The 72,089-nt window shown below is 38.6% G+C and overlaps 1 protein-coding gene across 1 annotated transcript; it reads left to right on the forward strand.

Moving 5' to 3' along the window:
- Positions 1-16,781: 16,781 nt before the first annotated feature.
- LOC126412438 (asparagine--tRNA ligase, cytoplasmic) lies at positions 16,782-55,313 on the forward strand. The gene is made up of 11 exons (XM_050082036.1): positions 16,782-16,947; positions 17,069-17,166; positions 17,252-17,400; positions 19,461-19,722; positions 23,532-23,689; positions 35,127-35,419; positions 37,431-37,559; positions 37,710-37,845; positions 40,988-41,101; positions 41,610-41,782; positions 54,081-55,313. The coding sequence occupies exons 2-11, from the start codon at positions 17,127-17,129 to the stop codon at positions 54,301-54,303; spliced, it is 1,677 nt and encodes a 558-aa protein (XP_049937993.1). The 5' UTR covers positions 16,782-16,947; positions 17,069-17,126; the 3' UTR covers positions 54,304-55,313.
- The last annotated feature ends 16,776 nt before the right edge of the window (positions 55,314-72,089 follow it).

Genomic DNA, 72,089 nt, shown 5'->3' on the forward strand with positions numbered 1-72,089 from the left:
AAGCATACTTGACCTCTTACCAAAAAATAATCCTGGACAAATAGTGAGTATGGTCACGAATACAGGGGTTAGCGACCACAAGGCAGTTGTTGCTAGGCTGAGTAATGTAACACCTACAACCATAAAAAAGAAATGCACAGTATATCTATTTAAAAAAGCTGATAAATATGCTGTTAACACCTTTTGAAGGACGGTCTTCACTCCTTCCGATCTATTTATGTATGTGTAGAAAAATTGTGGAATGCTTTCAAAGAGATAGTATCTATAGCAATTGAGAGATGTATACAACATAAATAAATAAATAAATATACAACATAAATTAATAAGTGATGGTACTGGTCCCTCATGGTACACAAAACGGGTCAGATCGCTGTTGCCAAAGCAGCGAAAAAAGCATGCCAAATTTAAAATAGCGCAAAATCCCCAAGGCTGGCAAAGTTTTGCAGAAGTTCGAAATATAGCGCATACTTCAATTCGAGATGCTTTTAATAATTTCCACAACGAAATTCTGTCTCGAAATCTGGCAGAAAACGCAAACAGATTCTGGTCATACATAAAGCACACCAGTGGCAAGACGCAATCAGTATCTTCAATGAGCGATAACAACGGTGAAGACACTGATGACAGTGTCACTAAAACGAATTATTAAACTCAGTTTTCCGAAACTCCTTCACCAAAGAAGATGACGTAAATATTCCTGAATTCCAATCACAAACAACTGACAATATGAGAAACATAGAAGTAGATATCCTCGGTGTAACAAAGCAGCTTAAATCACTTAATAAAGCCAAGGCTTCCGGTCCAGATTGTATACCAGTCAGGTTCCTCTCAGAGTATGCTGATATAACAGCTCCATATTTAGCAATTATATACAACCATTCGCTCACAGGAAGATCTGTACCTTAAGACTGGAAAATTGCTCGTCACACCAATATCCAAAGAGGGCAGTAGTAGTAATCCGCTGAATTACAGGCCCATATCACTAACGTCGATTTGCAGTAGGGTTTTGGAACATATACTGTATTCGAACATTATGAAGTACCTCGAAGAAAATGATTTATTGACACATAGTCATATCGTTCCTGCAGAACACAACTAGCTCTTTATGCTCATGAAGTAATGAGTGCTATCGACAGGGGATGTCAAATTGATTCCATAATTTTAGAATCCCAGAAGGCTTTCGAAACCGTTTCTCACAAGCGTCTTATAACCAAACGGCGTGCTTAAGGAATATCGTCTCAGTTGTGCGACTAGATTCGCGATTTCCCGTCAGAAAGGTCACAGTTCGTAGTAATAGACGGAAAGTCATCGAGTAAAACAGAAGTAATATCTGGCGTTCCCCAAGGAAGTGTTATAGGCCCTGTATTGCTCCTGATCTATATTAAAGACATAGGAGACAATCTGAGTAGCCATCTTAAATTGTTTGCGGATGATGCTGTCATTTTCTGTCTTTTAAAGTCATCAGATGACCAAAACGAATTTCAAAATGATTTAGATAAGATATCAGTATGGTGTGAAAAGTGGAAATTGACCCTGAATAAAGGAAAGTGTGAAGTTATTCGCATGAGTACTAAAAGAAATCCGCGAAATTTCGATTATGCGATAAGTCACGGAAATCTGAAGGCTGTAATTTCAACTAAATACTTAGGGATTGCAGTTACAAATAACCTAAATTAGAATGATCACGTAGATAATGTTGTGGGTAGAGCAAACCAAAGACTGTGATTCATTGACAGAACACTTAGAAGGTGCAACAGGTGTACTAAAGAGACTGCATACACCATGCTTGTCCACCCTAGTCTTGAGTATTGCTGTGCAGTGTGGGATCTGCATTGGGACTGATGGATGACATCGAAAAAGTACAAAGAAGGGCAGCTCGTTTTGTACTATCGCGAAATAGGGATGATAGTGCAACAGACATGATACGTGAATTGGAGTGGCAATCATTAAAACAAAGGCGTTTTTGGTTGCGATGTAATCTTAACATGAAATTTCAATCACTAGTTTTCTCCTACGATTGCGAAAACATTCTCTTGGCACCCACCTACATAGGGAGAAATGGTCATGACAATAAAATAATAGAAATCAGGGCGCGCACAGAAAAATTTAAGTGCTCGTTTTAGCCCGCGCACTGTTCGAGAGTGGAATGGTAGAGAGACAGCTTGAAGGTGGTTCATTGAACCCTCTGCCAGGCACTTTATTGTGAACACCAGAGTAATCACGTTGATGTAAATGTAGACTTAAGGTGGCAAAATTAGGATGTCCTTATTGATTTATGACCTGGAAGCTTGTAGCTTGGTAAGAGAAGAGGTAAAATGCTCACAAGTTATCTGTGCCTCCAGGGAGGTTAGAACCAGGAGCTAAGGAATCTTTCTTTTCAGAAACCAGATACATTACCTCTTAGCTAGTGAGCTTGTGCTGCCTGCAGTGCACTCTCATTGCTGCAATGTAGATTCTGTGAGGTACAACCTTCCTTGTATCAAATCATAAATTTGATAATTCAGTATTACACCTAAAGTGAGAATCATTCAGGTTATTTATTCTAAATTACAAGAAAATATAGAGTGAATTTAGCTGCATAATTATGACCCACTCCAGGAAATAAATTGATGATCACATATTTGCCAAAGATATTCCACAATGTTGACATTTCTCCATCAGATTAGCAACAGGAAGAACATGTTTGCTCAGCCAGTGTGTTTCTTGAGGTGGCTGGCACTCAGAAAGCCTGCACTTCGAAGACGCAGCAATGGTTGCCACTGCACTTACAGGTAGCCCAAAATAGCTCAAGTATAAGCAAATGAGTTTCATTCGCATTTCTGTAACTTACAGATAATATCTAGATACACTGACAGCAATTTGAATGTAATAAATAAAGGGCAGGGAAAATAACCTGGGCAGTCCTCCTCTTCAGTAGCTGTCATAGACACTTTTCTTTTTTTATCTTAAGTTCACTGCAAACTAAAAATCTCATCACCAGAATCAATTCGCTTTTTAGCATGACCAGACACTATTAAAACTATGAGCAAGTAACATATATTCTAATATTATATACATAAAAATAATTTTACTTAAGAATGCTTTCATTGGCACCATCTCTAACACATAATAACATAAACGAAAAACCAACATAACATTGATTACAAAATGCAAATGTCCACAAAGGAAAAAGCTGTGAGTAACAAGAAACACAAGACACTGACAGTAATGTCTCGATTATGTCATCCTTAAGCAAAACCAGTTGAAGAGAACCAAAGGAACAAAAAGTATCATCTACTCAGAATAACTACAATCTAACGTTTCCTAGTGGAAGTGGTCAGTATGAAGGGATATGACAGGAATAATCATTCACAGCAAAAGCGTCTAGTAAACATGGGCACTAAAATGCTTAGCATAAAAGTTGTGAGCACTTCTTCATCTTTGATACTGTAAAACAAATTCCTTCTACTACAAGGTCTTTGCTTTACGTATTTTGGGGAGTTAGTATGTAGCAAAACAAGAAAAAATTGTCTAGTAAACATGAGTAATTATCCAGTGAGAATTCTAAGTAACCTTCATTCCATTTTCAAGGTTACTGATAACATGTGGTAACTGATAAGGTAAGTAATTCCAGTGTTGAACTACACTCGACGATCAGAGGGGGTATCATATTACATCTGAGACAATTGTGGGAGGTATATTCAAGGTCATCCATTTAACAACCCAATGGTAATTTTATCTCCTCCAAATGGACTCCATTTTGTTGGTCTCACTGTTAATGAATTTCTTGATACCTCTCTTTGTGTATATTTGCATAGTTCTCAGGTATTACTGGGGAGATGGTTTTTATTGTATTTATATTTTATTTGTGTTTATTTGTCCTATTGGGTAGTTACAAAAATATTTGGTGTGCTTTATATACAAACATTTGTGCATTCTAAGAAAACTAGTCATCCAAGTATTTTTATAGTCATCTTAAAGGAAATTGGATAAGATAATTATTACTGTTACTACAACTACTTAGTAACAATGTATGAGGGGTTATTGTAATAACCCAAGGATAATTTTCTCTCTTCCAAATTGACTTTGTAGATTCTGGCGTCACTGTTAATAAATCTCTTGATACCATTTTTTGTCTGAGGTATTAGCAGAAATAGAAATTCAAAGATTTGAATAGACTGAAAACGAGAAGTTAGGAAGGGGGTCAGAAAAGTTATGCTTATGGAAAAGATTATTCTCATCTTCTATACAGTTTTTGCATTTTGCTATGCCATCCATGTCTGAGGTGGGAAAGAATTTTCTATAAGCTTTTTAATACTGTTTCTGAAATTATGTAAGAACCAATGGAATTTTCAGTCCTGATTCTTATTTGTTACCTCTTGAGCGCTTGACATGTCCTAAATTTAGTGAATTGAAACACCACTGTTAGAGCAGGCAAGACGTGTAAGGGTTGATTATGGTAATTGGGATTTATAGTCTTTTTAAATTTCCAAAGAGAGTTTTGGTTTGAAATTGTGCATTGAACATTTGTTGATCACAATTTTCTTAAGTTCCTTGACTGAAATTCTTCGGGAAATTGTACAGAGTGAACCTATTATAACATCTTTTATTTGTCTATGTAGCAGAGTGAAATGCCTCTACTAACCTCTTAATTCTGTTATTATTTCATTACAGTTTAGGATTTACTATTGGACTTTTGTTGCATAGCAGAGTGAGAATCTGAGTATAGGGCCAGCTTGTACTCAATGTATTACTTGAGTTCATAAAAATGTTAATTGTTTGCTTATATATTTAAATATACATTTTATGTAGATTAGTTGTATATGTCATGCTCATATTTCTGACCATAGAAGTTGTTCTTAATTTATTTGTGTGTATGTTTTGTGAATCTGGAACTCAAAGCTGTCCTCCAACTTATATGTAATTATGTAAACCAGTCCTGAAATAGTATTACAGGAATAATAATGCTTCAGTTGAGTGAGTATGTAACTTGGAGAAGAAGACTGTACTGCAATAGAGACTGTGCACAAATGAAAATGAATGTTACATGAAACCAAAAAATGTGACTGGTAAATGGACAAACACTGTGATGAATGAACATCAAGTGGAAACATAAGTTAAAGGACTTACATTGAAAAAGCAGGATTGAACATGTGAACTTCAAACAAAATAATACCACTAAACTTATGGGATCTTACAAGACACTTTGGCATTTTCATTAAAGGTTGTTTTGACAAATATCTTTAAAGTGTACAAACAGACAAATTCTCATATTCGTTACTATTTTCATAAATCTATACATTAATTTAGTTAGCATACAAAACTGTCTACTAAACATTCAACTAAAAGCTGACACTGCACATAAACCCTGCAATTAGTGGCAACAAACAATAATTGCTTCATATTTTCCTCATATTACATATATATTATGATAAACTTACTTACATTTATAGTTTTACTATACATGTGTATCCTAATACAACACAAATTTTTATTAGTAATATAGGATGCGCCTTGTTAAAAATATGCAACTAGTTTTCAAAAACATTTACTTCACTAAAGGAAGCAAATATTGTCAGTTTGTACCTTATGAGTAAATTTTTTTATTACTAATATGTTGGATACCTATTAGAAGGTAATTTCTGGAAAAATTTGACGTATTAAAACTTACTTGTCATTTACCAGACATAGAAAACTTGTGTAGTCTGTCGGTAAACTGAAGAGTGAGCGAGCGAGTCCCCACTCTGCCAACCTGGCTACGTCACAAGGTACTTCTACAGGCTGTTTCACAACATAGTACCGGCTCTGCTGCTGCATGCGCTTCAAATCTGTGGTGGAGCCGTGTACAAATACGTCTTGGCTGCGTTTATTTTTAGACAAATGCATTAAGACCATAAACGATAGCTTCTTCTGGAACACAACATTATAGAGTAAATAATATTAACATAGTAACAGAAGTCAGGATTCTACTATAAACATAGAACCAAATGATTGTTCATGTGAATGTATGTTCCTCTGTTGCTGTTCATAAAACGAATCCCATATAATGCAGTCAGTCTGTAGAATTTAAGACTTGTTCTTATTTTGTGTTTCTACTAAAAGGTAGAAGTTTTCTTTGAAGGACTGCATTGAAACTTAACAATTCTTGGAACACAAAGCGTGTTTAAAAAGTAAGCAGAAATTTATAATTTTGTGTGTTGTATTAGTCCAATTTGCACTACTTTTTTGTCACTGTCTTCGTAAATATGCCTCAAAAATATGTGTTCAGTGTTATGCATATTGAATATTTACTCTGTTGTCAGAAAGGTTACATGTGTTTTGGTAGCATCAACAATTATTTGTTTTGTATAAAAATAAATTAGAGAATCTGTATTACATTTTGTTATAAGAATGGAGTAAAGTGTATGACATTTCTAGAAATTGTAAACATTGCATTTGGTGAGCCTATTATGAGTAAACCAAGGGCAGACAAGTGGTATAAACATTTCAAAGCAGGTCTTAAAGACAGCAGTTTTACAGGCGTGGATGAAATTAAAAATGTGCATTTAAGAAACCTATAAACAACCTCAAAGAAACAGTTCCTAAAAAAAAGCACTGGCGTAAGTCTACAGTATGTAATGGGGAATTTTTTGAAGAAGATAACATTGCTGTAGATTAACAAATAAAGTTCTTACCAGATTATAAAAATTAACATGTGAACGCACCTCGTATGACAAGCTTTTTACTTAGCAGTCCAGAATCGGTGTACATGTTTCGAAGGAAACTTCAGCATTGTTTAGAATAGCTATTGCGCACGTTTTAAGCAATATGTCTTAGAATCAGGTGAATAGTGACCAAGATAGAGATTTAGTGTTCCATAAGCATCAAAGGTTTAACGTAATTTTGAAACTACCTATAACGATGGGTTTCCTCAAAAAATTATTAGTTTTCCTTTATGGCGATTCCAGTAAACCATGCAGCTTATTTTTCCGTTCCTTACTTATGTGTCCTATTAGGTGACGCTGGCGTTTGCATAAATTGCAGCCCTTTGATTTGGACTGGTGATATTAGCCAACAGTTCTTTTTGGGTCGCCTCTTTAATACACGCTGCAATAACATTAGAGACGATCGAACGCTCGTTACTCCCCAAATACCTCCTCTTCTTCGTATTCTGCACATTGTCTTGCAATGCTAGATAATTATCCATCACTTCCAGATATCGAAGTTCATAAGTAAGCATACAAAGTTAACTCACTAACACTGGCAACTAAGATCCCATAACAGAAATGACGTATATCACTGCATGCCGATCTGTACTGCTAGACAGATAATGGGCAACAGATTTTGGGTGCCCCTGTAGGCCGGTGACCACGTTCTACCCGGAAAGGCCACTTCCCCCACCAAAAGCGTTGCTCGCTCTTGAGTTTACAAAAAATGGTTCAAATGGCTCTGAGCACTATGGGACTTAACATCAGTGGTCATCAGTCCCCTAGAACTTAGAACTACTTAAACCTAACTAACCTAAGGAGATCACACACATCCATGCCCGAGGCAGGATTCGAACCTGCGACCGTAGCAGTCGCGCAGCTCTGGACTGAGCGCCTAGAACTGCGAGACCACTACGGCCTACCTTGAGTTTACAGGCAGACTATACATCATGCTGTGAAAAACTCAAGACTCTCGTACATTATGACACAACTAATTAAGCAACAGCTTTACAAAAATTAAGATTTAATTTTGTTATAACACAGTTAATTAATATGAAAAGTTTTATCACATACTCACATTACATTCACAGAAGATTCGAGAATTGCACATACAAAAAAAAGTTTTGTTTTACTATACTGGGTGCCTATATTTTTGGAAGTAGTATGTCCCTTATGGTCACAAAATGCCATACATATGCTACACATTAAATTGTGTGGGGAGAGTAATTGTAACAACCCAAGGGTGATTTTCTCTCTTGCATATTGACTCTATTCCTCCTTGTCTCACTGTTAATAAATCCTCTGATGCCACTTTTTGGCATTATTTGCATAATTCTCAGCTTTTGCTGTGGAGTTGTTTTTTTATTCTATGTATCCATTATTACTATTTCTTTATTGTATTAGATGGTTATGAAAATATTTGGTATGCAGTTTATACTAAAATATGTACATTTAATACAAAGTTGGATAAAATTATTTTTGCAGTAATGCATGAATCTCTATTTTTTAGCCTAGCTCACGCATGTGACTGATGTGATGCCACACTCTATGGATTTCTGTAGTGACATTGTGTGTTGCTGTTCACACAGGATGCACAGCTTTCAGTATGGCATCAATTAAAATCACATGGGTGGGTATGACTGTAACACTTCAGGTTATGGCATTACAGCTGTGACAAGAGTTAAATATGAGGAAGACAAAACCCAGATGCTGGATCTGAAAATATATTTTGCACAGGGATAAACCAGGGGCCATAAACACATTTATAAAGGAAATAACATTTGAAGACGATGTGTAAATATCACCTGCTGGCATGCCACTCTTCCAAGATTTTAGAATCTTATATATTTGTTGATATAGGCATTTTCAATAACTAGTTTTTACCGTTGTTTAACAACTGTCACATCACACTCAGGAGCTATTTTCTGCATATAATCCACAATTTACACAATTTTTGGTCTCACAAATCATAAACATTATATGACTTGCTTTTTTGATTACATGTATTACATTTATTTATTTATCCATCCAAAAACTTTTTAAGACTATGGTATACATAATTGGTTTCCAAATATTAAACATACACACACACACACACACGCAGAGATGGCAGTTCTTGTAGTTTTAGAAGCTGCATAAGTGAACCTGCCAACCAGTTTTCCACTTTTTTAATAATAAAATGAAAACACATAGCAATAGAATGGCATACAGCAGTAATTACTCTGTGGTAACTGTGGCAGAATGCTCGTGTTTCGAAATACTGCCACCAGACAGCAGTGGTTGAAGGAAAGTGTCGCAACAAAGTACAAACAAATGGAACCTATCGAGGCTTGATAAAAGGTTCGTTCTTAAATTGCGGCACTAAAAACTGGGAGTTCAAACCTGCTACAGCATTGCAACTGCAGTATGTCTCTCACTGTGGTGACACTTTCGTTGTGTGTGTGAACCCAGCTGTAATGTCAGGATATAGATTAATGTTACTTGTTTGAAAATCATCTCTGGTATATGAGAGTGTTTAGTTGTAAGTTGATACTATGTGAAACAATCTGTGTTTCATCTCAGTTGAGTTCAATTACAAGAATAGTTAAAGAAAGCAGTCTGTGTAATGGTGTTATTATAGTTAGGGCTCGACACAGTTAAGTTTTTTGTCTCTGTTTTGTAAAGTTATGTCGTGTATTAGAGATACGAATCTGATTTAAAGAACAATGTGATGAAAACTATGGCAAATAATAGTCTGGATTCAAGAACAATGGCCGCGCGACTGCTACAGTCGCAAGTTCGAATCCTGCCTCGGGCATGGATGTGTGTGATGTCCTTAGGTTAGTTAGGTTTAAGTAGTTCTAAGTTCTAGGGGACTGATGACCATAGATGTTAAGTCCCATAGTGTTCAGAGCCATTTTCAAGAACAATGGAGAAATAAATTAGCAACTGTAAAAGAAAATTGGTGCTTGAGTCTTTTACAAATCGCAACCTGGACCACCAATCTGAACAGTTCTTATAAGTGAATTTCAGCCACTGGACCACTGAAAACATCAAACAGAAAGATAAGTAGGTACTGATGTGTGGTCTTGCAAAATTGCAATGATTTACTGAAATGAAATATGCATATTTTTTATTACTATTGTCACTAAACCACCACTTCCTTCCTCATTGGTCTGCCCACACAACTGAGGCACTGCCAATTCTAGGCAGCTTTGAAAAATAGCTCATATGGCTCTGAGCACTATGGGACTTAACTTCTGAGGTCATCAGTCCCCTAGAACTCGGAACTACTTAAACCTAACTAACCTAAGGACATCACACACATCCATGCCCGAGGCAGGATTCGAACCTGCGACCGTAGCGGTTGCACGGTTCCAGACTGTAGCGCCCAGAACTGCTCGGCCACCCTGACCGGCTAGGCAGCTTTGACTTCAAGTATCAGGTTAGACTTCTAGCCCACACAGGGTTCCTTCCCCCCCCCCCCCCCATCCCCTCCCCCATCCCTGGAGCAATAAGATCCAAACCCTTGTCCCCCTCCTTATTCCTGACAGCTAGATGAAATGTGTGGGATGCATCCTTCAATATATGAGCATGTATTCATTTTATGAATACTTCCTTTTTTTTTGAATTTTTGGAAAATAATTAGTGGAAGGGCAGGGAGCATTGTGTTCTGCTCTATTACTGTACACTAGTATGGCTAACTATGACCTACGATGGAAACCAAGGTTGACAAACACTCAGTGTGTTACAGGGCAATAGCCTCCTACTGAAATGACTCAGGTTTAGAGAGGAACAGGGGAAACATCATCCATCAATAGGTAAGCTGAGCTTGTGTAAGTGAAGCATTCAGTGAGGTGGCTGCACACATCACTGAGAAAATGTAGGCAGAAGGGGAAGGATGGAAGGGTGCACACACATTCAGTTTTCGAGATCACTGATCGCTGATCACATGCAATGAAAGCACCGCTCGCTTAAGCCCGTTTTACACAAATGACTTTCTGTTCACAATCGACTTCTCAAAGTGTGTATGCCTTTCATTCCTGTGTGTGAATGAACAGCCAACTGCTTCGCGAATATGTCAATGACATCAACAATCTACAGATTGCGTGAAGTTGGAATTCTAAATTTCCGATGGAAGGAGATGGCGCAATGCTTAGCAAATTGGACTCGCATTCGGGAAGACGACCGTTCAATCACGCGTCTGGCCATCCTGATTTTGATTTTCCGTGATTTCCCTAAATCGTTTTACGCAAATACTAGGATGGTTCCTTTGAAAGGGCACAATTGGCTTCCTTCCCCATCCTTCCCTAAACCGTTGAGATCAATAACCTTACTGTTTGGTCTTCTCCCCCAAATGAACTCAACTCCAAACTTCCCAGTATATTGTACATTGTACATGCGCAGAAATAAGAGACTGGATTTCGTGTTTTCGTATCGTCTTATTTTTAATTGTGTTGTTTATTTTATTTTCGTTACGCGCTGGAAAAATTGGTCAAGGTTCTGGTATCTTTCCCGCTAGTGTTCCCCAACAAGACAGACGAAATATCTGAAAGCAAAAAGGTGTTTACATTTCACATTAAAAAAATGGTTCAGATGGCTCTGAGCACTATGGGACTTAACGTCTGAGGTCATCAGTCCCCTAGAACTTAGAACTACTTAAACCTAACTAACCTAAGGACACCACACACATCCACACCTGAGGCAGGATTCGAACCTATGACTGTAGCTGTCGCACGGTTCCGAACTGTAGAGCCTAGAACCACTCGGCCACAGGGGCTGGCTTCACATAGAAAGTGCACACTATATGTAAATAGGAACGTAAATAGATACGAGAGTGTTTTAACGAATTTCATTTTAACAGATAAAAATACTGAATTATTTGATGAGAAGAATAATTTTCGACATCTTGTGGCATTTAGCAAGAACCCAAGAACCGAAGGAAAAAATAAAAAGGTGCTGTTTATTTCGTTTTAGATTTTGTTTGACATGTTTGAAAATATATATTTTCTGGAGCAAATAAATGTATGTAGCCTGAAACGTCTGGAGATACTTTTCCTATTCTTTCAGTTCTCACGAGTGTTAAGAATTTGCCTTTGAAAAGAACATTCACTATGTATTTAGCTTTGATCATAAATACACTCTATTATCATTGCTTTTTCCTACATACTTTTACTATCTTTCGATTTTTTCTCTAATGAGAATAGTCCCTCATAACCTAACTTCCACCAGTTAGGTGCCAAAATTGCATAACAGACAGCTTTCAAAATAAACACATTTTTGGGGCTGATGTGTAAACGAAAATGACCGCTCCTAAGCTGTACTGGCAATAATGGAAATTTAAAATAAAGAATATAATTTACTTGCTTATATCTGTTACTTCAGTGCGTTATTAAAAGCCTTCCACATTTCAGCAATAACCACTGACATGCTTTGTTTAGAAAATTCGAAGAAATGCGCTCTCCAGTAACCGAAAAACGCAGTGTTATTGCTAATCTCTCTTAGAAGCACATGACCTTCCTACAATTTGTGTCCTGTTTCTGTATATCTGGTTCAATGAAACTGACAAAACGTTCAGAGTTTCCAGACGACTTGCGACAAAAATTTTCGAACTTTCCATCATTGCCGATACGTAAATCGCTCACAAGATTATTTGCGCCAAATACCTTTCGAATTTTCAATATTGGCGTCACACACTGACGATGTTTCTTTAAAATTTTTCCTCTTCTGTTGATGAAAAAGAACTATGAATTCAGCACTCGTAAATTTTAGAGTTTCGTGTTTCATTTTTATTGGCGTGTGCGCGCACACAGAAACCGTGCCGCACACCTATGAACACACTTTTTTTCAGCACTGCTCTGTTCGTGCACGGTCTGGCGCTGCAAGGCTCCTCACATCCAATGTAGGTAAAGTTCAAAGTACCCTGGTAATGACCAGACCTGTTTGCCAAATTAGCTGTTTCCTATTCATAAGTTTGTCAAACAGGCGAGCAGACATACAAGTATAGTTTTCCAAATTTAACCAGACTTTTGAAGTAGCTGTCGATGCTATCGCTAAGTATTTTAAAACAAGTTGGCATGATTTTTAATATAGACAGAGGATCTCTTACATTGATTCCAGCACTGTGTGTAAAGAAGAAAAACAAAACAAGACGCTGATCTACGGAATGGTTGAACTTGAGAAATAAATATACTAATGAAAAGCTAAAAAAAGCTCAGTAAAATTACACAGTGTGAGAACATATACATCGTCTGTGGAAGAACCGGAGAGCTTCGATTTTTTTTATTGTATTGCATTCCCTCTTGTATGTTTTACGTACAATATTGGCACTCTTGTTATGTCTTACAGCAAGATAGATTAGATTAGATTAATACTTATTCCATAGATCATGAATATGACATTTCGTAATGATGTGGAACGTGTCAGGTTAATAAAAGATATCTGTACAAGATATTACATTACACAAAATATTGCATGACACTAATGTTTAAGTTGGTTTTTTTCCCTTCCTTAATTTATATCTAAAAATTCAGCCAATGAGTAGAAGGAGTTGTCATCTAGAAATTCTTTTAATTTATTTTTAAATGTTGGTTGGCTATCTGTCAGGCTTTTGATGCTGTTTGGTAGGTGACCAAAGACTTTTGTGGCAGCATAATTTACCCCTTTCTCTGCCAACGTCAGATTTAACCCTGCATAGTGAAGATCATCCTTTCTCCTGGTGTTATAGCCATGAACACTGCTATTACTTTTGAACTGGGTTGGATTATTAACAACAAATTTCATAAGTGAATATATATACTGTGAGGTTACTGTGAGGATCCCTAGATCCTTAAAAAGATGTCTTCAGGATGACTGTGGGTGGGCTCCAGCAATTATTCTGATTACACGTTTTTGAGCAATGAATACCTTTCTACTCAACGATGAATTACCCCAGAATATGATGCCATACGAAAGCAGTGAATGAAAGTAGGCATAGTAACCTAATTTACTGAGATTCTTTTCACCAAAATTTGCAATAACCCTAATAGTAGACGTAGCTGAACTCAGATGTTTCAGCAGACCATCAATGTGTTGCTTCCAGTTTAACATCAATGGACACACCTAAAAATTTTGAAAATCCTACCTTAGCTACAGACTTGTGTTCAAAGTCTATATTTATTACTGCAGTTGTGCCATTTACTGTACGGAACTGTATACACTGTGTTTTATCAAAATTTAAAGAGAGTCTGTTTGCTGAGAACCACTTAATAGTTTTGTGAAAAACATCATTTAAAATTACATCACTTAGTTCTTGGTTTTTGGATGTTATTACTATACTTGTATCATCAGCAAAAAGAACTAGCTTTGCATCTTCATCAATGTGGAATGGTAAGTCATTAATGTATATCAAGAACAGTAAAGGACCTAAGACCGAACCCTGTGGGACCCCGTACTTGATAGCCCCCAGTTTGAGGAATCAGCTGTTGTTTTAACATTACATGAACCACTTGTTTCAACTTTCTGCATTCTTCCAGTTAAGTATGAATTAAACCATTTGTGCACTGCCCCCCTCAAACCATAATGATTTAGCTTATCTAAAATAATTCCACGATTTACACAATCAAAGGCCTTTGACAGATCACAAAAAATACCAATGGGTGATGTCCAGTTATTCAGAGCATTTAATATTTGATCAGTGAAAGCGTATATAGCATTTTCTGTTGAAAAGCCTTTCTGAAAACCAAACTGACATTTTGTTAGTACTTTATTTTTACAAATGTGGGAGGCTACTCTTGAATACATTACTTTCTCAAAAATTTTTGGTAGAGCTGTCTGAAGAGAGATTGGGCGATAGTTGTTGACATGCGACATATCCCCCTTTTTATGCAATGGTTTTACAATGGCATACTTCAGTCTATCGGGGAAAACACCCTGCTCCAAAGAGCTATTACATACGTGGCTGAGAATCCTACTTATCTGTGGGGAACAAGCTTTAAGTACCTTACTGGAAATGCCATCTATTCCATAAGAGCTTTTACTTTTCAGTGAGTTTATTATTTTACTGATTCAGAGGGAGAGGTTGGTGGAAATACAGTTGTTTCAATCTGCACAGGTATGGCCTCTTCGATTAGTAGCGTTGCCTCTTCTAGTGAAGATCTAGAAGCTATTTTCTTCACAAAATTTAAAAAATGATTATTGAAAATATTTTCAATTTCTGATTGCGACTGTGAAAAACGCAATACCTCTGCTGTGTTGTTAACTGCCAGCTTTCATTTGTTTTTATCCATATACTCTTTACATCATAGTTTCCAGAATTTTAGAAACTCTTAGTACGATGAAAAAAGTCTTTTTCACTGGACATACGTGACGAAACATCAACACAGACAACGTCCGCCATCTTGTCAAATTTGACATCTACCAAAAGGTCTGTGTTTGGCAAACACGTCAAACACACCGCACTCCGCACTGAGACAGCATTAGTGACAAACACAATAGGTTCATTGTTGCAGTGATTGCCATCTTGATATCTTCTTTCTTCTGTGTGTTTGTATGGTTCAGATCAGCATCAGTTCCTCGAATTTCTTCTTTCTTTTTCTTTGTGTTACCCTGAAGCTCGATTTAACTGTAGTTTAGACGGATATCCATCTTCTTCTTGCGTGTGCAGCACCCAGGTACAGTTTAAGGCACAAACGACACAAGCTGCTGCGTGGGATGCTGAGCTGGGAGGAACGCCAGAGGCGCCACAACTAAAAGATAAAATGTAGCATATGAATTTTACGTTCTGATTTATTGGGTGGTTAAAAAATAAGGCAATACTCGATAAGTCATGGCTGATGTGGCAAATTGTCCATCTCACTCTATAGTTTGGCCACGATTAGATGACCCTTTTTACTGGTACTAATAGTAGCGGAGAAAACGGCAGTAACTGGAATATACAGCAACCCCCTGCATATCACAACATTAAGGATCGTAAGGACAATATCAGACTAATTACAGGATGAATAGAGACATTTAACAATCGCTCTTCCTGCGCATCATACGCGATTGGTACGGGAAAAAGCCCTAGTGACTGGTACAATGGGTCATACCCTCTGCCACACACTTCACAGTGGTTTTCTAAGCTTGACTGTGGATGTAGACTTGGTTTGAATATATTATATTGTCTCCAAGCACTGTCGATATTTCGGTGTGCGTCACCTACGATTTCGTATAAGCATAAAACATGAGTGAAGGTGCCACTGCTGCGAGTATAAGAGGGTGCCTCTGGATCGGGGGGTTGCGACTTCGATTCCGGGTTATGTCAGAGATTTTCTTCGCTCATGGACTGCGGTATTTATGCTGCCCTAATCATTTCGTCTCATACGACTATGTGGCGTATTCTTGAAAGATTTGCAGAAGGCGGGGAAACAGCCCCATCAGGTTCTCCCAGCCAATAATGCCATGCGATAATTTCAATTGCCACTCCCCCTCCCCTTGCAACTATAATGCAGAAGCAAGACACGCATCCTATCGTTCCCGACAGCTACCACTTAAGGGTGAACTTAATGTGTGGACCGTAAATGGAAAAAGCCTTTAAGGTCGGTCCCATCAGTCAACGCGCTGGGTGTCAACTTAGTTTGCGCTAGTATTGCATACCTAAAGATGGAAGTACACCCATTCGTACAACAATGTGACGTCCTGCGAATCACTGAGTGTTCACTTGAACTGATAAACTGTACACATTCAGGTGCTCACTTCTAAGCCGTAGACCTTTCTCCACCTATGTGCTGCAGTTTTGGATCTTGAATGCATTTTTAATGAAGCAGGGAATAAGAAAAGAAATTTGAATAGGAAATAATTAGTACCGGTATTCCTCATTATTTCCCGTTCAAACGCATCATGTACTGGAGTGTGAGTTCGAAGTACAGAGTTATCTTATATGCTGGACAGAACAGAATTAAAATATTTTGTTTGAAAGAGAATTGCATTAATTAAAATCCGAGCTTTTAACTCTAAAAATAAATGCATGCATCCCTGTGTTAAAACGAATGGCACAGTTATTGCACATTTTTAGACATTTGCCTGCTGGAATGGCTTTCATGTTAAATAATCTGACGGTAATTTAAATTTCATGCTAGAGAAATAAAAAATATTATCCACCAATGTCAAAGGTTACGAGCAATTTCTTTGAGATGGCGCAGAAGCGCAGAGCAGATTGATGAGGAGTGGAAGAATTGTAGGTTAAGTGTCGAGCGGTGTGTGAATGTTTTTACCGTAGTGTTTGTGTTGACAGTCATTTAGGACGTATTTCGCCCGTTTTCAGGTACAGTGACGAAACTTGTAGGTACGTCACGTTTACCTTGGAGTTGCATCATGTTTCCTTCTTCATTGCTACTGTGGAGTTGCATCATGCTTCTTCCTTGTGCAGTTTGACGTTACTGTTAACTGTGTTGAAACCATTGCAGACGACGCCGGGCCACGTTACCACGCTTTGACCGTCGCTGATACATCTTGTTACTGAAAATGCCGGAGGTGACAGCTGACGTCGGAAAATTGGCTATAGGTTTGTATTGTCTAACTGAAATATATATATATTATGCTTCCAAATTTTATCGGAATGTTACATTTATTATTGTGACGTGTCCTAGGTGAAATTTTCACCTCTGAAAAGAGTGGAAACGACGAGTCCGGAGATGGAACAGAAAGTAAACCTTTTAAAACTATTCTACAAGCAATGCGACACGCAGGACGTGAACCGTTTCCAGTAATCTATGTGGATTCCAAAACAGATGATCAGGTTAGTGAAATCGTTATAATGTGTATTATCAACCGTTCAGTATGGTTTTATACAATATTGGACATGGCAACAGCTTTATGTGAAAATAAGTTCATTTGGAGCAAAGGGTGTATGTGCTTAAAGCAAATTACATACATTGTTAGTTACATAACATCGTACGTGCACACACATTTACAGCTGAGAAATAGACGAAGAAATGTGAGGTACATACAGCTAATATACCAATGTATAGCCTATATAAACGCATAAATGTAATGGTATGATTATTATGTACAGTTTACCCTATAAGTACACATATTCATAGCACATTTCTTGACTGTAACTCTTCATTGTTTCGACAACATAAATAAAATTCAAGTTCTTAATTAGCAAAGTTTCTACAACTTTTTTTCGCCTGTGTAAGGGACTCAAGTGAGCTATGTTTTTGACAGTTTAAATGATCTGAACTGGTTTCTGCAAGTTTCTCTGGGAGACAAACCTAGAATACATTTAATAACTTTCTTCTGCCTTTAGAGAACGTAACTAAGCTGATGCATTCCCACCCCCTCCTCCCTCACCAGTATTCTATTCTGCCAATGTGAGTAGAACAACATATAATAAGAGTAGTCACCTATAGTGTCAGATACTTACTGACATTTATTTTAATTTATGTAATAAAACAATTACTCTTGAAAGTTTGCAAGTTAAGTCCATCCTGTGACACTCTTCTGTCTGTCTGTCATTCTTATCCTCTGTCTTAGGCCTAGTTTGTCTGAGATTAAAATAAAGTTTATCTGTTTTTGTTTTGTTAATGGACACCTGTTTGGCCAGATAGTAGTATTTAGTAATCTCAACCCTTCCTCTGTTGTAATTTTGAACACCTGGTAAATTTTCACATATTGTTATCAATATGGTTTCCTCGGCATAGAGTTCATTCTCACAATATGATGTGTGAAATCATTTATAAAACAGTGGATTTATATAAAAAATTAAGAAATGCTTTAGCTACTTATGCATGTCCACACAATTTCAGACATTTTTTTACCTGTCTGCTTCAATCTGTCACAGGGATAATTCTAATTTTTTGAATAACATCTAACTGCTGAAATTCCTTTGAAGCTGGAGTGTAATAGTTTGCAAAGCAGACCTGTCACAGCAAAATATATGTATTTTATATACCAAAAAGTTTACTGTGTTGTACAGATAAACATGTTTCACTGAACTGTCACAGCATTAAATGATGACTAACTGAAACCTTCATCTGCCGGCAGGTGTTGTTGATATACCTCGATGTGGACAGTTCAAAATGTGTGCCCCGACTGGGACTCGAACCCGGGATCTCCTGCTTACATGGCAGACGCTCTATCCATCTGAGCCACCGAGGACACAGATGAATAGCGCGACTGCAGGGGCTTATCCCTTGCACGCTTCCCGTGAGAGAACAGTTACTGTCTTCATATATATAGTTAAAGGATACCCAGCCATTGACCTTCGTCTGTGCAAATGCGCACAGGTTGCCCAAACTCTTACGGGAATCGCCAAAATGTGCGCGAGTAATGAGAGGATGGGCAAATGTCTATAAGGTACATTAAATATGTAGACTTGTGGACAGTTGGGAATGTGAGTCTCGTGGGAAGCGTGCAAGGGATAAGTCCCTGCAGTTGCGCTATTCATGTGTGTCCTCGGTGGCTCAGATGGATTGAGCGTCTGCCATGTAAGCAGGAGATCCCAGGTTCGAGTCCCGGTCGGGGCACACATTTTCAACTGCCCTCATCGAGGTATATCAACAACACCTGCCGGCAGCTGAGGGTTTCAGTTAGTCATCATTTAGTCCAGGGAAAAGCTGCACAGTCATCAACAGTATCTGTTCTTTCGAGAACAGTTACTGTCTTCATATATGTCACAGCATTGTCAGATTGAACTGTAGTAGAAATTAAGAATGATGAGATACTATTGCTGTGGACTGGGTTAATAGTTCAGTAATGACACACTGTTAGAGTAAACCAGAAGTAGTCATGTAAACTTGTTCTCATTTTCCCATTAAAATAGTAATAATCTACATCTAGGATCATAAATTTCAGAGGTATGAACCAGCAGCCAAATCACAACTGAAAAAGATACAGAAAATATGGACAAGGGAAAATTACAAGAAAGCAGACGCTGCTAAGAAAGAAGAAGAAGATGCCGAAAAAAGAGCAAAAAATTTAGAAGAAGCCAAGAAAATTGTCATTAAACAAGATGAGAGTCTACCAAAGGCGAAAGAGATAAAAATAAAATCTGCACCTTCAAGTTGTGACACAAGAGTAAAAATTTATGGCTGGGTGCATCGATTGCGCAGGCAAGGTAATGTTTTAAGGGGGCATTTCCTTTCAGAACGTGATAACTATAGTTCCAATTGCTCTACAATGAGTTTTACGCATACTGTGAATGTCTGATACCAGAATGTGCCATTTATTTATATCTGCACCTATAGTGTGTGAACCACTGTGAAGTGCATGGGAGAGGATACATCCCATTGTGCCAGTTATTAAGTCGACCGAAGCATCCAATCCCACCCGTCGGCTTTGACCCGTGACGTAAGGGTGATGTGGTGTGTGACGTCACGACGGCGTGGAATTTAGTTTGTGAGAGTGGCGTGTTTGTAGGTGTCGTTTTGATGTGATCGGTGGTTCTCTCTGGTGGTGTGTTAGGTGATGTTTCTGGTTTAGTTTGCATGTGTGGCTTGTTTATAGGTGGCGTATTGTTGTGGTCGCTGGTTATGCATCATAGCATTGCACGTGTGTGGTATTGGGACTGTGCTTTCAGCAGAACATTTTTCAGTGAGTTAATGATTTTAGTTTTGTCATTTCGACGTCATTGTAGTTTTTTCCTGTTCGTCGTGTGTGAATTTTGGTAAATTGCTTTTTTTTATGTCTTTGGTAGGTATGGATATGACTGACCAGGTCAACAGTTTTCGGTTGTCGTTTGATGAGGGAGGACAGTGTGTTGTCTCCAATAAAATTTCTTAAACTATTCGGGTTTTTGGATGAAGTTGTGAAGTGTTCAGTATGCCGTGAAGAAATGAGGCTTACTAAAGTTCCGGCGTCTCTGACCAGGGATGGCTGTATGTGGAGATGTCGTAAGGATAACAGGTCAAGGGAAGTGTTCGATTCCAATTTTGTTGGTTTGTCGTGTTTTTTGAGGTAGTGATGATTGTGGACGTGGTTGTAGTTTTGGGTTTTATGGTTTGGTATCGGTAGTTTCTGTTGACCTACATAGGTCAAGGGAAGTGTCAGATTCCAGAGGATATTGTTTTTAGTGGAATTTGGGGAGTTTTGTGTTGGTTTTTTTTTTTCGTCGTTTTGTGTGGTTTGGTATGGTGGTGTGTGTCTAAATTTGTTTATATTTACATTGCCCTCACCCAAAAACCCCCAATTTCCCACGATTGTTTTCAATGTATTTCGTGTTTGTGGCCATGTTTACATAATGTCATAGGCGCCATATTGAAGTCGTAGTGTATGGTCGTTTCCGCCATATTTGTGATGTCATGGGTCAAAGCAGATGGGTTGAATCAGATGCTTCTGTATTTCCACATTCCATTTACATATGCAGTGCGTCTGTGCATACTGCTATTAATATAATCTTGTCCTCCCAGTCCCTATGTGAATGATATGTAGGGGGGTTGTAATATATTCCTGGAGTTATCATTTAAAACAGCTTCATGAAACTTTGTAAGTGGGCTTTCTCAGGATAGTTTCTGTCTTCAAGAGTCTGCCAGTTCAATTCTTTCAACATCTGTGTGACAAACTTCTGCTTGTCAGATAAACCTATTTGTGCTGGTCTTCTCTGTATGCATTTAATATCCTGTATGTTACCGGTCTCTCACACTTGATCAATATTCTCGGATGTGTTGCATGCATTATTTGTAAGCAATCTCCTATGTATACTTGCATTTCCCCAATATTCTACCAGTAAACTGAAGTTAATGGGAAAAAAACAAAGATAAGATTTTTTAGATTCCTTTTAACTCAACTTTATTATGTAACAGCCCTTGGAGGCAGAACTGACAAAAGAAAGAAGTATGCACATGTGGTGGCAGTTATTTAAATTCAGCAGACAGTGTTAAAATTTGGGGTATTACTTACCTTCATTTTTTGGAAATCAGTACTTAAATTGAAGCAGTTTTTTATTCAGCATTCCTGCTGCCAGTTACCTTTTCCATTCCAGCTTCTTTTTTACTTAATAGAGGGTTTATGAGCTTTCATTGAAGTTTGCCCATATATTTATCTTATTTTGAAGCTTCACTGTACAGGACTTACTGTGGCATTTTAGTCAGTTGCATGTCTGCAACAGTTGTTCATACACCTATCCTGTAACAATTTCTGGTCAGAAGTGACTTCAGTTATGCCTCCAGGAGCATTTGTAATGTTGTTTCTTTGCTGATAATGTGAAAATTGGTACTTAGTAGGGCAGGGCAGACTGTGTGCAGCCCAGTGGCTGTTTAAATAAACCAGTTTTAAAGTGTGATGGCTTACTAAGTTTCTGGTTCATCCATATGAAAGTCTTGTTGTGTACAAGCTCGGATGTAGTTCATCTCTATAACAACACACAAGCATCCAGATTGTGAAGGCAGTGCAGTTCATGTTAGTGGTGAATGTTTCATAATGAGCCCCTGATATTTTTCAATGTTGATGATTGCGCCAAATGCACCAATTTTCTCAGTGGATGTTTCTCTGTTACAGAAATCACACATTTCAGAATTTATCTGGTGGTGTTATTTATTTATAAAGGAAAGTAGATTAAAAATGGAATCAATGTTGGTAACAGCTGCAGATCATTGTCATCTCAGTTAAGGTTTTAGTGTAAGATGGGAGAGGTAACACTATCAGACTAGAGCCCAGATTATTAGAGAGAGAGAGAGAGAGAGAGAGAGAGAGAGAGAGGGGGGGGGGGGGGGGGGGGGGCAGATCAAGAAAATAATCTTTCAGGAAGGGTCTAGCTTCTGTTACAAACATATGCCTTTTACATGAGAGACAAAGTATAATGCCCACTTTAAGCAAGAGGAAGGTGCTCAGTGTAACCTGAGAGGTGTTGTGGAACAGAATGAATCTATAACTCTTGGCAGATTAAACTGCATTTAGGACTGGAACTAAAATTTGAGTCCTTTACGAAAGAACCAAATTTAGTTGGTCTAAGGCAAAGTTTGGTTCCTTTACTGAAAAACTGTGCGTAGGTGGCACAAGGCACAGCTTGTCTCTTGGGAAGTTGTATTTATGACATGGTTTTGTATGTACAGTCCTGACGCTCTTCCTTTTAATGATGTTAATTCTGTGAAGTTACAGTTAGTTAACTTATGTTCAGAGCTTGTCTCCCTGGAGTTCTGCCTAATTTTTAAACTAATTGAATCACTTTAATTATTTTGATTCAGCATTTTTTGGTAGTACTGTAAACTGCTGCTGAATGTTTATTGATTTTTGACGAACATTAACATCTAGACTTCCTTTTCATAACTTCCACTGGGTCATACTTGTTATTGTTTTTGTGCCAAAGTGAATTGTTTTCTATAAATGTAAGCTACAAGACAAGGTTCATTTTTTTTTTTTTCTTTTTTTTTTTTTTTTTTTTCGTTTTGCCGTTATAATAAATGCTCTAATTCATGAGAGCTGAAATAAGGGAGTTCTGTAATTCTGTTACTCACTTGTCCCATTACAGTAATCTTGTAATGTTGTTTCACACTTTAATTTCTCATAATGTTTCAGACATTTCAGGCATGGAGCAGTCAAGTGTAGTATGTCACATAGATCATAATTTACATTGGTGATTGCTGTACTGATTACCCCTTCAATTTGGACTGTGCACTTTCATTTATAGTTGAAGTAACAGTATTGAAACCGCAGCTTTAGAGTATGGATATAATGTCTGTTATCATTCCCCCCTTCTTTCTTTCCCCTCTCTCAACTTCAGCAATGCTGGCATTGAGTTGGATTTTGTATTAGTATACGACTTATCTTTATCTTGTAAACTATTCGTAGAACACAGTGAACTGTTCTCAAATAAATTTAAGCCTGTTATCAATTTGGCGTGTTTGTCAGGTAGTGGTATGAAGTGATACAACAATATTTTCTCTAAATGACAACCTTTCCTTATGTACCACACCATTTTACTTTGCCCAGGGAAGGCCTTGATGTTCATCACTCTGCGTGACGGGTCTGGCTTTCTACAGTGTGTTCTGAATGACCTGTTGTGTCAGACATATGAGGCTATTGTCTTGACTACAGAGTCATCGGTCCAGTTATTTGGAACAGTCAAGAAGGTTCCTGAGGGTAAAACGGTGAGTTACACATCCAGTGTTGTATGTTAACAAACTTAATAATAAAAACTCATCATTTCTTGATTTACCAGTCGTTTGATACTACAGACTTACTTGCTACAAATAATATTTAGTCGTGCTCTGTTTCCGCCTAATCCAGCTACGTATAAGGAATATTTTGTATGTAGACTGCTATGTGGGGCAATGTTAGACCTGCAACTTTACTTTGTACCTTCACAGCAAAGACAACACATATATAGTGAATTTAAAAATTATTCAGTCATTTAAAATTTCTGCAGATAAGTTATTGCGCTGACAACTGCAAAAATGTGTTAAAATTGCTTTTGTGATGATAACCAACCATTTGCTTTTTCTCAAAAATATAATAGTGATATGGTTTATTTTTATTTATTTACACGTCAAGTTCCGTAGGACCAAATTGAGGAGCAAATCTCCAAGGTCATGGAACGTGTCAGTACGTGAACTTACAACATAAAAGTAATAACAGACAAAAATAAATATTCATGAACGTGCAAGAAAATCAGTCCATAAGTTTAAGCAAACGCTATCAGCTATACAATGAGAATCAGCTTGATTTTTCAAGGAACTCCTCGACAGAATAGAAGGAGTGACCCATGAGGAAACTCTTCAGTTTCAATTTGAAAGTGCGTGGATTACTGCTAAGATTTTTGAATTCGAGTGGCAGCTTATTGAAAATGGATGCAGCAGTATACTGCACACCTTTTTGCACAAGAGTTAAGGAAGTCCGATCCAAATGGAGGTTTGATTTCTGCCGAGTATTAACCAAGTGAAAGCTGCTTATTGTTGGAAATAAACTAATATTGGTAACAAGAAACGCCAATAAGGAATATACATATTGAGAGGCCAATGTCAAAATACCCAGACTCGTGAACAGAAGTCAACAAGAGGTTCGTGAACTCACACCACTCATTGCCCGAACCACCCGTTTCTGAGCCAAAAATATCCTTCTAGAATGGGAAGAGTTACCCCAAAACATAATACCATACGACATAAGTGAATGAAAATAAGCAAAGTAGACTAATTTATGTGTCGAAGTATCACTCACTTTCGATACCGTTCGAATAGTGAAAATGGCAGTATTAAGTCTTTGAATAAGATCCTGAACATGGGCTTTCCACGACAGCTTACTATCTATCTGAACACCTAGGAATTTGAACTGTTCAGTTTCACTAATCATATGCCCATTCTGTGAAATTAAAACGTCAGGTTTTGTTGAATTGTGTGTTAGAAACTGTAAAAACTGAGTCTTACTGTGATTTAACATTAGTTTATTTTCTACAAGCCATGAACTGAGGTCATGTACTGCACTACTTGAAGCAGAGTCAATGTTGCACACAACATCCTTTACTACCAAGCTAGTGTCATCAGCAAACAGAAAAATTTTAGTTACCCATAATACTAGAGTTCATATCATTTATATAAATAAGGAACAGGAGCGGCCCCAACACTGACCCCTGGGGCACCCCCCACTTGATAGTACCCCACTCAGATCCCACATCACAGCCGTTATCAACATTGTGAATAATGACCTTTTGTTTGCTGCCTGTTGCTAAAGTAAGAGGTGAACCAATTGTGAGCTACTCCCCTTATTCCGTAATGGTCCAATTTCTGGAGCAATATTGTGAGATCAACACAGTCAAATGCCTTTGTTAAATCAAAAAATACGCCAAGTGTTCGAAACTTTTTGTTTAGCCCATCCAGTACCTCACAGAGAAAAGAGAATATAGCATTTTCAGTTGTCAAACGACTTCTAAAGCCGAACTGTACATTTGATAGCAAATCGTGTGATATAAAATGATCAATTAACCTTACATACACAGCCTTTTCGATAACTTTTGCGAACACTGATGGCGTAGAAATAGGTCTAAAATTATCTACACTATCCCTTTCTCCCTTTTTATAAAGTGGCTTTACTACTGAGTACTTTAATTGCTCAGGAAACTGACCATTCCTAAAGGAAAAATTACAAATATGGCTAAATACAGGGCTAACATGTGCAACACAGTACTTTAATATTCTACTAGACACTCCATCATAACCATGAGAGTCCTTAGTCTTCAGTGATTTAATTATTGACTCAATCTCCCTCTTGTCTGTATCACAGAGGAGTATTTCAGGCATCAATCACGGAAAGGCATTTGCTAAGAAATTTATATGATTTCCTGTAGAAACTAAATTTTTATTTAATTCACCAGCAATGCTCAGAAAATGGTTGTTGAATACTGTACATATATCTGATTTATCAGTAACAGAAATATTATTACTGCGAACTGACTTTATATCATCAACCTTGTGCTGCTGACCAGACACTTCCTTCACAACTGACCATATGGCTTTAATTTTATCCTATGAATTAGCTATTCTATTTGCATACCACATACTTTTTGCCTTGCTAATAACATTTTTAAGCACCTTACAATACTGTTTGTAATGGGCTGCTGTAGCTTGATTGTGACTACTTCTAACATTTTGATATAATTCCCGCTTTGTTCTACATGATATCCTTATCCCACTAGTCAGCCAACCGGGCTGTCCATTACTGCTAGTACCCCGTTTAGAATGTTCTAATGGAAAGCAACTCTCAAAGAGCATGAGAAATGTGTTACGGAAAGCATTGTATTTATCATCTATATTTTTGGCACTATAAACATCCTGCCACTCTTGTTCCTTAACAAGTTTTGAAAAACTCTCTATTGCTGTTGGACTAACTTTCCTACGTAGTTTGTAATTAAATACGACATTGGTTTGAGTACAAAAACCTTTTAGTGTTAAAATTTGTGCATCGTGGTCTGAAAGGCCATTCACCCTTTTACTAACAGAATGCCCATCTAGTAATGAAGAATGAATAAAAATATTGTCTATGACTGTGCTACAGTTCCCCTGCACCCTAGTTGGAAAAAACACAGTTTGCATCAGATCATATGAATTTAGGAGATCTACCAAGTCCTTTTTCTTACACAATCATGTACAAAATTAATATTGAAGTCACCACATATAACTACTTTCTGGTACTTCCTACAAAGTGAATCAAGAACCCTCTCTAGCTTAAGCAAAAATGCTCTGAAGTTGGAGTTAGGGGACCTATAGACAACAGCAATTAGAAGTTTAGTTTCACTAAATTCAACTAATGCTGCACAACTTTCAAATATCTGTTCAGTGCAGTGTCGTGATACGTCTGTGGACTCAAATGAAATACTGTTTTTTACGTACAGAGCCACTCCCCAACCCTGCAAGGAACTCCTCAAGAAACAGCCAGCTAATCTGTAGCCTGGTAAAGGAAGCCTCTGAATTATCAAATTATTTAAGTGGTGCTCTGATATACCAATAATTTCAGAGTTAACATCTATTAGCAGTTCACTAACTTTATCTCTAATACCTCTTGTATTTTGATGAAATATGCTAATTCCTTCTCTACTTGGAAGCATTACATCCTCTGGAGGTGAGCCCTTAGTTAGAGGCACTTCCTTTAAGCAGGTATACCTATCAGCTGACTTCAGTCTAAAAAAGGTGCAGCTCTAACACCAACTACTACCGGAATTTTTCCGTGAGTGATACCACCACCACCACCACCACCACCACCCACTACACTGTCACCTATAAGCTTAGCCAGCCTCCCCTTCCCATACCTATTGAGGTGCAGGCCATGCCTAGTGAAACCCCATCTACTGATAGACCCAACTGGCACCACTGAGATGTGATCCATGCCCTCCGCCATCAGTGCCCTCCACAGCCCCACATTAACGCACCTAACAGCCGCATTAAGGTGAGGCCGATCATGACGCTGAAACAGTTGCATGAAATGCACATTAGTGCCACCAGTTTGAGTAGCTATCTTAACCAAGTCACCACTTGACATCATATGCCCCGTCCCTATCGAGACTGTTCCCTGCTCCACCCACTATCACTACCTGATCCTCTTTCGTAAAATTCTTACATAACTCCCCTGTTGAAATCAACATGCTTCATATGATTCGTCTCAGTACAGAACTGAGTCTGTGAAGATGTAATGAATGCCAAAATACTGCATACCATTTTAAATTCCACTCACATGTTTTTCTAAAAGTGCCAGCACAGAATATAGCCAATACTAGGATTCTGCAGTTATGCAGTTTTTGTAAACCAAGGAATTATCTGCATAGTTCTTCCATAGTTAAATGGTGAGAACTGTATTTCATGGAAAGCTGTGTTCAGTTTGATTCAGAAATTTGACAAAGGACATGAAAGAATCACTGTGTGTCCTGGTGGCCCTCTGGAGATTTTAAATAAAGCCACATTGTAACATGTGGAAGAAATTGTCTGTGAAGATCACTCAGTAACAGTCAAACTTGCATTTACCCTAGGTAAATTGCTCTCACAAAACTGGGTACATAAGTGGCTGAATTTTCATAAAGTTTTTCCACTGAATCAAGGTAATTATATATGGAATGGAAGTATCATTCAACCATAGAAGAAGAAAAAAAAATCTAGGATGTCATAATGCTGAAGCTCCAGTTTGATGGTGTTACTATTAATGCTGTAACCTGCTGTACTGCTCTTACAAGGGGAGGCCGCCAATTGTGAAATTCAGATTCAATTCATACTGCGCATAATAACAGCTCATGGCCAGAGGTGCAATGTGGGAAAGCACCAAGATGCACTTCTCAGCCGTTGTCGAGAAAATAGACAGTTAAAAGATAAAAGAAACCGTTGCGGTGAAATACTCTCTACGATTAATAATTTCTTGCAGCATCGTGGCGCAGCGGTAAGCTCTCGGGTTTGTAATCCAAAGGTCGCCGGATCAAATCTCGGGGCATGCAAATTTTTTTATTTTTTTGTAATTCAAATGTGTACACACACACACACACACACACACACACACACACACACACACACACACACAATTCCCGGCAATCAGTTGCAACAATTGTGCATATAATAAGTTGTTGAAAGTCGTTTGTCGTGGAAAAATAATACTTGAAATAAAACACAATATCACAAATAATATTCAAGTGGATACAATTTATTGAAAAGTTCGGTATACACTCGCACATAATTAACAATTAGTGACCAGAAGTAGCTGGAGTATCGCACGAACCAGAGTGATAGTTATCATAGAAACATGGAAAGCAGAAAACAGGACGACATTGAGCACATCTGATAAACGATGCATTTTTATAAGAACAATTGTTTTTTAAATTATCTGTTGGGAAACACACCTCATTGACATTCTGAAAAATTGTTCCATCGTTCGTCAAGTTTGATGCATACCACTCGTATCGTATCATATCGGCAAAAATCGGAGAAGACAATTGGTGGTGGACGATGGATTGGATTTTTATACAATCGTCTCTGGAGTTGATGTCACTGTTTCGCTCGACTAAAAAAGCACAATTTTGAAGGCGCTTGATCAAATTTTTTACCTGCCGGTAAAAATACACGTCACACGGTTGGACGAGAGGAGTGCACTTTGGAGGAATGACTTTTATAGTGCACGTTGGTAACTTCTTATCGTCCTGGAACATCTCATCGTATAAAGCCGGGTTCGTTTGCCCACCCCAAGAGTCGATCAGAAGGAGAAATTCTTTCTTTTGTACGTATGGTTGCAAAGCATTACGCAAGAAGTCCATGAACAAACCCGTTGTTAGTTTACCGGATTTGGAGGATGTAATAACAACGTTGGTATATTTCTTGGCGTACTCGTCAACTGTCTTCTGTACTCTGGGTCCAAACATACCTGTGGACTCTTGGAGGCAATGAAAACAAGTGGCAAGACTTGTCCAGACATCGTGATTGAATATTGTGACGTATACGAATGCGTCACCTTGTTAATGTCGTGTCGGGTTACCAGGACAGCCTTTCTGTGTGTGTGTGTGTGTGTGTGTGTGTGTGTGTGTGTGTACTACAAAAAACAAATAATAAAAAAAAGTTGGATGGCGCTAGATTCGATCCGGCGACCTTCGGATTACGAACCTGAGCGCTTACCGCTGCGCCACGACGTTGTAGGAAATCATTAATCGTAGAGAGTATTTCTCCGCAGCGGTTTATTTTAACTTTCTATTTTCTCGACAACGGCTGAGAAGTGCATCTTGGTGCTTTGCCACATTACACCTCTGGCCATGAGCTGTTATTATGCGCAGTATGAATCGAATCTGAATTCCACAATTGGCGGCCTCCCCTTGTTAGACATCTAATGTAGGCCATATCCTTCCAGCAACTGCCCCCCCCCCCCCCCCCTCCAGCCCTCTGACAGCAGATGTGATTCTTTTGAATGGTAATGCCTGTCTACACAGCAAGACAAATACCAATGTTACTGGAAACAAATTATTAGGAATGCTTGGAACATCCCTGACTGAACACCTACTAATTTTCATCTGTTTGGGACACTTTAAGAGCTCACTTGTTGGCTTCAACATCTGCCACAGGAAATGTTTACTGCAGGCTTTCATGGCCTGGCTAAACAATGAGATATGTACTTAAATTGTTAAATGTCTAAAATAGGGCCAGTGGTGTACTTACATGTTGTTGGCTCTTGCCATGAGGTATGACAGGAACAAAAGATGTGTCAGCTGTTTGTTTTACACAGCCAATGAGAGAGCAGCAGGCAGACAATGTGTTTCAAAGTAATGTGTTGGAAGACAGTGTGAAACAATGCTGTAAATGAGGATTATAAATTTAATTGCTCCTTGTTTCATTCATAGCTATTTAAATTATGCTAGTATCTGCTAACCAAGGACAGCATTGCAACCCATGATATATTCGAAAAAGCAGTGAAATGTTTCTCTACTCTGTGTTGCTAAGCAATCAATCTGTGCAAGCACACTGGGAAAGTGGGTCAGTGTTTTTAATTAAATCATGGAAGGAGGTAGGTGGATCAATGTTTTTTTTTAAATCATGGAAGAAGGTATGGGGATCAATGTTTGTGTATATCAAATGTGCGTCTCTATTAATAATAAACATAGAGCCACCTACCTTCTTCCGTGATTTAATTATAAAACATTGATCGTAGTCAGTTCACCACCACATCTGATACATTTTCGTGTCTCTGCAATTAATTCATGAGACTTGCACCAATGAATGACAGTACCATACGGAACTAAATCAGTCCACTTTATAGCACTTGCTGCCATAATCACACAATGTTTCTCTCGAAACTCAGTAATACACAGAAAAACAGTAAACAAGACAATGGTTTCAATTTCACTTATAGAAATAAATTGACTCTCTTCTTGCCTCTTGTTGGTTGCATCAAAGACTCATTCCATTGGGTACATGAACTGATGCATTTCTAAATGCTGAGAACGAAGTAAGTACTGTCGTGACTGCCACTGGCACTGATCTAGACTTCAGCAGTATAATTTGTAGAGAAATATGTTCAAAAGTAACAGTAATATGAGACTGTGCTTTGCTTCAAGACAGCCTGCACCATCTGGGTCCTCCCTACCAACATCAGCTTTTTTGAATTGCTCAGGTAGAAACTCTGTCTACAACATATCCTTCATTCCTGTAACCCCCTGGGCTTCAACCTTAACTAGACCCAGTCCCCCACCTACCTATCCCCTTTCCTGCTCCCACTCCAATGCAACATACTCCCTTTATTCCACCAACACACTTACAGTCTCTTCCCTTTATCTGCTCTCCCCACTCCGGGAATCTTCTCTCCTCAAAAGAACCTCAGTATTATACAGGATCTAAATTTCCATTGCAATCTCACATTTCAGACTGATGAAAAGCTGAGTACAAACCTTGTGCAACTAGATGACCAATTTGACCCCATTTCCATTGGGTGCCAATACATAACAGATTTGATACTGGTGATTTTATTTTGGCTTTCAAAGGGGGTCATGTTACCTGAAGAGGTAAGAGTTATACGAGGCATGTTTTTTAAGTAAGGTCTGTTTTGTTGTAGATACTATTAGTTCACGCACATACCACAATGAATCCATGCGTCGTGTACCGCCATGCCTCGGGAACAACTATGCTCAGTTTGTTCTGTACCTAACCTGTACGGTTCTGTTCTGTGCTTTCAAAATGTTTAAGACTATCAACTCGCCCGCCGCGTATGAGGTTTGAGGTTTGAGGTTTGCTCAGTGATACAGTTTTCGTCAGCAAGGAACCTGTCTGCTGCAGAAATTCATCAACAGATTTGCGAAGTGTATAGTGACACTGTTATGAGTGAAAGCAAAGTGTGTAAGTTGGTGCGAGAATTCAAAGATGGTCGTGACAATGTCCATAAGATTTGAGTGTGCGATGAAGTTCTTGACTTGTTATCGCAAAGAAGGTAATGGCTTCTTGAGTCAGATTGTAACTAGAGACAAAAGATGAGTTTCACATATCATGCCCAAATTGAAGCAACTGAGCATGGAATGAAGACACACACACACACTTGCCTGTAAAGGTGAAGGCCAAACAGACTCTGTCCCAGCACAAAATCATGGCGTCGGTGTTTTGTGATAGGCTTGGTGTTTTGTTGGTCAACTTCATGCAACAAGGAACCACTATCAATGCAGAAGCATACTGCCAAACCCTAAGAAAGCCTCGCACAGTGATTCAAAACAAAAGACGTGGCATGCTGACAAGGGGAATTGTCCTTCTCCATGACAGTACAAGACCTCACACTGCAAGTGAGACCCGTGATTTATTGGACAGTTTTGGCTGGGAAGTTTTAGACCACCCACCCTACAGTGCTGATCTTGCGCTGAGCGATTACCATCTGTTCCTCCACCTCAAACACCACCTCAGTGGCGATCGTTACAATAATGACGACAATGACATGAAAACGGCAGTGAACTCTCGGTTATCGGAGCAGGCAGAAAGTTTTTATGAAGAGGGTCTTTTAGAATTGGTTGAGAGGTATGATACGTGTTTGTTCAAACTTGTCAACTATGTCGAAAAATACAGTGAAGTATGTACTTTCTGAAAATAAATTTACTTTTGTGAAATAACCTTTCGTTGTGTACTTACTTAAAAAACACGCCTCGTAGTATACGGCTTCAATGTAAAACCCCAGATGTTTCCGTTTTGGATACATGTTTTCACACTACACAAATTACTCCTTCTGTGTGGACAGTTGTTGCATGAGAACATTCCGTAAAACATAACTGCCATTATGTATCGCCAGTGGAGAGCAATATTCCCTGTGATGATCAAAGTGTTCAATTTTAAAGAAGGAAAGAAAGGTATAGAAGTTCTGAACTTTTGATCATCCTTATATTTTAATGTAAACAAAAAAACAGGAATGTATCCATCCAGTTCGAACAACAACAAATATTTCAAACATGATGAATGATTGTCCTCTTCTAGCAGGAGTGAAAACACCCATATTTCCCTCACTGTTAGGCTGTGGTTTGTTTGTGAGGGGGATAAGATACCCTCCCTCTTTGTTCTTGCTGTACTCACATCAGGGAACTCATTTCCTCATCCCATGATGGAAAAGGGCCCTATCCACCTCTTCCCCCCCCCCCCCCCCCTCCAGCAGTATATCTTACAGCCCATACTAATACTGATCTGTGCCCCAGTGTCAGCCAAGTGGTTGGACGAGGTGTGGACTTTGGACCTCAGAATGGTATGTTCATCTTCCCAGTCATTTTCACACTAATACCCCCAACTATAGATGAAACTATGTAAGGAGAATCAAGATAAACAAACAAAAGGTTCGTATTAATCGATTGACTCTGGCTGCAATGGACCCAGTCCACAAACCAGATCAAAAAACCAAATGGAATGGACAGCATAGACCAGTCAGTCTCTAGTGTGAGTTGCTTAAATCAATGGTGAACCAGTGGCTCTGTTGATATCTTTAGGTCTTAGGGGATCTTTAGTCTGGCTCCCTGTGCTGATTTTTGGAACACTGGTCCACAATTGACTACTTAATATAAGGGTGGCTTTTGTCCATTGCCAACAACTTATCTATGTCTTCATTGACTAAAAGAATGCCTATGATAATTCATGGCATGACACCTTATAGCCTCACTCAGTTGGACCTTGTAGCCTAGTGGTAAGTCATATGCCTGGAAATTGAAAGGTCACAGAATGAAATCCTGGTTGGAGCACATATTTTTTCAGTCTGTTTTAAACTGACCTTCACCTCTCAATGGTATTAGGATCCACCAGAAATGACATGTGGTTTGGATCCCACATTAAACTATACATTCCTTTTCCTTGGTTGGATAGCTGGGGTATGTTAGGGACACACAGGTAGCAGAAGTAGTGTCCTATTCAAAGACTTGCATCAGGCCCCTCAGCCACGCCGGCCAAAGTGGCCGTGCGGTTAAAGGCACTGCGGTCTGGAACCGCGAGACCGCTACGGTCGCAGGTTCGAATCCTGCCTCGGGCATGGATGTTTGTGATGTCCTTAGGTTAGTTAGGTTTAACTAGTTCTAAGTTCTAGGGGACTAATGACCTCAGCAGTTGAGTCCCATAGTGCTCAGAGCCATTTGAACCCCTCAGCCACATAAAATTATAATTATGGCATTACCACACTGTATGAGACACCTTCCTGGGTTTTAATCAGAATTTTCTCCCTCTCCAGTTACTTCATGTTTCATTTGGTGCATCCTACAGTACCCTCCATACACAGAAGAATGAAATCCCACAGAGAAGTGTGCCGAGTGTGACCCATTTTCTGATAGCAGTCACTGGAATCCCAGATGCTTTGATACCTATGGTCTCATTGTTCCTATAAGTCATGACTTATGTATTTAGTACAATTATTCAAGCATGACATGCTGGACACTAGCTACTGGGCACCATCACCAACCTCTCATCTGAGTCTACATTGACTAAAAGAACATGTATAACAACTCATGGCATAATACCTTATCACATTACCTAGTTGGACCTTGTTGTCTTCAGTAAAGTACATGCCTGGAAACTGAAAGGATCCAATTCTGTGACTTCCACACTCTGCCTTCTTTTACAGTAACTGGAGGGCTGCTGGTCAGATGATTTCCCATCACAAGACAAGCCCTAGAGAGTCTCTGGCTGTTTTGAGACAGGTCACCTCTGTAGCAATGCTATATTTTACAACTTATCATTGTTTTTATTATTATTGCTGTTATTTGCTCATCTTTTTACCTGGTTCTGTGCCTCAGATGAAACTGAAACACACAAAATTGGCTGTCCACCATTTCTCCATGTGGAATCATTGAGGTTTTGATTATTTAAGGAAGATGAGGCCTTGTGGTTTGGTCCATTTAGCCTCAATAATCAATCAGCCAGTCAAAATTGTGGTGTGTGTGTGTGTGTGTGTGTGTGTGTGTGTGTGTGTGTGTGTGTGTGTGTGTGTGAGAGAGAGAGAGAGAGAGAGAGAGAGAGAGAGAGAGAGAGAGAGAGATTTCTTTACTCCTATGCTGATAAGAGTTCTTGTTAATGAGCAGGGTACTTTGGAAAATTGTGTGATTTTTAGTGATATTGTTAGTAATTGTTACCTACATTGCAGGCACCTGGAGGTGTTGAACTTCATGTCGACTATTGGGAGCTAATTGGCACAGCCCCTGCAGGAGGAGCAGATGCTGTCCTCAATGAAGAAGCCTTACCAGATGTTCAATTAGACAACAGGCACATTATGATTCGTGGTGAGAACACATCAGCAGTGCTGCGTGCACGATCCGCAGTGCTGAAGGCATTCCGTGACCATTATGCAGACAGGGGCTACTGTGAAGTCACTCCACCCACTCTTGTACAAACACAAGTTGAGGGTGGTTCAACTTTGTTTAAGCTTGACTATTTTGGGTAAGTATATTCAGGTTGTAGGTCTCAGGTTGTAGGTAGTGACTCTAGAAAGTTATTTTATTTTGTAGGGGAAATTTGACCCCTGGTATCTGATGTAGTTTACAAAACTAAATGCTATATCATTTTAATTGAAACAGCAGCCAGCCACAAGCATGGTTTAAAAAGGTTTATTTGAATCAAACCATGACTGGTTTTGGATTTCTAACAAATCCAGCTTCAGATGGTTGTTACAGGTTTCATTGTTTTCTTGCTGGGGCATCATTTTGTATTCATTTGCTTGCACTGGGGTAGACAAAAGTTTTTGTTCACTATTTGGTAAAATTTACTAGAGATTTAATTTTTTGTGACCTCTATCAAAGCAAAGGTTTTAAAGTATGAAATGTGGCGAAAACTTTGGGTGCTGTATGATTCTGTGTAACAAAAACACAGTGGGATTTTGTCATCCAGAATCTTCACCACATTTCACTTTTTAATAACTGTAAAACTTTTTATAAATGGTTTGACAGAGGTCATAAGAAGTATCTCTCTAGTAAATTTTACCAAACAATGAACAAAAAAACTCTCTCTCCTAGTGCAGCAAACCAATAACAAATAAAAAATGAGGCCCCAGCAAGAAAATAACAAAACCTGTAACAACCATCTGAAGGTGGATTTGTAAGAAATCTGAAACCAGTCGTGGTTTGATTCTACATCTACATGTATACTCTGCAAATCACATTTAAATTGCCTGGCAGAGGGTTCATCGATCCATCTTCCCAATTTTCTATTATTCCAATCTTGTATAGTGTGCAGAAAGAACAAACACCTATATCTTTCCGTACGAGCTCTGATTTCCCTATTTTATCATGGTGATCATTTCTCTCTACCTAGGTTGGTGTCAAGAAAATATTTTCGCATTCAGAGGAGAAAGTTGATGATTGGAATTTCGTGAGAATATTTCGTTGCAATGAAAAATGCCTTTGTTTTAATGATGTCCACCCCAAATCCTGTAGCGTTTCAGTGACACACACTCCCTATTTCACAATAATACAAAACTTGCTGCCCTTCTTTGAACTTTTTCGATGCACTCCATCAATACTATCTGGTAAGGATCCCACACCGCGCAGCAGTATTCTAAAAGAGGATGGACAAGTGTAGTGTATGCAGTCTCCTTAGTAGCTCTGTTACATTTTCTAAGTGTCCTGCCAATAAAATGCAGTCTGTGGTTAGCCTTCCCTACATTTTGTGTGTGTTCCTTCCAATTTAAGTTGTTCGTAATTTTAATTCCTAGGTATTCAGCTGAATTTATGGCTTTTTGATTTGACTGATTTATAGTATAACTGAAGTTAAATGGATTCCTTTTAGCTCTCATGTGGATGACCTCACACTTCTCGTTATTTAGAGTCAACTGCCAATTCAAACAAACCATTTTAAACTATAGTTTGGCTGGTTGCTCTTTCAATTATGAAACTTATAGTATTACAGCCACCGTTCTCAAAATCTCAATTTTCAACAAAATAGCATTAAATACTTTATAATGCCAAGCAATACTACACTAAAAATAATTATTTTACTATGAAAACAGAATGAAAGCAAACTGATTTTTTTTATTTCATCTATATAATGTCAAGTTATCTGATTAGGAAACAATGTGTTCACAGTTGGGAGGAATGGTAGCTGTTGAATTAAATGAGTGTAATGATACATTCAAAATCAGGACTCTGGCATGATATGTTTTAAGGCAGGACAGCCAAAAGATTAAAAAATCAAGAGAGTAACAACACAATTTCTCATTGTGATACTATATTTAGGGAAAAATGAGTGAGAATAAAGATGGAGAATTGGATTACAATTTATTGTAGCAGGTGTTTGTTGTACTGCTATGTGTAAAGTACTGAAATTGATGCACCATCACCCTTCTTCATTTGCACACCAATGGTTTTTCTTCATTTTTTTGTTCATTGTTTCCATCCTGGAATTTCCTTAATTGTAGGAAATTATTAATTTTAATTTCTTTTATACTGCCTTACAGTGAAGAGGCATATCTAACACAGAGTTCTCAGCTCTACCTGGAGACTTGTTTGCCTTCTCTGGGGGATGTTTACTGTATAGCAGAGAGCTATCGTGCTGAACAGAGTCGCACAAGGAGGCACTTAGCGGAGTGAGTGTTAAAAATAGATTTGATCTGAAGTATTCACTGACCTGAAAACTAGATTTTTTTTTTCTTTTACAATCTTGACATTAGACTATGTAGTGAAGAATGTAGTTGAAAGTCAACTTCCTGCAGATAAACAGGCATATTTTGTTTCAGATATACCCACATTGAGGCAGAATGTCCTTTTATAACATTTGAGGATCTTTTAGAGAGATTGGAGGATCTTGTATGTGATGTTGTGCAAAGGGTATTGGATTCACCTGTAGGACAAATTGTCAGTGATCTCAATCCTGTAAGTATATACATAGAGGGAGAAGAAATAAGAGAAGTGCACTGGCCATTTCATCTTTATTGACCATTGTCTTCCCTTACAATGACTGAGCTCACATTCTGTTTGAATATGCTTCATTGCTGCGCTGCTTCTGCCTGTCTCATTTAAAATTAATATTTCATATACTTTATTATTACATCATATAACCACAAACTGCACACCAACAGCATATGATCGCTGAGAGCTTATATATATCTTGTACTTGGGATGCTGCATGGATTGTTTGTAGGGTATTTTACAAAAAAAAGCTTTTATGATTCGTCAGGTTTTTTCTGAATTCTACTAGGTGTGTTTATTAATATATTGGGACACACACACACACACACACACACACACACACACACAGAATGAGAAGTAAAGTACATAATGAAGGTTGCATATCCGAGGGAGTTTACAACCAGAGCACATTTATAAGTGCCTCTCACAAAGTTTTGAAAAAGTATTTGAATTCACAAATATGTATAAAATAAGGTATTGTATATATGTACCATAAATGCAGATGAGCTTTGTCTGTTGTAATCTGAAACTTGTCAAGATTGGCTTATATTTAGTTGTAATTAGATACTCAACAGGCTTCTTGTTATTGTGGAGGGCAGGGGGGGGGGGGGGGAGGAAGGAGGTGATATACACACATGGATGTACAGGGCTCACGATTCTTTTGGGAGTGTGTGTGCTGCTGCTATGGGGCCTGAAGCCATTTCTTTCCTGTGCTGCAATCTTACACGCTGTCTGTATCTTCTTTCAGTCTTTGTCTCTAGTACAGATTCCCTGCTGAGAACCTAGTTTGCTCATATGATATTGACTATGGCTATTCCCACTTTGTTGCTTTATTTTACACCACTTATTTTGATTAACTATTGGTGCTCAAGCTCTTGTCTCCCCATGCAAACTGAGAAATAGATGCTTGTCCATTTGAAAGGCGACGTCATGAATAATTGTAAGTAAGATGGCGAGCCGCTAAGGGTTGCTCGTTCTTTAGTGAACAAGGGTTGCAACAAGACTGTTCACTAAAGTACGAGCAGCCCTTAGCAGCTCGCCATCTTACTTACAACTATTCATGACATGGTCTTTCCAGCTTAGATCTTTTTTTTATATGTGACTTGTAAGTACTGTATCTTTTTCCAGTCAGTAAAAACTTTAATTTTATTCTCATATTCGAAGTTGTTTTTCATTTTCACTGAGAAAGTTGTTTTTATTCTTGGATGTAATGTTTTAAACTACTTGCAGAGTGGATGCAGGGTGGTTGGGTTGGGATGTCTTCCCACCTCATTGCTGTATCAGAGGGGAGGGGGGGGGGGGGGGGGGGGGAGGCTAGAAGCTCGAAGCTATCATTTGCTGACTGCCTTAGTCACTCCACTTTTACTTTGTTTTAATTGCTTTTAGGTATGGATAGCCCTTTTTCCTGCCACACCATATATTCCATTTTAGGAGCAGCTCTCAACGAACAGTGGGTGCTGTTCCCATCTTTAACACTTTGGCTGTCATGGTTCAGGACTGGACAGCTGTGGGAGTGACAGGCCCCAGCGCAGGCAGATCCCTGGTGACACTTACATAACCCCACCTGCCTACTGACCTAATTATTTCTCACACCTTATTTTATTATTGTAGGTCCAACTGATGTTCATTGTGTGTTGAGTTAGTCTCCTCACTTCTACTTCTGTGTGTCTCCCAACAAGGAAGGATTCTTTATTGTATAACTTGTCTCAATCCTTAATTAGGTTGACGGGCAGTCAGATATGGGCAGGCTTTCTCTCGCCACAGATGAGTTCTGGGTGTACCAGTCTGACCTATATACTTTTACTTCTAAGTAATTTCCCAGCTCTGGCATGAATGTTGCTTCCAATGCCTAAATTTTTATCACTGCTACATATTTTTGTAATTCAGTCAAATTTTAATTCAGGCTAGTTTCTGGTTGACATCACTAACTTCAGATAAACTACCTGTTCGTCAAGGGACTGGTGACCTCACTGTCTATTCCCTTATCCCAGCAATGAAACACACACACACACACACACACACAAACGCCCCTATCTTCAGTCTTACAAGGTGACATGGTCAGAATAGTTTAACTGACCCAATTGTCATATACTGCACTGTCAGTCTAGAATACAATGATAATTCATACACAAACTACGCAGTGACTCAATGATGATAACTGTACACACACTTCTAGCACCAGCACATAGGAATTGTGAAAACTGTTTTAGATAGTCACTCATTTGGTATGTTCACATTCAGAAACGCGTCAGTAGAAAAGAAAAAATAAGCCTTCTATCAAAAATTTAAGCTTAAAAACTGAATCCCTGACTCTTGAGATTTTTAGTCTATAGAAAGCTAGTTGAAAATTATGGCAACAACCTGCATAACACCGCTTTGAGCCAATGACAGATCTTTTTAATTTGTAGTGTATGTTGCCCCCTATGTCTCGTGTCCCGCATGTGCAAATTTGTGTTCCTTTGGTCGGGAGTGTGGTCCTTCATAACAAAGAATTAGGCAGAGGGAATATGTACTTTTGATTAGCACCACCAACACAAATAATTTTTTGCAAGAGGTTTTTGGACATGATCTACAAATGGTTCTAATCACCCTTTCCTTTTTGAGAAGGGAAGCGTTCCCGCAAATGTTAATTCTTTTTGACATAATGAAGTGCATCATCCGGTAACCAATGAGAGAGAGAGAGCATTCTTAATACAAAAGAAGTGAATATGTTTCTAAATGTCTGAAGTATATAGTGTTCCCCATCTACTTTGCAGTAACTTGGCTCTTTCTACTCCCTGAAGCAGCTGGTTACTAAATATCACTGTGAATTTCTCTCGCACTTTAAGACTAGACTAAATTGAACAAAGTAGATGCTGCTTAGGTTGGCTGAAGGAGAGTTAACGTGTAAACAGTGGAGATCTGTAGACAGAATGTTACTGGTGCCTGTCATTGCTAACTTTTCAGACACATAGCAGGAAAGTCAGCAATGTAAATTAGAAAATAAGGTACCTAGACAGAAACTGAGGTGGTATATGATGACCATGTCCTAATCTTAACACAACAGCTGTGGTTATTTTTGATAAGTAATTTTGTTGTTAATGCTGATCATTATAATTTGTTACAGGATTTCAAGCCCCCGTCGCGACCTTTCCTGCGCATGGATTACGGTGAAGCCATTGAATATCTACGTAAAAATAACATTAAAAAAGATGATGGCAGTTTTTATGAGTTTGGAGAGGTAAGTAATGTAACAAAAATTTAATAATCCCTTTAATATGTAATTTCAGGTATTACTCAGAATGTCATGTGAATTGAGCCAAACATCGAAATGTATGACGTTATCATTATAACAATGTTTCTTATTCATTGCTTATCCTGTATCTAGTTTTTGTGTATGATTCTTAAATTACACTGTTGACATTTTGTGCTGTGTTCTATTCAAACTTAAAGCTGGATTATATTATCATTTTTTTTAAGTGGCAGCAAAATCCATAATTGATTTCATGAATTCCTGCATTGTCCTTTTTATCCAGATTATCTAACCATATCGTTGTTACATTAGTTTACTGCACAATTCCACAGAACAGTAACTGGATTGAAACACTATTCTTTTATATAATTTGTGGAGTGACAAGAATAGAATGGACTATAAAGTTTACTTAAAATATGCTATATGTGAATCAGCATAACTTATTAAAGTTTCTTACCTGGAATTTTATGTTGCTGTCATTTATTGTTGGCACTAGGACATCCCTGAAATGCCTGAGCGACGCATGACAGATGCAATTGGGAAACCTATAATGCTGACACGCTTCCCAGCTCACATCAAATCATTTTATATGTCGTTGTGCCCAGAAGACAACAGGCTGACAGAATCTGTTGATATTTTGCTGCCAGGTGTGGGTGAAGTCATTGGCGGGTGAGTATTAATGCTATCATATGGTCTCTCAAAAGGAAACTATTGACATAGTTTTTGTCTGTTACCTTCGTAGCATGTTGCTTGGGAATTTTGTCTTGAACTTTCATATCTTGTCCTGATGCATGCTATAATATTTCAAACACAGAAACACACCAGTGTTGTTTTGTTGTTCACAGCAGAATCCCTCAGAAAAGGCTTGGTACTTTTCTTCTTATTCTTTTTTTAATTGTTCTCACTTTAGTGGACATGTTACTACTCATTCTTGTCAGCCCATGTTATTATGAGGAAGCGAAGCAGCAGTTTCAAAGAAAGTCAGTTGAGAAGACATAAATTATAAGATACAATTGCTGTCCAATACTTACTTTCAGGATGCAAAATGTGTATACCCAAGCTGCTGAAAAGTTGCACTTTACATATGCATTTCAAGTTGGCATTGCAGCTGAACAAGTTAAGAACGAGAAGCACTAGGTGCTAGGCATGTGGTGTGAACCAATCCCAGCATGGTAATCATTGCTGGTCGTGATGTCTAAGCTCCTGCATTGCTGGCTCTGTTTGATGTGAACATAAACAACATGTGTTGTATATGGTTTCTACCATGTGTTTGCATTGTCCTGTGCTTTGTTTCAATGTGGTTTAGAAAATTCTGATACTCGGAAAAACTTCATTTGTCCTTTGCATCAAGGTGTGCCGCTAGACAGCAAGCCACTGAAGTTACTGCCGAGAACTTGTGATTTTTGCAAGAAGGAAAAAGAATATGAAAGTATTCACAGACTGCTGTCAGTTCTGCTGATAACATGAAATCAAACTATTGGAATTAGTGCAAGAACAGTAAGCAAAGGAGTGTTATTCCAAAAGTTCAAAGATATAGATGCGAGTCATTACGACCAAGCTTTCTGGATCAGATGATGTATTTTTAGCAACCCCTGAAATAAGAAAAAGCAGCCTCACCCTGTCACGAACTGGAATTCTTTCACGACTAGTGCAATTTGCAGGCATATTTATGCTTACTGGAGCAGGAAAGGGTATCCTACCATAGCAAAGTTATCAGTGTTGATAAAAGAAAGTGAATTTTTCAGGGCTGGGAAAAGTCACTAAAAATTGTGCTGAAAAGTACAGATTTCCATTACAAAGCAGTGGACGAACACACAGTCCTGTTAGAAAAGGTGTATAGTGTTACGGCTCTAAGCATATTCTTGTACAAAAGTTTGGGCAAAGACATTCATTCAGTTTGTGTTTGTGATGACAACTATGAAGATGATTTTGGCACTGATTCAGACTACAGGAACAGTGGGGATCTAGATGGTGAGATTGCACCAATCACCGTAAAATGGTGAATGAAAAGCTACGAATATTGGTTACTTAGTGCATGATTGTCATTATAAAATGTATAGTGAGAAGTTGGAATCTCGGTTATTATTTATTTTGTAAACCATGTACTATATTGTTTTAAAGATACAGGTCATCACCAAATGCTTATTTTCTGTATTTCTTTGCTCCATTATCAAAAACATATGATTTGTTATGATTATATCTACATTGTTATGTGGTTGTTTATTTGCTATCATCGCAATAGCATGTCAAAAATGAATTCTTATATATACAGTTATTCACTCAGTAGCTTACATTTACCATATTGTCTACGTAGGGCTGCTATTGCAACATCGCTATTGCAGTATAGCCAGCCTAATTTTGACATCATGCAAATTGTCAAGGTCAGTGTTTCACCAGCACAGGTGTAGTACTGCCAGTAAATAGATATCAAAGTAAGTATATGTGTGTGGATGGATATGTGTGTGTGTGCGAGTGTATACCCGTCCTTTTTTCCCCCTAAGTCAAGTCTTTCTGCTCCCAGGATTGGAATGACTCCTTACCCTCTCCCTTAAAACCCATTTCCTTTCGTCTTTCCCTCTCCTTCCCTCTTTCCTGATGAGGCAACAGTTTGTTGCGAAAGCTTGAATTTTGTGTGTATGTTTGTGTTTGTTTGTGTGTCTGTCGACCTGCCAGCACTTTCATTTGGTAAGTCACATCATCTTTGTTTTTAGATATATTTTTCCTACGTGGAATGTTTCCCTCTATTATAATAATAGAATATCTAGCTTTTGAAACAAAGAGTTCCTTTATCAGGAAGGTGTGAGGGATAGGTTGGGGAAGATTAACACATCAATCGTTGGCCGTGTAAACCTTGCCATGTCTTAGAATGGTTTTTCAAATATTCTTTTTAAAAATTGAGAACGCAAGCCAGCACTTAACTGTGATGATAACCTTTTATGAAAACATAAAATTTCTTCTTCTGGATTATAATTTCCATCTTCTTTGAGTTACCAGTTTATTTGCTTAAATTTTTAATGGGGGTTAAGTTTTGTGAACAATATAAAGGCTTATCTAAGTCAAAGTGCAAAATGGCTAAGCAGCAATGGCTAGAGGGCAAATGTAATGATCTAGGAACATATATTGCTAGGGGAAAGAAAGATGCTGCCTACAGGAAAATTAGAGACCTTTGAAGGAAAGAGAGCCACCTGTATGAGTATCAAGAGCTTAGATGGAAAACCAGTACTAAGCAAAGAAGGGAAAGCAGAAAGGTGGAAGAAGTATATAGAGGGTCTATACTAGGGAGATGTACTTAAGGGCAATATTATGGAAATGGAAGAGGACATAGATGGAGGAAGTTACTGTGTAAAGAGTTTGACAGAGCACTGAAAGACCTAAGTGGAAACAAGACTCCAGGAGTAGACAACATTCTGTTAGAACTACTGACAGCTTTGGGAGAGCCAGCCATGACAAAACTTGTGAACAAGGTGTATGAGACAGTCAAAATACCCTCAGATTTCAAGAAGAATGTAATAATTCATATTCCAAAGAATGCGGGTGCATACAGGTGTGAAAGTTACTGAACTATCCGTTTAATAAGTCACAGTTGCCAAATACTAACACAAACTCTCTATAGAAGAATGGAAAAATGGGTAGAAGCCGACCTCTGAGAAAATCAGTTTGGATTCTGGAGAAATGTAGGAACACATGAGGCAATACTGATCCAGTGACTTCTCATAGAAGATAGATTAAGGAAAGGCAAACCTACGTTTATAGCATTTGCAGACTTAGAGAAAACTTTTGACATTGTTGACTGGAATATACTCTTTCAGATTCTGAAGGTGGCAGGGGGCAATATACAGGGAACTGAAGGCTATTTACAACTTCTACAGAAACGAGATGGCAGTTACAATAGTCGATGGCCATTAGAGGAAAGCAGCAGTTGAGAAGTGAGGCAGGGTCTTAGCGTATCACCAATGTTATTCAGTCTGTATGTTGAGCAAGCAGTAAAGGAAAGCAAAGAAAAATTTGTAGTAGGAATTAAAGCTCAGGAAGAAGAAATAATAACCTTGGGGTTTTACCGATGACATTGTAAATCTGTTAGGGATAGCAAAGGACCTGGAAAAGCAGTTGAACAGAATGGACTGTGTCTTGAAAGTAGTATATAGGATGAACATCAACAAAAGCAAAATGAAGATAATGGAATGTAGTCGAATTAAATTAGGTTATACTGAGGGAATTAGATTAGGAAATGACACACTTAAAGAAGTAGATGCGTTTTGCTATTGGGGCAGCAAAATAACTGACTATGGTCGAAGTAGAGAGGATATAAAATGTAGACTGGCAATGGCAAAAGAAGCATTTCTGAAGAAAAGAAATTTGTTGACGTCAAGTATAGATTTAAGTGTCAGGAAGTCTTTTCTGAAAGTATTTGTAGGGAGTGTAGCCATGTATGGGAGTGAAACGTGGACCATAATCAGCTTAGACAAGAAGAGAATAGAAGCTTTTGAAATGTGGTGCTAAAGAAGAATGCTGAAGATTAGATGGGTAGATCACGTAACTAATGAGGAGATACTGAATAGAATGGAAAGAATAGAAGTACAGTGGAGAGGAGTGTTTGTGTGTGTCTGGAGGGGGGTAAAATATCATAGAGGCAGACCAAGAGATGAATGTGGGAATACAGTAAGCAGAAGGATGTAGATCGCAGTAGTTACTTGGAGATGAAGAGGTTTGCATAGCATAGAGTAGCATGGAGAGCTGCATCAAACCAGTCTTCAGACTGAAGTCCACAACAACAACACCTAACCAAAACAATTTTATATGTTGATACACTTTGAAACAAAATATCGTTTTACGAAATCAAAACAAGAAATACTCACTTGCACTATGACCCAATTCTTCTATATCTTGATCCTCACTGTCATTGTCAACAACATGTTCTTACAATACGTGCAAAATTTTGTCGTCCATAAAAAATGTAAAGCCATGTCTTCTGTTACTTTATGTACTGAATGAACCACTCCTGCCCTCCAGCAGTTTGACTTCATATGGTAAACAGTGCTTTTAGGAACTACATGTCCCTCACAACACAATGTCATTACGTATTTAAAAGTGGAAGAAACGATACCCTGTCAAGTGACAGGATTGAGAGTCTACACAGGATTGAGAGTCTACTGAAATTTTCACATCCCATTAATTGACAAGATTGGCTGTCAAAGTTAAAACCTAGGGCAGGTCTCTCACATCCTAGTATGAGAGAAACCCATCTCACTGTACATTTACTTGCGTGCAACAAGAGTAAATAAATCTGTCATTTCTATGATCCCAAAAGTGCTGTGTGTAATAGCACAACCCCCCCACCTAAAAATAGAGAAATCCAGTTACATTGGTAGTTAATTCAGTGAATAATCTGGCCTACAGGCTGTCATAAAATTTTAGTACAATATTGATGAATATATATAATAGAGGGAAACATTCCACGTGGGAAAATATATCTAAAAGCAAAGATGATGAGACTTACCAAACAAAAGCGCTGGCAGGTCGATAGACACACAAACACACACAAACATACACACAAAATCCAAGCTTTCACAACAAACGGTTGCTTCGTCAGGAAAGAGGGAAGGAGAGGGAAAGACGAAAGGGTGTGGGTTTTAAGGGAGAGGGTAAGAAGTCATTCCAATCCCGGGAGCGGAAAGACTTACCTTAGGGGGAAAAAAGGACGGATATACACTCGCACGCACACACACACATATCCATCTGCACATACACAGGCACAAGCAGAAATTTGTAAAGGCAAAGAGTTTGGGCAGAGATATCAGTTGAGGCGGAAGTAAAGAGGCAAAGATGTTGTTGAAAGACAGGTGAGGTATGAGCGGCGTCAACTTGAAATTAGCGGAGGTTGAGGTGTGGCCTCAACTGACATCTCTGCCCAAACTCTTTGCCTTTACAAATTTCTGCTTGTGTCTGTGTATGTGCGGATGATAAAAACAAAGATGATGTGACTTACCAAATGAAAGTGCTGGCAGGTCGACAGACACACAAACAAACACAAACATACACACAAAATTCAAGCTTTCGCAACAAACTGTTGCCTCATCAGGAAAGAGGAAAGGAGAGGGAAAGACGAAAGGAAATGGGTTTTAAGGGAGAGGGTAAGGAGTCATTCCAATCCCGGGAGCGGAAAGACTTATCCTACGGGGGAAAAAAGGACGGGTATACACTCGCGCGCGCACACACACACATATCCATCCACACATATACAGACACAAGCAGACATATTTAAAGACATATGTCCATCTCTGCCCAAACTCTTTATCTTACCCTCTGGCTCCTACCCTTGTAACCAACCACCCCCAGTTTAAAACCTGTCCCATGCACCCTCCCACCACCACCTACTCCAGTCCTGTAACCCGGAAGGTGTACACGATCAAAGGCAGAGCCACGTGTGAAAGCACCCACGTGATTGACCAACTGACCTGCCTACACTGTGACGCATTCTATGTGGGAATGACCAGCAACAAACTGTCCATTCGCATGAATGGTCATAGGCAGACAGTGTTTGTTGGTAATGAGGATCACCCTGTGGCTAAACATGCCTTGGTGCACGGCCAGCACATCTTGGCACAGTGTTACACCGTCCGTGTTATCTGGATACTTCCCACTAACACCAACCTATCCGAACTCCGGAGATGGGAACTTGCCCTTCAATATATCCTCTCTTCCCGTTATCCACCAGGCCTCAATCTCCACTAATTTCAAGTTGCCGCCACTCATACCTCACCTGTCATTCAACAACATCTTTGCCTCTGCACTTCCGCCTTGACTGACATCTCTGCCCAAACTCTTTGCCTTTGAATATGTCTGCTTGTGTCTGTATATGTGTGTGTGTGTGTGTGTGTGTGTGTGTGTGTGTCTGTGCGCGCGCGCGCGCGAGTGTATACCCATCCTTTTTTTCCCCTAAGGTGAATCTTTCCATTCCCGGGATTGGAATGACTCCTTACCCTCTCCCTTAAAACCCACATCCTTTCGTCTTTCCCTCTCCTTCCCTCTTTCCTGACGAAGCAGCCGTTGGTTGTGAAAGCTTGAATTTTGTGTGTATGTTAGTGTTTGTTTGTGTGTCTATCGACCTGCCAGCACTTTCTTTTGGTAAGTCACATCATCTCTGTTTTTATATATTATTATGTAAAATGAATGGATGAAAGTGGGGAAGAAATGGCTTTAAATATTTTTGTTATTTACTCTTTCAGTATGAACTTTGTTGTAGAACCCCATTTTTTACGTGTGGTAATAAAAATTCATTTAGACAGAATTAAGCACATTTAAAATTACGTGAACTTTAGCAATCTTCTCATGCTGATAAATTCAAACTAACTGATTAATAACATTTATGACTTTGAAAATTATTTAAATTAATTTTTTTACATATTTCGGCCTTGGCACATATTTTCTAGATGCAGTGGGTTTTTAAATATTTACTGAATTCTTTCCCGGCATTAGCTATGGAGCACAAGACTGTCTCTGTTAGCATAAAATGGTTAAATATTGCCAAGCCGACCTGAACGTTTAATTATCATTGATAAAACACACTTCACTATACGTTTAAGTTATTTGCTTTAGAAATTGAAAGAACCAACAGATACTTCAACGTTAACTATCTGCCTATGAATGCACAAATGTAAAGCCAGTAATAAATTCAGTCAGCCTCATGATCGCTGTAAAAGAAAAATATTTCGTAATTCACTGCTAATTTTACCTGCTCCCGATTTACGGGTTTGGTTAATTTTATAGCGGAACAATTTTTTAAATGTACCGCTGCTGCAAATCGTTCGGTCGCTGCACAGCCCAGCAACACCAACGATAATCGCTAAAAGTGCTGAAAATTCTTTAAAGAACTATTATAGATGACATGGGCAAGCTAATTTACATTAGTAATACACGATTTTGATAAATTATAATGTATTTAGACCATAACAATAATTAAAATTACACACCTTTATAATTTCTCCTCTAATGGTGGCTAAAGATACAGACAAAAGAAGTCTACTCATTCATATAATGCTACGTCACAGGTTCCTCTCTCTCTCAGCTCTTGAGGAAGACGACAAAGAATGCACATTATGTAGTGCTATTTATACTATTGCTGATTATGAATATCTCTTTGTAATCTTACAACATTATTTTCCTCTGTGGCTGTATTTTACTTTTTTTCATCGCAGATATTAACATATTTCGTAATTACTTTATGAGTATAGAAATATTAAAATCATAAATACATCGAGAATATTATTACAGAAAATATTACAATAATAACCAACGTCCTTTATACAAAATTAAATAATATTTTTTGTTAAACAATTACAGTATATACGAATTGCTTCATAGCGGCGTACATAGTACAATTAAATGTCATTTCAGTTTATTAATAGTGTGTGTGCTGCCAGGGAACGTTAAAGACACCACTTGGTGTCATCATGTATTACTTACCCTCCTGAAGGCTTTTGAGGCCCATACTGATTTTTTATTCCTCTGATTGTATATCACTGGTTGTTCTGGGTTAGAGTCAACACTTCACTCATCTCCCCACAGATACAAGAGAACAGCATCCCAAAGGGCTGTGTGTTGAATGTTACCATCTTCTCATCCCATCAACAGGCTAGTGACCTCAGTTGGGTCACTGGTGACCCCTGCATTGTATGTCGATGATTTTTGCATTTAGTACAGCTCTTATCTGCTAAATGCTAGCTCCACTGTGCCATCTGGTGGGGCTCTGCTTTTTCCCATGGTTTCCAATTCTCACCTACAAAAAGTGGGTCATGCATTTCTGCTGTCATACCACGTCCCATCCTGACCCAGAACTCTACATAGGTATCCAGCAGCTGGACATTGTGGCATAGTCTTTTTTCTTGGGCCTCCTTTGTGATGAAAAGAGGACTTGGCTGACCCATATTCGTCACCTGAAGACTATCTACATGCAGAAGCTCGTGCTCAGTGCTTCCTTGACCACACATTTTGGGGTTTGGATCTTGCTACTCTTATCCGTATCTACTGGGCCCTCATTTCGTTCCAATTGGACTATGGTTTCCAGGTTTATGGCTTGGTGGCATCTTCAGTTTTGAAACTTTTAGACTTAGTCCATCAATGACCGGCTGATGGTGTCTTTTGGACTAGTTCCATACACAGTCTCCTTGCCAAAGCAGCGATCTTCCTTCTTCAGCTTAGATGGTACTAGCTCTTGGTCTGCTAGGCAATTGGCATTTGACAATTCCCTGATCATACCACCTATCCCATTGTCTTAGCATACGATGGCTGTTGTCCTCCTGATACCTGCCATCAGGTGGGATTACCAGTTGAAATGCATGTAGCTTCCATCTGCCAAGATATCCATCACCCTTCCATGGACTGTGCTACCCATTTTTCCTTGCACACACCCCTTTGGGTGGTGCCCAGGCTACGTATTAGGACCAGTCACTTCCAGGGGCCTAAAGTTTGTTGCCCCCATGATCTTTTGGCACCTGTTAGGTCCATTTCTTCAAGAGTTCCGTGATGCTACCATCTTTTACACTGACTAAAAATGTGGATTAGAAGAGAGATGCATTTACATCAACTGCCGCTATGGAATGCTGTTCGCTGCCAGGAACATGTGTTGTGTTTGTGGCAGAGCTGACAGCTTTAGCAGAGCCCTCCATGGGCCATGATTTAATATGTAATGGCTCAAGAGCAGTCTCCAGGCTATTGACCAATGCTGTTCTTGCCACACTTTAGTCTCTGCTATTGATGACCGTCTTTCTGATCTTTGTCATGTGCCTAATCAGTTGTCACTCTCTGGATGCCAAGTCGTGTGGGTATCCCGTGGCTAGAGGAGTGTTTACTTGCTCCCCATTAACTTTGCCAATCCCAAATGCAGATTTATGGATGCATCTGAGATCTCTGCTCACCCAGAAATGGAACATCATCTGGTGGGCTACTGCCCTATCTAATAAACTCCGCACAATAAACATGGTTCCTGCAGCATGGCGGTCTTCTTTCCCCTTTACCAGAAGGAATCCACAGTCCTAAGACATCTCTGCATTGGTCGTACCAGATTCACCCAGAGTTTTGTGAAATGGGCCACCCCCACATTGTGGTTGTGGAACCTCACAGACAGTAGTTTATATCTTGGTGGAATGCTCGCTCCCTTCATGCTGTGTGTGAACTTCTGGACTTAATACCTCTAATATTAGCAGGTGATTCATGGATGGTTCACTTGCTTCTCAGTTTTCTCTATGAAAGTGGTTTTCATTCTGAGTTACAAGGTTTTGCTCTATTTCCATAGCAGGTGCAGGGTGGTTGGGGGGACAGGGCTTCTCCCACTGGAGTATAGATCATGGACCATATGTCCTTGACGAGGTTACTCTTTCATCCCTCTTTACTGTATTTCAATCACTTTTAGATTCATTTTGCCTCCTTTCTGCCACACCTATTTTTCTATTCAATGTGCCAAACTCTGTTACATTCTGGGCACTCTTGACTAAAGGATTAGGTGGGGACAGCTACGGGGGGGAAATTTCCTGTTGCATGCAGAGCACCTAGGATGCCCGCTTGCTGGTTTCTCTGTTTCCTTCATCTTGTTTTTATTATTGATGCTACAAAGACATCCATTACATTTGTAGCCTTCTCGCTTTTACTGTTATGAATCTCCTGGCTAGATCTGAGAACATTGTCTGTGGACATTTCTACTTCTGGATGTGTCACTCGTGGATCAAAGGACTGATGACCACATTGTGGTTGTGGAACCTCACAGACAGTAGTTTATATCTTGGTGGAATGCTCGCTCCCTTCATGCTGTGTGTGAACTTCTGGACTTAATACCTCTAATATTAGCAGGTGATTCATGGATGGTTCACTTGCTTCTCAGTTTTCTCTATGAAAGTGGTTTTCATTCTGAGTTACAAGGTTTTGCTCTATTTCCATAGCAGGTGCAGGGTGGTTGGGGGGACAGGGCTTCTCCCACTGGAGTATAGATCATGGACCATATGTCCTTGACGAGGTTACTCTTTCATCCCTCTTTACTGTATTTCAATCACTTTTAGATTCATTTTGCCTCCTTTCTGCCACACCTATTTTTCTATTCAATGTGCCAAACTCTGTTACATTCTGGGCACTCTTGACTAAAGGATTAGGTGGGGACAGCTACGGGGGGGGAAATTTCCTGTTGCATGCAGAGCACCTAGGATGCCCGCTTGCTGGTTTCTCTGTTTCCTTCATCTTGTTTTTATTATTGATGCTACAAAGACATCCATTACATTTGTAGCCTTCTCGCTTTTACTGTTATGAATCTCCTGGCTAGATCTGAGAACATTGTCTGTGGACATTTCTACTTCTGGATGTGTCACTCGTGGATCAAAGGACTGATGACCATGTTGTTTGGTCCCTTCACCCCCCCCCCCCCCCCCAAATACCCCACCCAAACAAACCAACCAACCATCTAGATTATATGGAAAAATTGTAAATGTGTTAATTGAATCACACATTGTGGATGCAGAAAAACAGAATACCAGAAGATCTTGCGCAGACAGTATGTTTCACCTAAAACAGCTTGTGGAAAAAAGACTGACCTGGTATTTAGTGTGCCACATGGTTTTCACTGACCTTACAAAAACCTGTTGTAGCATTCGCCTGTGTAAATTGTGGACTGCAGTGTTAGAGAATGGAGTGAGTCATTTATACACTGTCTACCCAAAACATCCAGAGACTGATTATATTCGTGGTGTATAAGCAACATCAGCACAGTAACTACCGTGGCAGCTTGAAAGAAGTCCGTCAGTTGTGAGTGGACAGTGGTACGTAATGGACGTGCTTTCGTAGTGTGTCACCGTTGCTGTGTCACATCTACATCTACATGGATACTCTGCAAGTTGCATTAAGTGCATCGAACCACGAAACTGAAATGGAACAACAGTTTTAAATTGAGTCTTCAAGACGTTCTCCAGAGAAAGCTGTGTGCAAAGTTTGTTGTGTACACCCTGACTCCTGAACAAAAACTAAGATGCATGGGTGCTTGCCACGGCCTGATTGTAATGCAAAATGTGGACAATTCTTTTCTGGAAAAAATCATCATTAGTGATGAGACTTGGTGTTGTAGATACAAATTACGATGAAATCAAAGTGCTGAAATTCATATGAAGGATCAACACTTTGACAATGTAACTGACATTGAAGCCAGTCTGATGCAGGAGATGAGCAACATCCCAAAGGAGGACTTCTCTAACAGTGTCACATCGTTGTATGAATGTTCATTGTACTCAAGCCATTAGAGATTCATGTAGAGGCACAACTTGTAGAATTAAAGTATGTACAAATATATATCGAGAGATTCCAGTGACCAGTGGGTTATGACAAGGATGCACGATCAGGGCTGGTTTCAGAACATTTTTCCACAAAAAACTGTATCGTTTAGCTCCCTCTCCCCCCTTTTCCTTCATACACTTTCTGCTGTATCATTTTCCTGACTAATGGTGATATACAATGTGCACAAAACTTGTGCTTGGATGACACACTCAACTGGAAGCAGCTGCTATTAAGTGTGATACATCCAGTATAGAAATCTTCCAGTTGTGGTGCCTCTGTCACCCCCTCGGATTGGCGCTATGGATGTCAATGTGTGTCATTTGAGCCTGTGCACAATAGTATGTAGATTATTTAAACTATATTTGAATTTTGCCTCAAGGGTATTGAGATGTTCTTGTAATAGCGTGGTGTGCCTACAAATGATGTAATATGCCAGTGTTACGTTGTTTCTTAATTTTAATTAATTCTCTATCCACAATGTTTAAAAACATTGATCAGTGGATTAAAACTGAAAATCAGTCGGTCATAAATGGCAGTTATTTTGCTTGCATTGTAGTTATTTCTAAATTTACTATTGTCTTCTAATTTTCTGATACAGAAAAGCATTTTTAATATGAAATCTTATCTTTTTTAAAAATTTCTGATAATATTCTGTTCACAGATCCATGCGTATTTGGCAGTTGGAACCTCTTCTGCAGGGTTATGCCCGTGAAGGAATTGACCCTACACCATACTATTGGTATACTGATCAACGACAGTATGGCAGCTGCCCACATGGTGGTTATGGGTTAGGTCTTGAACGGTTCCTGTGCTGGTTACTTGCAAGACAACATATTCGTGAAGTCTGTCTTTATCCAAGATTTCTTGAGCGCTGTAAGCCATAAACAGTTTGTAATTTATATGCTCCTTTCACAGTTGGTCATTCCACACATTGTTAACTGTTCATAGTTACTTGGATTATAGTTACATTGTGTTATAAAATGAAAGCAATAGGAGTTTCAAGGGCTAAGAACTTTTGTGGCTGTAATTAAATACATGATTGCTCTGAACAGGCTTTGAAAGTGAAGTTCTTTGTCATCAGAAGAAATAATTATGACAGTGAACAGTAAAGCTATTACAGAATTATAGCAAACAGTTAGTTCATGCCTCATTCCTACTTACTTTCCTTGTAAGATCTTGATGTTGTTCAGGGCAATTATTTCTCATCTTGGTGTGTTATTAAATCTGTGCAAGGTTTCATCCATAAAATGTATTGTTTTTCTGGCAAAGTGTCCTGCAATTGAAAAACCAGCGTGTGATAATGGGCTTTTGCAGTTTCACTATTGCATGTAACATAGGCAGTTTTGTGCATTGAGGCAGTTCAGGTTCACAGGAGTGTGAATCTGTTATTTAAAGTGATCTGACATAGCATTTGTAAGTGAAAAAGTTAAATACAAAACAGAATGTCCGAAATTTTAATGAGCACGAGGAATGAATGCTGGAAAAAAAGTGGTTTTAATTTCTGGCTGAATTCTGTAATTATTGTTACAATGGCTGTTACTGTTTAGATCTGTTGCAGTGATGCAGTAGTGCTTTTAACTGTAATGTGTTTTTGTGTGGAAGGAACATCAGATCTTATCAACAACTTTTATAGAAACTATAACATTGGTGAAAATAATTTTCCGTGATTAAAGTGTGTTATTCAGGTACAACCATACCAAGATGAAAATAAAACCTCTCTTATGTGGATGTGATTAAGTAACATTTGTAACAGAACTGACAAATGTGGGATGTTATTAAGGGAGGTGTAAAACTGAAAGGATTATGAAGGCTTGTTGACAGCATCTTCAATGCAAATTGCACCAAAATCAAAAAATGTGCTTTATGGCAATAATAAAAATGTTTATTAAATGACTTTAAATTGTTTCACTTCATGTGTTAATTTGTCTCATTATTGTGAACATGAATAAGTTATTACATCTTCCACCTCCTATTTTGGTTAAGTACCCTCAATATGAAATTGTATGAATCACCATTTTCTTGTCAAAGCAGCTACTAAATTGGGCAACTTGCACAGAATTCTTGCCTTGAACAAGAAAGATGATGACTCAGACTTGACAGTACATACACAAAGAGAGTGTTGTGGCCTTTGTTTTACTGAGAAAATTGGGGAGGGGGGGGGGGGGGGGCTGTGGCTCTCATGGAGGAACAGAGCGAGCTGAGTTTCGCAGGACCTCTGTTCATGGGATCACTGTTGATTTTTATAACATTTCCGTTTTCAAAAAAGTTTAAAACAGTTTTATGTCAACAATATAGGTCTATAGTTGTGTGCATATGTCCTGCAGCACTTCTTAAAAATGAGAATGACCTGACCTGGGCTTTCTTCCAGTTGCTAGGTACCCTTCCTTGCCTAAGCGATCTATAATAAATTACTGCTAGAAGGGAGCAAGTTCTTTCACATAATCTTGGTAGAATCTTATATGTATCTCATCTGGTCCTGATGCCTTTTCCGTACTAAGCGATTGCAGTTGTTTTTCTGTTCTGCGATCAGTTATCTCAATATCTGCCATTTCGACATTGATACAACAATTGAAATAAGGGACTGTGTTACAATCTTCTGCAGTGCAGCAATTTTGGAACACCAAATTCAGTATTTCGGCCTTCCTTCTGTTATTTTCTGTTTAAGTGCCAGTATGGTCACTGAATGAATGAATACATGATTTTGACCACTTACTTATTTTACATACAACTAAAACCCCTTACTGTTTGTTTTTACTCAGACTAGTTGACAAAATTTTACTTTCAAAATCATTGACCCCCTTCTCTCATTTTTGCTTCGTTCAGCTTTTGTTTGTCAGCTAAGTTTTTATTGCTTCCCTTGAATCTGATATGAAGTTCTCTTTGTTTATGTAGCAATTTTCTAACATGGCTATTAACCATGGTGGGTATTTCCCATCTCTTAAGACCTTACTCAAAACATACTTGTGTAGAGCATATTGCATGATGCCTTTGAATTTTTTCCATTTGTTCTCCACATCTTCATCGTTATCACTGAATATTTTATGCTCACTCTGAAATTTGTATCGTGTCACTCGTGCTAAGTGAAAATATTTTACTTCCTTTCTTAACAAGCTTTATAATACCCGTTGTCATAGATGCCATCACAGCCTTATGATCACTGATACCTTCCTCGCCATTAACTGGTGGAATAAGTTCAGGTCTGTTTGTTGCCAGTTCTATGATGTTACTCCTCAAAAGCTGGTTCTCTTAACTATGTGCTCAAAGTAATTTTCAGACAAGATGTCCAGAACGATGTCACATGAATCCCTATCTCTGGCACCAGTTTTGATAGCATATCACTCCCAATCTATACCTGCCAAGTTGAAGTCACTCCCTATTACAACGGCATAAGGAAAATTGTTAACAGTATTGATAATGTTGCTAGATTTTTTTTAAATTCTTTTTCTGCAATACACACTTTACCACCCATGGCGACTAACCCATCATTACAATAAATATTCCATTCTGAACTTAGGACTTTGTTGTCAACATCTGGTTCCAACCATCTTTCTGTTCCTAATACTATCTGTGCATTATGACCTGCAGTAAGTTATGCTAACTCGGGGACATTTCCTTGGATGCTCCTGCAGTTTACTGAAATGATATTATTCTTTTCTATCTGTGCTCTGCAAGTACGAACATTCTCTGAGGACATTGTGGCTAATTTGTCAGGTGAATCGCCTTTGATCCCAAGGGAGGGTTTCTCTAACCTAAAAAAGCCCATGTTCATGCAACACCTACTCCTCTATCCTAGGATCCCCCTGACGTGTTAAGGGGAGCCTTAAAATACTGCACTCAGTAGCAGTGGTAAAGAAATTCACATCCAATACTGTCGCACTCTGCTCCAAACCAAAGGACCACAATAAAGACTGAGTACAATGCTACATATATATAGCTTAGCCCACACCCAGAAGGTGATGCTCATTGCCTTCACCAAATCCAGCCATCTACTGAAAGGAGCCAAGGGTGCCCTCAGAACCCAAGTGACAGATATCATTTGTGCCAACATGTCACTTGGGCAGCCAGTTGCACCCAGTGCATTCAATAGCTGCCAGCAGGGCCTCCTCCAAATCACAGATGAGACCCCAGCAGATATACTAAGTGCACCTTGCCTGCTATTTCCATGAGAGGCTCCATCATCTGCCTAACAGTGGACCTCCCAATGACAAGCATACCCACCCTCTGCACTTGTCTGGACTAGGCAGGAAAATAAGCTGCTGTCCCAATAGGAGAGGCACCCTGTGCTTGCTCAGATGTGCAGGATATTTGACTTCTGTTGTTCAGCTATTAAGCTCTGCTAATGCTCTAGCTGCAGTGGAATTATTGCATGGTATGGATTCCAGCAGTGGGGAGGGCAGCACAGATGCAAGTTCAATGTGCCAGTAAGGCAATGTGTGAACTGCGTGAAGATCACATGCAACTGTACGTGACATAGTGTTATTTAAATTCAGTGTGAAGGAGACTCCAATGAGGTAACAACAAATGTGGAGGAATACATAGTGCAAGGTTTACTTCCATGTTAAACGTACAATGAACAGAGTATAGTAAAATCCAGGATCATGCTTAAAGTATCCATACCAGTCCGTAAAAAAGGGAAGATTTATTTCTCAATGGAGAAATGACACAGCCAACTGGTTGTAAATAATTGTTTAATACATTTACCTAGGTTTCACACCTCTAAGGATGTCTTCATAAGAAGGAATATTTAAAAGTCTGATATACCTTGCAGGGTGTACGTACCAAAGGCTGAAATGCTTTTGTTTTTTGACTTGAGCATGTTTGCTCAAGACTTAGACTATTGGCTTCTGGCAATGTAACTCAGGACTTTTAAATTTTCATTCTGATGAAGACATCTGTAGAGGTGTCAAAACCTAGGTAAATGAAATTGGAAGATTTTATTTATTTATTTTTTCATAATAGGTTCCACTGCCATATCCTCTGTTGGCAGCATGACATTTCACAGATCAGTAGACATAATTTGTGATACGGTAGTGCTGGAAATGAAAGGCTCATTTGGCCATGTCAATTTAAGATTGTCAATCTCATATGCTATCATCTATGCTGTGAGAACAAGTTACACTAACTATATATATTGGTGTACTTGAGACTGTCTGCAATGGCCTGAATGGTGAACTTAAATGGTAATTAACTCAAAAATGGCACTATGTACCAATTTTTTTCTTAGCAATTATTTATCACCACAACCTGGCCTGCAACACCCTTAAAGTTTGCTGGACAGCATGTAAGAAAACAGAGATGGTACTGAGTGTCATATCTGGATAGTATATTTTTTAAGAGGGAAAGTGGCTCTTTATTCACACAACATAATTAGTGTTTGACAGGGGGGTCTCAGGTTAATTCCACATTTGTAATTTAAAATGGTTTTTAACACTATTCCTCACAACCAATTTACAAACAAACTCTGTGCTTATGGAGCATCACTTCAGTTAGCCCCTCTCAACACTGAGAAACGTGGAAATTCAAACTGTGTGCAGATGAAACCTTCAACCTAGGACAAATGGCGCTAGTATTAAAAATGTGGCTTTAACAAGAACATGCCACAAATATCCCCATAAATGAAACTACTTTGAAGGAGAAGGCAGTATGAATAGCTTTACAATTAGGGGTTGAAAATTTCAAGGCTTCCAGTGGTTGTATTGATGAATTTTGACGCTAGGGTGGCATTGTGTACTAAGCAGAATGTGGGCAGAATGAAGGTGTATACCAGCTAGGACTGGTGATATTTTTAAAAATATTGGGAATCCAATCTATCCGTGTTTAAAAAAAAGTATCATTATTCGCCTGTGATAAATCGAAATAAATTATCAATATATTGCTTGAAAAATATCGATGTACTGGCAAAAAAAAAATATTGGCCGCACATTGTAAATATGCTGCCAGTTTTAGAGCTGATATTTAAGTGCTGATTTATTATTCAATATTCTTTACATCAACAAGGTAGCAGCCTGCTTATCCTTCTTAGAGCAAGAACTGAAATGAAAACGATGCATGGAAGTGTTACAATAAAAGGTGTCCGATGGGTCTGTTGTTCAGTTTCCTCACATATCTGATTTATCTGGAATACTTCATGTTGACTTCCCTGTTTTTTCTTTTCTTTTTTTTTTTTTTTTTTTCTGCAAATGCCAGCAAACTAGCAGTTGTAGTGTCAAAATTGCATGGTGAAGTTCAATGTTGCAGTTTCTGTTGGTAGCAGTGAATGCCGATTACGTCAGCATTTCCCTCACACGTCTCCAGTCACTTCAAAGACCAATCTTGTCATTTAGATTTTTGTTCATCAGTTTCAGCAACTGTTTTTGGAGAATGGCAATGTGAAGAAATAGCACACTAGTTGCATTAAAAATTGTTTTCACATCGAATATCTTATTATTCTATTCACACTGCCACCCATCGGTGCAGTCTGACTACTACTTTGTGCCATCTGTACTTGCTTCACACAGTCAGAGAGAGAGACAGGATGTGATGAAAGCTCAAAAAGTAGTAAGATTCCTTCACACAGTGAAAGTAAAATTATGTTCTGCTACAATTTCAAAAGGCCAATTTCAAAGAATATCACTGATACAGTTTTTGGAAAAAGTATCAATATTTTATCAACAGTCCTAATACCAGCACACTGTAGCTCATGAGCTGCAGACTGTCTAAGGTGGAAATACTGTAAAACCTGCCCATGAGCTGCTTAACATTTTTAATGTTGACAAAAACAGCATGTTCTTTAATTTAATGCTGGACAAGATATTTCTTTTTGTGGTGAAAATTTCCATGGCAGTCAAAAAGGGTGTAGTGCCTTAACATTTTGTTGTACACAAATGTCAATGGCAACAAGAAATTAAAGCATTTGGTCATCGAGAAGCCTAAACTTCCAAAATGCTTCAAGCATATTTCCCTCTCTCTCAATGCAAGTACACGGACAGTACTAAATTATGGATGACTAACAAAATATTTTTAAATTTTCTTAGAGAATTTGATGCCAAAATGGGGAATGCTGCAAGGAGAGTGCAGTAGTTAGTTTGTAGATAGATTTGTCGTACATCCCTCGCATATTTCATTTCTGAAAAATGTAAAAGTGGCCATCAATTGCACCAGTCACCTGCAATGTCTGGGTGTGGGTATAATATGTATCTTTAAGGTTAAATACAGGACAGCTCTGGAATGAGAGGCCTTGGATGCCATGGGTCAAAGAAAGCCAGGAAGCCAATTTCACTCACAGTTGAAGCTAAATGTTTACCAAGCTTTAAACTGGAATATGTATTCATGGAGCAAAGTGAGTGCTGAAACTATCAAACCATGTGATCAAGATGGTTGCTCCTTTGGAAGAAGTTGGACATAAATTGCAGGAGTTCTGTGAATTAGCAGGTAATAATTCTGTCGTTTTGAAGACTTTGTGACAACCACAAGAGTGCTGAGTGTTGAGGAATTGTCTGGTGACTGAAGCATGGAAAATGAAAATGATAGTGAAACAGAAGACAACCCTGTGCCTCCCACATACACTAAGGCAGCTGAAAGAATTGAAACATCCAGGTTTATGACTGCCCATAAACTTGAAGACACAACAGTACCACAACTTTCTAATTTGGAGCAAGAAGTGGATCTGATACAATCCGGTAGAAATAGGTAGAAAACATGCTTGCTTAACTATCACAAAAAATCATAGGTGTGTGATGTCAAGTTGTCAATTCATAGATTTCGTGAAAATTTGACTAAAGTTGCACTTTACAATTTAATTATTACACTAATTTTTTGCACTTAATGCTTTTTTTAAATTTGTACCTTTTACCGTGTTTTCTGTAATACATCCTCAGTAAAATTTGACTCAAGTTTCGTGCTTATGAATTGGAAGTCTTCTTCTTTATAATATTTTCCTGCATACAGTGTTCAGAGTTCTTGGTCTCTTCAACAATGATATATGTGGAGGTTTCACTGTAAAAAGTGTAGGAGAGAGTTGGAGCAGCCCTCTAGGATTTTTTGAAGATAATGCTATTGTTAACTGTCTAGTAAAGTGATTAGAGGATCCAAATAAATTGCAAATTGATAAGACAAGATATCTGTATGGCGACAAAAGTGGCAACTGATCCTAAACAATAAAACGTGAAGCCCTTCAGTAGAGCACAAAAACATTAAATTTTGGTTACATGATGAATTGCCTAAATTTAAATGTTGTCGATTCAACTACTGTGTGTAACACGGCGATTCTGCAGAAAAGCACGTTCCACCTGTAACCACTTAGGCTGGCGAAAGATGTTTGTGGAAATCAAAAATGTTGTTTAGGTAATTACTAAGTGTGGGATATCCTACTGCAGGCTCTCTGGTTTGCTGTATGTACAGATTGTTGCAAAAGAAGTCGTCTCATCATATTGACAAGGTGCTATGGCAAATGCAAGTCTCCACCTGCTATGGAGACGCTCTTAGGCTTTGGCATCGCAGCATGGCAGTGCCTTGAAAGTCATGGGGAAAAGGGAGAACAAATGAAGAGTAAATGAGAACTCTCTCTCTCTCTAATGTCAAAGTAGTACAGTAAACAGTAATACAGGTTATGATCTATTGTGAGCTACCAATTTATGAAATATCTGTGTCACTCGTAATTGTAATAGTGATTGTACAGTGAAGACATTGTGATTACAATTCAGAAGTGTTGTCACAGAATGTTTTAAATCATTTGGGAGCTTGAATAGATTGGAGCTCTCTTTCGGCACCCGCTCCTCTGCAAAAGTGAAGAAGTCACACTGAACAGTCTGATGGTACTGCAGAGCAGTTCCATTGCTGCATTTAGCTTCAAGAAAAGCAACTGCAAAATTTTTGTTAGGCAATCTTTTACACACATATCAGCTGGGTGACACGTCATACATGGAGTGGACCATATTGTAACCCAAAAACAACCCAACCCATTACATTTCAATTATGAACAACTTAAATTGAAACCAACACATGCTAGGAAGGTGAACCAAAGACTGTGCTGTATTGACAGTAAACTTAGAAGCTGCACCAAATCTACTAAATAGCCTGCCAACACTACACTTAACCGTCCTCTTCTGGAATATTGCAGTGTGGTATGGTATCCTTATTAGACAGGACTGACAGAGGACATTGGAAAAGTTCAAAGAAAGGTAGGTTGTTTCGTATGATCATGAAATAGGGGAGTGTGTCAGATATATACACGAGTTGGTGTTGCAATGATTAAAAAAAAGTGTTTTTGTTCCAGCAGGATTTTCTCATGAAATTTGTTACCAACTTTCTCCTCACGTGAAAATATTTTCTTGACTTCCATCTACATTGGGAGAAATAATATCCGTAGTAAAATATGAGTATGCTCAAAAAGACGTGTGTGTTCATTTCTAACCTGTGCTATTCGAGAGTGGAACGGTCAAGAAATAGTTGGAAAGTGATTACCCACCACTTAAGTGTGAATTGCAAAGTAATCATATAAATCAATGAAAATAATCAATTTTTGAAAATATAATGTAACTGGGTGGGTAAAAATATCTACCTCACTAAGCAGCAGCAGCAGCAGGAGAACACACATGTAAAAAGTACTAAAGTTTGCAATGTTTCGGAGCCACTGGTTCCTTCTCGCAGAAGGGTTGAAAGGGAAGGAAGCGGGATTATGGAAAAGGAATGCACGGTTTAGGAAAAGGGGCAGAGTTCTGAAAAATCGCTCGGAACCTCGGGTCGGGGGGAGACTTACTGTAGGGATGAGAAGGAAAGACTGATTGTTGGGGACTGCACCGGATATGATTTGAAAAGTTGACTGGATGGGCTGGCTTGCCAAATGCCTGAGAATGAAAAATAACAAGTAGAACACACAAACATGAGTTCTCTGTGAGAAATGTTTTGCCACCAACTTACTGCAGACCTTTTCTAACACAAACTGACTTTAACTAGTTTCCAAACTATCTGAGTGTAAATTATTTCAAGATTCAGCATGAGGTAACTGACTGTTTGGAGCACTTCTACCATGTTTGAGGAAGAAATGCTTCAGTGGTAAATATGTGTTAATGTAAGAACATGTTTTGCCTATCTGCAACTCAATGTCTCATCATTACGGTGAGTAGCAGTCTATCTTTTCCCTATATTTTTGATATTCCAACCTGGAGTTTCCATTGTTTGATTTAACATACATAAAGTCATTACCAAAATGTAGTTGTTCTGAAATGTTGCTTCTGATTCTTGTGTTACCTTCCTTAGAGTGGTCTCAGTTGATGTTTATTCACCCTGCCACTCTCTCAAACTCACAATATTGTTAATTTTCCTCTTTAGTATCATATTTTATTAAATTGTTGATAATCAGTATTATTTAAATGTCAGCTCAACAACGAAATGGAATACTATGACATAATATCAGCTCCTAAAGGCAACAGGAGAGACAAAGTGTTGTGGATTTGATTCCTCTCTTAAGTGTTCATAAAGCTTTAATACAAAGATGATTGGCAAAAAACCAATTCATATTTCAATAATCTGAATTGTCATTTGTCGTCTTTAATCCCACTTATCAGTCTGTGGCTTTTCCAGTATGAAGAGACAATGTTGTAAAATGTCTAAGCCTGAGACAGCAGTAGAACAGACAGTGTTGGTGTTGGCATGGGTGGGGATGGTCTGCACTCTCTGCCAGGTGTGGCCCTGTGAGTTGGTGTTCCTCTGTCTCCTAGATGTTGTCACTGCCAAGCAGTCACTAAAACGTTTAACACATGCCCTTGGACCATTGCCTCAAGATGATTTTTATGAGGTAAAGCTATGTTCACCTCATTAAATGCATACATTCATATCCAACATTGAATGCCCTAAACCTATTATCAATCTCAGTTGAGTAATTGTTATACAGTTAACGAAAAGTTCCCCCCCCCCCCCCCCCCCCCCCCCCCGCCCCAGGTGCCTGTCCACTGCTCAGGTATTAATTTGCTAAAATTTAGTGATAACTCGATAAGACACTCCTTGAGCTATAATTGTAACCTGCTACTGACCACCGTTTTTTTGCTTATATAATCAGTCCCTTTGTATTCTGTAATGGATTCAGTAGAGAATAAACTATGTGTAGTATTTAAGTCTCCAATAAAGAAAGTATGAGGGAACAAGTTCCATCCAACAATGCTCACTGCACCATGTGTACTCTCAGAAACAAGAATCTTCCATTATAATCCATTGTGTGCCCCTGTGTAAATGCGCAAGATTGTCTGCCACTTTGTCAGTGTCTTTCCTTGGAAACTAGTTCAATTCATCTAGAATGAAATGGCTACTATCAACATTGTAAACATTAAATGGCAACTGAGCAGTATTAGAAAGGTTAGCACTTTCACCCAGTAGCACAGAAAATGAACTGAAACTTTTTAACAGAACGATTTTGTTTGTGTGGCTATTGACCATATCTTGAACTCTGCCTTTTATCTTTGGACAGAAGACACTAACTGTCTGAAATTTTGCAATTTTCGTAGGATGTATGTGCTAAAAAGAAACTGTACTATTTTTGCTATATGATGCTTGCTCCAATTCCCTAAGTATGTACTGATAAGTTTTCCTGAAAACACAAATACATTATCCCCCCGATTTAAGTATCAATGGATACAAACCCACAGATTTCTTTCTCTATTCAAAAATTAAGAATATTTATACTTAAGTCACTTTCCTCAAAGTTTTCTTTCATTATGGCATCTCAGATTTCCATTTCTTGTGTTCTGAGAGTCAATATACTTTGCTTGTTAGGCTGTTAATGCTGATGAAACTTGAACTGTTAAAATATATTTAAAATTCGATAGCATACTATTCATCTTCACACATCATACATGGATATGACTCTTGTGCAATCACACATTAAAGTGACAGTGGTGTTTGATCTTTGAAATTTCTATCTCAGAGATTATAATGCTCATAGTTAATATAAGAGGGCCAGGCGAGGAGTTAATGGCGTGGTACAGACATGGAATTGATATATCTGAGTTTTGTGTGGTATATTGGTAAATATTGTCAGTTGTTTATTAGAATTACAGAATATGATATTCTATGGAAAGTTCTGGCTGAACGTAAATAATTGAGGAGTAAAAGTAACAACTCGTTGAACATCAGTCATTGTCAGGTGCATAAAGTAACTTTGCTAGCTTTCAGATTAATCCTCTGGCTTGAGAAAGGAATTGTCCAAATGCTAGCAAAATTATTGTTTCTCTCTGCCTGTTGATGACACAATGTCTCTACTGTTAGGTGGGTTATAACCTTTTTTCCTAAATCATTTATAATTACAGAATAGTTGTTTTATAAAGTAACTATGTCGAATGTGCATTGCCAGATGTATATACTGGAATACTGTAAGTCAATAAAGTTGTGTTATTTTCAATTATTTGTCACCCCTGGAAATTCACCAAAATTGGTGAAGGTATCCATATGAAGAATATCCCAGAACCGCAGTGATATATGAAAACACAGGAGAAAGAGCACTCTACATTTTGGACAATTGGCAGTTAGTGTATGAAATAGAGGATGCAGTGTGTGATGTATATTTGCTCATGTGAATCAGACCACCTCTTGAACATGCTTTCTGTAGATTTTATGTTGGTCATTCGGAGTACCAAACTTGTTAGGATCAGATAGATTCTGCCCTAACGTATTGAGTATGTTACACTGTAATCCTACTTCCGCATTGTTTATCACATTGACTGTCACATGCATAGTGATAAATGATTCGTTGCCAGTTTAGGCACACGGTGTTAGGCACATGGTTCTGTTATGGCCACATGGCAATCAATGTGTGGAACATGTATTTCAATTAGTCGCGCACAGTTGGCAAAAATGAAGAGGGGGAGCAACAGTTGTTGGTGTGTAACAGATCCTTACTCCTTGGTGAATAATGGCGGGGAAGGTTGGTTGGTTGGTTTGGGGAAGGAGACCAGACAGCGTGGTCATCGGTCTCATCGGATTAGGGAAGGATTGGGAAGGAAGTCGGCCGTGCCCTTTCATAGGAACCATCCCGGCATTTGCCTGGAGTGATTTAGGGAAATCACGGAAAACCTAAATCAGGATGGCCGGACGCGGGATTGAACCGTCATCCTCCCGAATGCGAGTCCAGTGTCTAACCACTGCGCCACCCCGCTCGATTGGCGAGGAAGAATGTTATATATATTAGAAACTGATTTCAAAAATTTGTTTGAATAATTAAAAGGGAAATTTTGAAAGAATGATGGAGGAAAAAAAAATTGGAAGATACACATATCTTGAGTGAACTTTTAACTGGCGGTAATATAAACAGACCTTCAGTATTCAATACATGTATTCAGCATTTAACATTCGTAAATTTACATACATCCTTTGCTTGTTACCGCTATTGTGCATGGAGATTGGTATGGCAATACTGGTTCCAGATCGCCCCTTCTCTGCTCATGCGATTTTTTTCTTGTTAGCTTCGATCCTCTTGATGTAGGATTCTCGGTGCGTCGTAGAGAGATGAGCAGACGGGTATCATCACCATGAATGATTGAACGAATAGGCTTAGCTATCTCGATAAGTGTCTTTAATACTTTCTAACGCACAACTGGAATACACACTTATACATATCTTATATGTACAAAGAGAAAAGAACGGGGGAGCAAAGAAAAGAAAAATAATAATGTTACATTATAATTGCTCCCCCCACTGTGCACTGATGTAATTCCACTAGTGTGCACAATATGACATGGGTAAGAAGACAAAAAGAAGAATACATTATGTCATTTATTCGTATACTAGAGGATGCAAGTTGGGACTTTGTCTATAAGTGTTCATCTGAGAAGTCTGATGTTGAAACTACCTTTGAAAACTTCCTTAAAAATTATACAGAATTATGGTATTCATGCTCACCACTAATTAAAACCAACTCTTCTGGAACATATAAAAATAAAAAGCTGGAATGGTACACAGACGAACTGGTCCAGATAAGAAAAAACATGCTCGTACTATACACAGCATATAAAAATGCATGTAAACAAAGATCAGAGCAGGAGGGCACCTTTTATGCAGCATACCAAAAATGTAAAAAATTCTATAAACTTAAGCTGATACAGACAAAAAAGGCTGCTTATGAAGGGTACATAGAAGGTGCAACAAACAAGTGCAAGGCAGCATGGCAGATTGTAGCACAAGAAAATCCCACACGTCACACACATGAAACTCAGCTCACTCCAAGGGAACTAAATGACTACTTCATTAGCTCAATTAAAGAAATTGAAAGTAAGATAGAAAAAACAGATACATCTGCAAGCGATTTACTTAATGCCCTTCCACCAGTAGATCATGTCTTTAACTGGTATAGTATCACACCTGCTCAGATTAAAAGAACAGTCACAAAATTTTCAAATTCTAAAAGTATGGACTGCTACAGGCTCTCCAATCACATAGTAAAAAAAACTGTAGACTCGATCGCTAAACCATTGGCATTCATATTTAATAAATGTTTACAGTCAGGAGTGTTTCCCGACTCCCTCAAAATTTCCAAAGTTATTCCAGTGTTTAAAAAGGGTGACAAACATCTTCCTAAAAGTTATCGCCCAATCTCAATTGTGCCAATATTTTCTAAAGTATTTGAGTCACTTATGTACACTCAATTAAGTAGCTATTTTGAGACACACAACCTTTTGAGCAATAGTCAGTTCGGGTTCCGACAGGGCAGAAATACCACTGCGGCCATCCTGGAAATTGTTGACCAGACATTAACAGCCTTTGAAGACCGGAATATGGTGTCACTTGTCTTGTGTGATCTGAGCAAAGCTTTTGACTGCATTCCCTTTGGCACCCTGGTTGCAAAACTAGAATTTTATGGTGTATGTAACCCAGCATTAGCAGTAATAGAGTCATATCTTCATAATAGAAGACAGTTTGTCTCAGTTAAAAATAATTACTCCCCTGTAGCAGCAGTTAGTACTGGTGTACCACAGGGCTCGGTTCTGGGACCCTTCTTCTTCATCATAGCCATCAATGACCTACCTCATCACATAAATAGTACTACCATATGCTATGCAGATGACACAACCCTCCTCACCTCACATCAGAACATCTCAGCTTTGGACAATAACACACAGGAATCACTCAAATCAGCCATCCACTGGTTCACATCCAATAAATTACTGTGTAACTCAGAGAAAACACAACAGCTTCTCTTAGGGTTACCCAAAACCATAGAAAACAAAACTGTAAAACTATTAGGAATGCATATTGATTCCAAACTTAATTGGGAAGAACACGTAAATCAGGTTTGCAAAAAGCTTTCAAGAGTCTCCTATCTCCTTTGGAAACTTAGGGACATGATTAGCATGAACTTTCTGAGAACAATGTACTGTGGACTCTTCCAGTCACATATTACATATGGCCTTCTCATATGGGGGCACAGCTCTCACAGTAACAAAATTTTGTTGATGCAGAAAAGAATGCTGCGCATAATGTGTAAAGTCGGTCCCACGGAGCACTGTCGTCCTCTCTTTATAAGGCTAAGACTGTTGACCATTGTAAACTTGTATATTTATATCTGTGTGTTACACATTAAAAACAATGGTATGGAAGGTGTTGTCAGGGAAGAAATTCATAACTACAACACTAGAAGGAAGGCAGATTATGATATACCAAGACACAGACTAACAAAAAGTAGTAACTCACACAAAGTGAATACCTTAAAAATATTCAACAAACTACCGCAATCTGCTCGGGACATGCCCACAAAAATTCTTAAACAAAATTTGTACAATTGGTTATCTGACAATCCATTTTATTCTATGCAAGAATATTATGATCTGAGTAGCACAGAGATAAACCTGTAATTGCATAATTAACTTAATTAACTACTATATATACTGTTACAAAATATTTCATATCTAATACCTTTGTATTTCAACTGTGTTAGGTAACTACTTTATTTGCCAGTGTTATGATGTGTTACGTAACTACTGTGTTTGCTACTACAATGTAACTCATTTTTGGTACCTTTGTATGTATCTGAAACAAGAATATGTATTAAGCATTGTAGTCACCTGCTTAAGGTTTATGTTATTTGTAAGTTACTCATATGCTAATTATATCTATGCCTTATATATAGTGTCTGGAATATTAATATTATTTTATGTACTGACGAAGCCTATTTCATCTTGCATGATCAATGGCTAATAAAGAATCTTGAATCTTGAATCTTGACATCATACGGAGGTGCACAGTGCCTGAGCTCATTTCTCTTTTTTACGGGTTGATAACCCTGGCCGGTATGGGCATAGCCTTTATTTTTCGCCCATTGAAGTTATCCTATATGATTACCAGTTTATATAGGCATGTCAGCTCCGTTAGCACACACATACATAAGTCTTCCTTCATAACAAAGTGCTGTAAGCGCATAGTCCCATTGTCAGTCAGCATGTGCCCAGTATTTAGCTTGCGGAGCATGCGCGTGCAGCTCGACGTCCGTTTTACCGTTCCTGTTCGGTTTCACGTGCTTAATAGAAAGTCAGAGTGCGCGTGTCGTGCGTCCACATAGTCTTCACTGCACAAATTCGTGAAGCAGGTGTTCAGTGTCGTGATTCTTTGTGAAATCTTTGATGCGGTGACAACTGGTTTCCATATCAGCGGCCTGAGGAAAGTATTTCACTTCGTCGCTCACACTTATTCAGTGTACATCTGACATCCACCGACAAGTCTCTTGCGCTTCTACGACGTTGTGGAGCACAGAAAATTCATGTTTTTGCGACGTTATCGAGCACAGGCAATTCGTGTTGCACGAAGTATTGTCATTTTTTACTTCATCACGCGTACACCCACATATCTCACACGCACACTTAACTTTGCAGGCTGGTTTCATATGTTTTTGCACTTTGTTTTTGAGCATGTTTCATACCGTGACATTACACAAAATTTCTGTAGTGTCCTTTCCACATACTATACACACAACGAAAGAAATAATAAAAATACAACTATAAAAATGAACTTATCCTATTCATTTGCTGACATGCCGTTATCATTGCTTATATACATTGTCATTTTGTTTAGAACATTTTGTTAACTTATAATTTCGTTACATTGTTCAGTTCCAATTATATGAGTACACTTTTCTCTCGTTTGGTTTTACATTCTTTACATGACATTCATACAATAATAGATTCGTTTTTCCTTTATGGCATAAATTGACACGTTTCATTCCAATTCACAGTGACTTCTTGTCGGAGTATATTTATCAATTTCAAAGAAGTAAACAACAGTCGTTACAACATGTTCTACGCGGTGCTTAATAACTACGCGTGGCCTCGCCTCTCTAGCATTTTCCGGAAAGTATCTACACATTACAGTGTTGAGGAAATTTTACGGAAAGGCATTTATGTGCTCAGTTACGCCTCTTTACTAGACTTAATTGTGATTCCCAGAACAAAAATAATTTGTTGTTTATAAACAACTCAAAACTGATACCAAACGTGTCGAATACTTATTCAGCGTTTAAAGTGCACCTCAATATTTATTTGTTATGTTCATCGTATATAGGACAACCATTTCATATGCCGAGGTATACAGAGTTGTATCATCAATACTAAATGTCATGTACAATGAGCGTAAAATAGTGTTTATGTAAGTGAAAGTGACAAACGTGCAAAAAAAGTTCAGTGTAAATTAGGTGTTTTGGTGCTTTCGTGAGTAGTCGACTCTAACAGTAGTTAGGTTTCGACCCCTTGATTGGTAGTGCTCCACCTTAGTTCAGCCTCGTGATATACGACGTACCGTAACTGTATACCTCTACACATATTTTCACACTATCACATTCATACATATCATCGTTCCCTGGAAGAAAAAACTTAATACTAACTTAAAACTAAATCTTCATAGACAAGTGTACAGTGGCTCGACTGTCACTAATACCTCTTTTCATATATTCAGCCATGTATTCATTTACTTCAGCGTGCAGTCATGCTATCACAAACTCATTTAATGTCATGTGTGCGTCTCTACTTACCTTATAAATCAGAAAGGTAAAGTGTATTATCAGCGTGGTGCAACCTATTAGTTCGCCACTCATACAGTACTCGCTTATTTACCTGCAGCGAGGGTTTTGTGGCCCCTTCATTATAATTAGTGCGTGTACTTTTAGTACTGAAATTTGTAAATATTTAGATATAATGTACATAGTAGTGTAACTTTAGTAAATATCTCGTAGTTTAGGATTCCCTTTCCGTGCATATAATCCCTTAGCTTATCTTTGTTTGCTGGCCGGTGTGGCCGTGCGGTTCTAGGCGCTTCAGTCTGGAACCGCGTGACCGCTACGGTCGCAGGTTCGAATCCTGCCTCGGGCATGGATGTGTGTGATGTCCTTAGGTTAGTTAGGTTTAAGTAGTTCTAAGTTCTAGGGGACTGATGCCCACAGATGTTAAGTCCCATAGTGCTCAGAGCCATTTGAACATTTTTTATCTTTGTGAGTGTGTATTGTGTAGATAGTCGCAGTTGCTGTATGGACTCTTCCCCCAATTTTCTATGTCCTAGTTTATGCAATAGGCTTTTAAAATGCTAGTGCAGGCTGTAGCTTGTAGGGTTTATTTGTTTTGGATGCTCTAACACTTTCAGCTGTGTCTGGCGCGCACGAGCTTACGGTTTCTTGACTAGCTTTCTCCCCAGTGTGCTGCGTTGCTCTGTTATTGCAGAGCGTGGT

This window comes from Schistocerca serialis, chromosome 7 (assembly GCF_023864345.2).
Source record: "Schistocerca serialis cubense isolate TAMUIC-IGC-003099 chromosome 7, iqSchSeri2.2, whole genome shotgun sequence".
In the NCBI taxonomy this organism is placed as follows: Eukaryota; Metazoa; Arthropoda; class Insecta; order Orthoptera; family Acrididae; genus Schistocerca; species Schistocerca serialis.

Coding starts and splice junctions, on each gene's coding strand:
- LOC126412438 (XM_050082036.1), top strand. CDS start 17,127: ATGCCGGAGGTGACAGCTGACGTCGGAAAATTGGCTATAG. Junction 17,167..17,251: donor CGTCGGAAAATTGGCTATAG/GTTTGTATTGTC, acceptor GACGTGTCCTAG/GTGAAATTTTCACCTCTGAA. Junction 23,690..35,126: donor AGGTTCCTGAGGGTAAAACG/GTGAGTTACACA, acceptor CCTACATTGCAG/GCACCTGGAGGTGTTGAACT.